Raw genomic sequence first — 65,556 nt, 5'->3', positions numbered from 1 at the left:
TACACTTCATTTGCCAGAGTTTATGCTCCTTTCTATTTTCCTCTTTAGGATATAACTTCCACCTTTTAAAGGATGCCTTTTTGCCTCTCACTGCTTTTTACTTTATTATTTAGCCACGGTGGCTCTTTTTTGGTTCTCTTATTAGTTTTTTAATTTGGGATATACATTTAAGTTGAGCCTCTATTATGTTGTCTCTTAAAAGTTTCCATACAGCTTGCAGAGATTTCACTTTTGGTGCTGTACCTTTTAATTTCTGTTTAACGAACCTCCTCATTTTTGTGTAGTTCCCCTTTCTGAAATTAAATGCTACAGTGATGGGTCACTGTGGTGTTTTCCCCACCACAGGGATGTTAAATTTAATTATATTATGGTCCCTATTACCAAGCGGTCCAGCTATATTCACCTGGTAACTGTTTCTTGATTTAAATGTTAATATTCTAAATTTCAATCTCGTATGTAGGGTGGGGGTAGGAATAATATCCGAACTTTAATAAGGCATGAAAAGTACTCCTGGCGTCCTGCAGGCAGGCAAACAGGCATTGACTATCTTCACCAACAATGGGCCTGTTATCTCAGCGCTGGCCTTTATCAGCCAACAGTAATATAGGGCTAGTGTGCAGGTCATGGTCCAAAGCACTCCTAACACTTCCACTTCAGCTTGTCATGAGCTGAAACTTGAGCAAAAAAAAGCCCACTGTATTTGTCCCTTTGAGACATTGTGGCTGTGGGACAGGACAGATGGTTGATTCCAAATCCATGCAGTGTTCACAAAGAAACTGTAAATTCCTTGCAGTGAGAGAAACTCAGCTCTGTATCCAGTAGAGGCAACTCAGATTAGCCAAGCTATCCGTCTGTTGGAACAGTTCCTCTGTATAATTTTGCCAGTGCTTTGGTGGAAGCTAAGCTTATCTGTATCTCCCACAGAGCTGCTTTAAAAAATGTCTAGATGTTGCAATCAGACGCTGATAAGAACTTTGTGCATCAATGTACTAGCTATTTCCTTGTTTCATTTATTGCAACACATTGTGATCATTTTTGGTGAAGCTAAGGGACAGCTCAGTTCAGAGCTATTGTATTAAGAGTCATGGACTAAAGATTTTTATATTATAGCAGACCATTGACTGTGGTATTTCCTCATAATCATCAGTAGCCTATACAGTATCACCGCTCTTCTTATACAGACTATTAAATTAAGTCTCATGCCCTGACTGGATTAGTACATCTTAACTTCAGACCACATGAGGTGATGATGTGATCTTCAGCAAGGGGAGGAACATCTCCATACATGAGATCCAGAGTGTGGCCAGCTATACACATACAGCCAGGAAGCACCGATGGTAGCCCCATGGGTGTCACAGTAACAAAGAACTCTGGAGTTAATCTAGGAGAATAGCTGTCTGACTCCCACTCCCCCCTTGCCATATCTCTGAGCATGATGTTGCAAAGTTGGCCGTTAAGAACAACTTCCTCAGCTAGGTTCCCAAATAGGAACCTGAGAAACTTTTGTTGTTCCTTCATGTGCCTGCCATTCTTTTTGATAATCCCCCACCCTGTGTAATTAACAAACCCTCCCCACAAGTATGAAAGTAGTCCCAAAAACATTTTCCTTTTTTAGTAGTCTTACATTCTATATATTCCTTTCCCCTACACAAAACTTCTCCTGTGTCTGCCACTTAGGCCTGAAAGACCCTACTGAAATATGAATCCTGAGGCAACTCCAAGATCTTCACTCCCAAAATAATACTTTCTCCCTACTTCTAGAAATTAATCCATAACTTATATAGTGCTTTTTGACTGTATGTAATACATCACTTTGCAAGGAGGTTAAGTATCACTATCACCAGTTTAGAAATGAGTAAACTATTGCACAGAGAGGTTTTTGAGATCACACAGCTGATCAGGGGCCAGATATAAATATCTGTCTGCAAAGGGGTGGGGAAACAAACTAATCATCCTTTAAAATATATAATACAGTGGCAGCCATATTAAAATGCATGCCTCAGGGCAGAGGTTCAGACTACTAACTACACAATTCTGTAAATTATATCTTAACAGAGAGAGGCTCTTGTATAGACATATTCTTATTCATACATCATCCCTGTTGCAATTACAGCAACTGCTTACTTTTTCAGTATCACTTTTCTGTGTGTTTGATTTTTATTTATTCTCCTAGTGGAGTTACTCCACACAACAACAGTTACAGTGGTTCCAGTCACTGATGGCAGCTCTTCTAAGTAGCAAGAGCTACTAGTGGAAGCAACTATATTGGCTCCTCTTCCTTGATTGCAGCAGCTTTCATAGGCTATTTGCAATGAAGAGAGTACCATAAAGCCGCTGAAAGTCAGCACCATCTGGCCTCCCAGTTCTGCAAACTACCAGCAAGTGTTCTGCGGATCTCTGTATGAGAATCACTGCCTTACTGAGAAGAGACCTTAGCATCTAAAAAGTCATTAAACATATCCTGACAATTAAAAATTAGTGTAAAATATACAAGAATGAAAGCATTACAGTATGCTAAAATGTGGCTGTTTTACATTAAAATGTGTGATGTATTTGAGATGCAATTCAAACTGTATTATGATGCATCTGATGGGCAGATTTAAGTGTCCATGTTCAATTTAACTTTTGACACTTCCTGTCTTTTGCATGCTTAACCATGCAATATTAATGTTGCATTAACTATTTATTTCATTGAATAGGAGAAGGGCTTGCTCAGTGTAGCCGTAACTCAGGAAGGTTCTTAAGAATGTGCCTAATTTTAAGAGGCTACACATGTGCTTAAATTTAGCCAAGTGGTTAAGTACCTTGCTGAACTGGAGCCTATCTCTGCAAATAAATATGCATTCTATTCAGTATTGTTAACTATTATATATGGAGCATTCTGATGCAAACTGAAAGTAAATTAGGATATCACGTTGTTTACAACTTTGTGGCATTTGTACAAATCTTATGCTGGTTACTACTTATTACAAATTTTTACATATATAAATCTAATCTCTCATAATGCATGGAAATTGCAGAAATATTCTGCAATCCTTTTTCTATAAAACCTAGGGAAGAAACAATGACTTATGGTCATGCAAAAGGCTCCCAAAGTACTTTACAAACTGAATATAGGGATTGTTAATGCTAAAATGCGTCTGCTTCTGTGGTTAAACATGACAACTGTTTAACAGTCCTCAGCAAAACTATAACCTAAGAAATCAGTAATAGTTTAGCCAATTGAAACTACAGTGGAATTTTAAAGGTAGGCAGAAGATGACATTACCAAGTACAATTGGGCCAAGATAGCAGAATGAATGTTCTATATCTGCAAAAAGAGATGAGATTTCTAACTCTCATTCAAAAGATGCCACCTTCTGCAATCTAGTTCCCCACACCCCGCCCTCAACCACCATGCTGGGGCACTGGGAGAAACTGACTTGTAGAGAAGAGTGTCACCTACTGGGTAACCTGCCTACTTCTGGTCAAGCCAGTTCTTTCTGAGGTGGAGAGATCACAGCATGAGATGGTATGGCGGCCATTTTTGTAAGAAAAGGGACAGGGACTAATTTCAGGGGGAATGTATATTCATACATCTGTGCTGCAAAATCCTGTAAAATAAAGTCTGTGCTATTTGGAACGTCCACTTTCTCAAGTAACACAACACCTACTTTCTGGCTGAGGACTACAGAGGCTAGACTATGAACACAAACAGAGCTTTAAGAAAGAAAGGCTGCATTCAGCCTGAAGAAAGGCATCCCAAAGGTGCAGATCTAGTTTTCTTAGAAGTATTTATCTGGGTTTAGGTTTAGGCTACCTTAAAACTTAATCCCACAAAAGTACAATGTTCTTTAAGGTACAATATTCTTTAAGGTACAATTCTTGCTGAGCCACCTTTTGGCAGCAAAAGGTGCATTTTGCTGTTGTCTAATCATATGGTCAGGATAAACTACGAGGAAAAAGTTGGATAAACTATTTCTGTATTATTACACTGAATCGAATGTTTATTCACATGGTAATGGGTGGCCAAGGAGAAAGCTCACAATGGCTATTTTTTTCCCCCGTTACTGATATTCCCTTTTCATCTTGCACACAAAAGAAGGCTTTTAATGCTGCTTTTGAGTGATTAAAATTAGGAGTTTTTCCCTTATTTTTTAAGTTTGTTTTTTTTCTATAAACAGACATCAGAATCTGGCTTACTAATGTATTTAGTAAAGAGCTCAGAGGATGAAAAGTCCTAGTTAATGGTTTTGGTGGTTAAAAAACAAAACAAAACAAAAAACCACAACTGTTTATCATTTGTGGGGATGTGGCTGACCATTTCATTCATTTAATGTATGTAGTTATAGTTATGCGTAACGTTGTAATGTAATAGCATATGAAGTCAGAGCATCTAAATGTAGCCCATCAGAGGAATCACCATAACTTGCCAGAAACCTAATTTAAAAAAAAAAATGAAACTTATTACCTGCGCGTTCATCTTTAATTCAAAAGTACAACGTGCAGAACCAGGATCTGTTGTTCCATTTTGATCTTAGAGATAGCTGGAGGAGGGACAGGGAGGGTACAATTATTGATGTCATCTTGTTCAAGGTAGGCATGGATGTCGATGTTTTAACTCCTTTGGAGAGCTTACCAATTTATCAGTAAAACCAGAACAAGCCTCAAAACTTAATTCTAAAAATATAAATAGGTTAGGGTTAGCTGGGCGGGGGGAGGGAGGGGAGAGAAAAAGATGAAATTTTTGTTGCATTATTTCAGCTGATTTAATCTCTCCTCCCTCCAAAATAGTACTTCTAGATATCTTTAACCTAATGTTAATCAGTTTTGTAGTATTTGTGCACACAGACTTATATACATAATCATAGGTCTTTACAGGCTTGTTAGAATTTAGGAAACTAGAATATAATAGTAATTAATATTCAGCTTTCACACTGACCTCTTCTGCTGTAATGACATAGGCACTTGGCATTGAACGCTCATCAGCTCATTAATTAAACTTTAGTCAGTCTATCTTATCACAAGTATACAAGTATAGTGAACAGAAACTTTACTTTAAGAACATGATTTTAATACAATAACACAAATTGAACCAATGTGTCTTTTTACACCTCTTTGTTCAAGAGAACAGGTCAAGTTACTTCTGACAGAAAGTAAAGAAATTGATGAACTCTGAAACATCAACCAGTTTAAAAGATGAACAGTCCAGGTTACTGGTGAAAATGCATATGCCTAAGTTCATTAAACTTCTTGTGTAAAGTAAGGTGGCAGCTTACTACCCTGCTGATCTAGTAACTTGGTTTGAAAAATACACTGGGCATTGAAGGGCCATTCTAATGAATAGAGCAGTGGCTTTAAACCTGCGGTCTGTGGACCCCTGGGGATCTGCAAACTACGTATAAGATTCCAAAGGGGTCTGCACCTCCATTTGAAATATTTTAGGGGTCCGCAAATAAAAAGAGGTTGAAAACCACAGGAATAGAGTATACAGTGCAGAACAGGAAGTGTTATTTATTATTTATAATTTATATCATGGAAGTTTCTAAAGGCCTACAATTTCAGAGCCCCATTGTGGTATATGCTATCCAAACATATAGTAACTGTCCCTTCCTCAAAGAGCTCACAGTCCAAAAGATCTGACATAAACAGTGTAGATGACATGGAGTAACACAAATAATCTTACCCAATCATGAGCAGTAATCACAATTTGCCACCTACCTAGCCATTATAAGATTGTATTTCTCAGCATTCATACAGAGCCTGAGAGTTTGAGGACAGACTTGAAGGAGGGGAAAGACTTGAAGGAGGCAGCCTGGGAGAAAGCACAAGGGTGCTTGTGAAAGAAGTGGGGAGAGAATTGAGGCTGGCCTCACTGACAGAGTGAAGCAGGGGGTAATAGCTTGGGGAGGGATAGGGAGGGGCTAAATTGTGAAAGGCTTTGCAGATTGTGATGCATGGCTAGAAAGGGTTAAATAAATAAATCCTGCAAAATAAATAACCCTCAGAAGACATGTGGGGAGATAATGTTTGTGTTTCTGTGAACTTACATATGTATGAGTAGTGTTGACAATATAATCAACAGTCCCTGTCTATGTTCTATTCTTATAATTCAGAGATCAAAAGAACATCCTAGCATTTAAATGAATTGTAAACATGGGATATCTCAGTTTTCATCTCTCTTTGAAATGTATAGCAAATAATCTGTGAATGGTGGAGGAACAAGCAAATTGCCTTATGTTAATTCTATAGCTAAGTACCAGTGATGGACCTCCCTTCAAGTCATCCTAATTACCTTTTGTTCCTGGAGGAACTCCCAACTTGTCAAAGAGGACATGAAATTGTATAAAAGATCCTTGGGTCCTGATTCGGTCATCTTAGGTCTGCTTAAGCTTCATTGGGGGAAGTTTGAATCGCAAGACTGAGGTCCCAGTTATGCTGGTACACCCTGAATATGAAATTTGGGCATTGGACTATAACCTGTATCTGAAAAAACTCTTTGCAACTACAAAGCTCACCATCTCTGCTATGAATCTGAACCTCAATTAATTGAACTCTATGTCTGTATGTATATTGATCTTTTAACCATACTCTCTCTCTCTCTCTTTTGTTTTTTAATAAATTTTAGTTTAGTTAATAAGAATTGGCTGTAGCATGCATTTGGGTAAGATCTGAAACATCATTAACCTGGAAGGCAATGTGTCCGATCCTTTGGGATTGGTAGAACCTTTTCTTTTATAAGATGAAATAAGATTTTCAGAAATCATCATATTTGACTTAGGTACCTAGATGGAGGCCTGAGGCTGGATCATTTTAAGGGAACTGTGTTGTTTGGACTTCTGAGTAACCAGTGAGGTAATAAAGAAGCTATTTTATGCTGGCTTGGTAAATCCACCAGCTTTTTGGGGATTGTCTGCCCCATTCTTTGGGGTTCACCCTAGTTTAGTGACGACAGCTGGCCCCCACTGGGACCCCGGTCACACAGATAAGGAAAAGAAATGTGTGTCTGAAGTGGTGCAAGAGGGCAGTGTTTCATGGAGAATGACAAATGTCTGGCTAAAATACCTCATGCTCATTTTGCCAGGGGAAAGGCAAAAGATCCAGTCTCTAGGATTTACTCTGAGAACAGAAGTAGAGGCCCTTTTAATGGAAACAGTAGCCCAGACACGATTAAGAGTTAAATGAGTGTTTTGCTATAGTGTCAAGAGACTCAGTCAATTATCTTGTGGAGGAGTAGGGACTTTGGGGTGTTTGACATTTGTAGGATATGGAGAGCTTTACCAAGTCGGAGGGCTATTGGCTTGGAAGGAGGTGAAAGACAGCGTTGCATCTAGGATAGGAAGGGGACCAGAGAGCATGGTGCTAGAAATGCCTAAAAGGGAATTGGCAATTGAGAATGCTGCAACAGGCAAAGGAAAATATAGGCTAAATATTAAAGTATATTTCCTAATAATAAGGCCTAACAGACTGTGGAAGTCCCATCACCAGAATAATTTTAAAACAAAGAACTGAAGGAATTACAGTAGCAACAATCCTGTCCTGGATGGTTAAATAGATAACTGTTTTCAAACTCTAATTTTCACTGTTTTAAACTTACAGCTGTTGTTCAGGATATTAATGATCTAACAGTAACTAGGTCTGATTCTCTATGACCTTGCACCTTTTCTTTCCATAAAGACTTAGGCAAAGTAAGTGTAAAATGCCGCTTTTCTGATATGGTTGCATTTTACATTTGCTTTACACATGTTCTATAAAGTAAGGCAGGGCAAAGAATACACACAGAGGAAGTGGAGAATCAAGCCCATTGTCTCTACAGAGAAGTTAGGAAAGGATTCTAGCAATAAATAAATTAGTCTGGATCAAATTATAAACAAAGGTATGCACAAATACCTCCGAGTTCAGTGGAAGTTGTGGGCAAGTACATGTGACTAGAATTTGGCCCTATATCTCTTTGGATCAGTGGATAGTAAAAAGAGAATCATAACAGGATGTTTAGTCGACAGTGTTCTCAAAAGCTGCTGAGACATCTGCCAAAAAGTAGTTCAAAATCTCCAAAGGGAAACCCCCAAGAAATAAACAGAGAGGTATTTCACTAAATACGGCTGCTGCCTCTTTCTCCACCAGCACGAGTGATGCAGGTTATTTAGCTCCTTATTACCTTTTCATATCTGCTATTACAAACTATCCTTTACAAGAGTATATTTTATGCACTGCCTGGACCCTGCCTCTCCTCTCCGCACTGGCTTATAGTGACCTCTCCTCTTTCTGCAGCGCCCAGCTGCCAGAAGAACAGTACAACAGCAAAGGAAGATGAAAGAAGAGCAAAGCACCACAGGGACAAACCAGGAACCTATATCCACTGCCACCCAAGCAGGTTGTTGACCCTCGTTATCCGAAGTGTAGTTCCTGCCACTGTACCCTTTGGTTTCATTGAAGTGCTGCTGACTGATGTTTAAGCGAGCAGGACTGGGCAAATGGGATATCATCTTAGTGGATACAGACATCATTTTGTCTGAATTAGATGTCAAACCTGTACTTCCTGAAGTCAAATCCGTCTCCTGAGCAAAATGGTCATCCAATGGTAGAGACCTTGCCCATGAACGTGTGGTTGGTTTGGTTTTTGGGACCAAGCCACTTGAATTGTGGCTGTGACTATCATTTGCTACAAAGCCCTGGCTAGTGGTAGAAGATGGAGACTGGAGTAGAAGAGACCTCAATGTGACATTATTGTGTTGGCATTTTTCTGAATCAGCAGTCCTGGAGTTGTTTTGCCTTTCCCTTTTGTTAAAAGAGGAACGGGTATTTGGATCCTTATAAGACAATTTTTCAAAAACAAGAAGATCCGGATCAATCCCTGTTAAAGAAGGAAAAAAACAACTCATTGAATACACATCTGAAAGTGTAAAGAATAGCATACTAGTGAATTTTCCGTTAATCTTTCAAATGTTGAATGAAAGAGAGGAAATAAAATATATACATACATGGAAGTAAATGAAATTTACAAGTTAGTTTATAACTGTTGTAGACAAAGAAAAAAGTCCCCAGGACACTTTTACCATGTGTACCTGTGCTTCAAATGAAGTAAGGTGCTGTTTACCCCTCATCTTAACATAATGACTGAACCGACATGATAGTCAATTACTCCATCACTGGCCTGCTTCAGCCTGTGTGTGCATAATACATTGTTACCTGTTGTGATGTTGTACAAAATGACATTGGTTCCAGCCCTCAATATGCAGCTTTCCAAGGCTGGACAATAAATGTGCAGGCAATTAATGTTCTCATGGATAGTTTCAAAGTAGAAAACTGCCAGGTTACAGGAAACTATAATGAGAAAAGAGTAAAACGGAGTTTGTGTGGGCATGATGACCCAGGCACATAGCCTTTCATATCTATTGCTTAACATTAAAAGAGTTATAATAATGGACAGTTACATAGCGCACGTAAATCATAACATTTTACCAACTTCCATTAAGACTCACAGCACCCTGTGTGGTAAGTACTGTAAGTATTTTTAATTCTCATTTTACAATTGGGCAAGCGGGCAGAGAAAAAGCTGAGTTATTTCCATTGCAGAATAGGTATGCCACAGTCCAGTGGTATTACAAGCTTCTCCACATAGCTCCTTTCATTGTGTCTCAACCTTGTTCTGGACTGTCCAACTCTACTGATGAGATGGTTCTGGACCTCTAAAGCTGCCAGCAAGGGTGACTTTGAGATGGTAGCTGTTGTGACATGGATGACTGTCCATTAGGAACTGGTCTGAAACCACCTACTCATTTCACACAGGTTATTAAAAAGCTGCCAGATAGCAAGTGCTTCTGGTAACTACTGAGGTGGACTGCATTCGAGCACAAGGCCTACCTCATTAACAATCCCCTAAACCAGCCATCATCTTCTGGTTTTTTGACAGTGCAATATTGTACCTTTTGGGGGTGGGGTGGGGGACACAATAAGTGGGTACCTGTTAAGTCTATACAACTCCAGGTTTGATATACTATCATTTGGGTTTCAGATCTATCAGCCAAAAAACAGAAGTCCGTGGATAAAAATAAAAAAAGTATCTAGATGTCTTAGCAGCACAAGTCCCATTGCCTTGAGACTTAGGCTTCTAAGTACCAAAAGTACCAAAGCCACTTGTGAAAATGAAACTTAGGCTTCTAAGTCATTTAGGCACGTCTGAAAATTTTGTCCCTTGTACTTTTCTAATACTAATCCTAAAATACTTTCCATTAAATTAAAGTCAGGTGCAGTTCAGAACACTGGCAGGATTTCCTGTGAGACTTATCTTGAGTTCAAAAGCAAAACATCTTGTCCAAAGCTAATTCTCCTTCACTGCATTGATTTACTCTTTTTTGGTACCATCAGTAAGATTACTGTTAGCTTTTGTTATCATCATAGTTTCTTTACCTCATCTCCTCTTCCCTTGCCACAAACTAAACTAAACTGAGATAAACAGGGCTACTTGCATACAGGGCTCAGGATTGGTGCCAGAGTCTATAGCAAAGAAGCTATGACTGAAATGAAAAATTAAAAGGGGTATCTTCTGGTACTAATTCTCACTGTTAGCAGAGCATATGGGAAAATGCTGACCATATTTTTGAATTTGAATTGGACCATTTGTTTTTGTAGTGTGCTTTCGAGATTAGATGCGCATGGTATGTGTCAGCATAGCTCTGCTTAGAACACATATGCATCAGCAGAGCTGAGCACTTGCTACAAAAACATTTCTGGAATGATTCTGTAGTTTTTGATGTAAACGAATCTGATTTTAATTGCAGTGTATGTATATCCTTTACAGCAATAACAAAAATCTTTAATGTTATACTGAATCCATACAGAATAATTCAGAAACAAACAGCATGTAATAAATGTATTACATTATTGTGATGTTTATTTCAACAATCAGCCCTATGCTTTGTCCAACAGGGAACTAGCTTTTGGAATAATTTTGTTAATACCATTTCCATGGATAATCATGGAAAAATCACAACTCTTCCCCCCGCTCCCCCAGTATTTACACTCTGACAAAGCATTTTCAGTTATCTACAGTGAAAAAAGAGGAAGATATTTGTTGTTGAAATATACCAAAACCAGCCTTTTAATCTTTTCTCTGCTTATTTTATAATTTTTTTTCATTTAGTAGCCTGCATACTACATCAGAGTAACACAATCAAAATACTACTTGGAAATAGGCTTGTCAATATAGACAAGCAAAATTAGTGCAGTAAAAGAGATGATTTTTTTTAAAAATAACTATTTGTGAGTTTCAGGATATGCACTTGATTTGTCTATGATGAATATGAAAACACCAGCTTTCTGAATGAAGTAATTACAATTCTATTACAAATAACATGTTACAGCGGAAATAGACCAGACTTTGGGTTTTAAACGAAAACTTTCTTTGCCCAGTTGGAACCAACACAGAAAAATCAATAAATAACAGAGGAGTATCTTAAAAATGCTAATGAAAATTCTGCCAAAGGGAGGTATGATCATGTTTCAAAAACAGAATATAATTAGTGAGTTTTCTTGTCTGAGGTCATTCTTCATATTCTATATCTAATTCTAGTCAACTGTCATCAGCCTCCAATGAGTTGTTAGACTGATAAAAGCTTGTGGTTAGCATACATGTGTTCTTTAATAAAAGACAGGTGCAAGGAAGTATAAACACTGTCATTATGAAAATAACAGAAAACATTCTGTGTGAAGGCTTCATAGAAAATTCAGACTCCATTTTGTCCTAGTCTTTAAATAAGACTCAAACATGTACCAGACTTGGTGCATAAATACTACAGTGTTACATAGCCATCTTCAGTCACTCTATAAATATTTTCATCGATTCCCTGAGTGCTCTACGCATCATTATGGGTCATGTACAGAAAACAGTTTTCTCCATGTGTAAAAGAACTTAAGATTCACTGACCCCTGGGTGGGAGGGATAGCTCAGTGGTTTGAGCCTTAGCTTGCTAAACCCATTGTTGTGAGTTCAATCCTTGAGAGGGCCATTTAGGGATCTGGGGCAAAAATTGGAGATTGGCCAGGGGGTTGGACTAGATGATCTCCCGAGGTCCCTTCCAACCCTGATAGTCTATGAGACCACTTCTAAGACTGGCTATACAGAAAAATGCTCTCAGCATCAATAAGCCTTTCCATTTGCTCTTTTGGTTTTAATAAATAATGGTAAGCAAACAGCATGAAAATGGCTTTTCAAATATTTGTTGTAGAATAATGACTAATACAATATTTGATCACTAGCGGACATTAGTAATCCACATCACAGGAGTTAATGTACAATATACAGTTTATGCTCAATAGAAGTTCAAGACTAAAAGATCAGGTGTATAGAGGTAAAGTGAATTGCCAGGGGTATTCTGGGAAGCTGGAACAATGCATGTTTGCAAAATATATTTGCAGTTGCATGGTCTCTTTCATCCAGGGATCCTAAACTGCTTTACAAATGCTAGTAATCTAGGAGTACAAACTTTGTACAGAGTCATTGTTTGAAAACTAGAAGCTTTATATTTTTGTTCTTGTTGATAATTTTACCTTAGATACAACTGTACTCCTCAGTTTTCACTAATTACAGTAGCAATCTGTATCCTTACCCTTAGAGGTAGGTGTACATTATTAATGTATAGAGCACTAATATGGCCTGTGATGATAGCATATCTTGTTTCTTTTAGCACTATTATGTATCAAATACTCTGCAGTTTTCCTGGTTAAAGTATGTCTTATTTAAGAACCCAAAATACCTGCAAACAGGAATGCTAAATTTTATTTCAAACCAAGGACCCAGTCCCAAAAATCTTACTTTCATACTTCTTTTGTATGGAAGATTTTCAGGAGCCAATGCAGACGTCTGTTTTTATCTCAAAATTTTCTTTTAAAAGTGCCATTGTTTTTACTGATTACTCAGCATGTGCAATTTTCACTAAATTCTTTCATTAAAGGTCACAAAAAGAAGTCTCAGTTCATTTGAAAAGGAATAAAATATTCAAGTCTAGATACCCTTTAAAATGTCTGTCTGTTTTATGCTTAAGGTAAGTGAAGCTGGTTTGAATGGGCTTGCTAATTAATTTTCCCCAATCATAATTCTTGGTAAGGATGGGGATTCTTTGGTAGGAAAAAAAATGAGTATTGCAAGAGCATGTTATAGTAATGTTTTGGTTAGAGAGTTAGTAGGCAACTTTAAGTTAGGTTGTTCTAATTATTTTAACTTTTCACCTTGTAATTTTAATAACTTGTTAAACCTACTGTTTTTGAGAGTCCTGGAAACAAAAGCAAGTACGTACAGCATGGGCAATGAGGGAGTACATTTCCCTGGCAAAAGCGGCACAGTGTCCATAAAACACTGTTTTGAATGGACCAACGGTGTTTTTGTATCTCTGTTTCCATTCAGTCCTTGCCTGTTTGACGAGACTGCCAATTGTAATGGTTGTTTGGAATGGTAGTTTTGGTGGTAGAGCTGTCTACTGGGAACTAGAGAGTGTTTTTAAATTTTATTTTAGTTAATTGAAATGCCATCAATAGATAACAAACTCTTATTTATAACAGAACCATATTTGAACCTCTGACTTTGTGTTGTAATGTTCCATATGCCATTACCAATCTTCCTCAGAAATCTAGTCCAAATTTTGTATCTTTTAGTGGAAATTTCTTAGGCAAGACATACAAAATGCAAGCAAAGCATATAGAATGTTTTTTTTTCCATCTGGGATAAATTTTTCCTACATTTATATCAAACTATTTAGTCATTGTATTGTAAGCAAATCAACTCCTCCCAAAATGCCCCTTGTTGATATCTAAACCCTCCCAATTCATGATGCAGGCACTTAATTTTCCTCACAGGTGCCTATCCCCAATAGGTCATCCAAAATATCCTCAAAACTTAAACAAGAAGGCTTTGCTTTTACTATTGCTATGCAAATTTTCCAGTATCTGATTTGATCCTGTTCAAGGCTAATATCGTAACAAAGCATCCTGCCCTATTAATACCAATGCAGAAACCTAACAGAATCTTTAGCTTTCTGCAATTGTACAGAGAAGCAGTACAGTCATCATGTGGTTTGAGGCTAAGAATCAGGAGCTCCTGAGTTCTAATTCCACCTCTAATATTGTATTTTTATATATCTTTGGCAAGTCAAATAACAGCTCTGAGTCTGTTTCATAATTTGTGAAATGTGAGCACCAGGAGCCCTAGTCACGGACCAGGTCCCCATTGTTCTAGGTGCTCTACAAACACAGAACAAAAAGATGGTCCCTACCCCAAGGAGTTTGTCAACTTACCACAGGTGAAGGCCTGATTCTGCCGTCCCTACTTAGGTTTAGTAGTAACTTACTTTGAGTGTAGTCCTATTGAAATCATTAGTACGACTTAGGGAGTAATGGTCTTGTCAGCCTGATTGCTGGTGACAATCACTCCCAGGGATGTTGTGAGTCTCCTTTACTTAAACCGTAGTGTTGTTGGCACGTTATTCCCAAGAAACCAGTGTTGTAGTGGAAATCTAGAGTTCCTCCATTTCATTAACCTTTAAATAAATACATATCATTCCTCCATTGTTCAGGAGAGACAGACCCTACTCTTAGTCCCACGTAAGAATGTCAGCATTCTAGTTTGCGCCTCCAAAGAGTTCAAGTAGCCAGGTTCACTTCTATAAGGATAAAGGGGGGAGATAGGAGTGGAATAGTTTAGATGTGTCCTTGCTTTCCAGCCCCGAAATATAGCCAAATTTTTGCATTCTTACTGTTTGGAATAATAAGTGATGTATAAACAGCCTAAAATTAACTTCCTTCATGTGTGGTAATACATATTTTTAATATAGACTGTATAGGATATACACAGAAGCAGATAATAAACACTTACCATTCTTCAGAAGGCAGCAAGTCCGGCTGCACTGCTGGGCTGTGACTTCTGCATAAATCTTCAGCACCTGGGCACCCCTCTTCTGAGATTCCTCCAGATCAATCAGAAGACCCGGGAAGCGTCGGATCCAGCAGTTTTTGTAAAAAGTAGTGGGTGAGCAAAGAGAATCTGACTTCCACACCAAACCCAGAACAAACAGCACTTCTGCTACTGCCACCAACAGAAACATCTCCTCAATGTGATCGGCTTAGTAAGCGCCTGTTCTCCAGCCCGAAGCACTGGGGACTAGCCAACATTTTGAGAGAGAATCTCTTGAGAAGTAGCAACACTGCCAGGAGTAAGGAACTAGTTTCTTTTAAGCTGTTCCCATGATCCTGCTTGACTGAGCCATTTTCTGACTTACATGTTGTAGGGTTGGGGTTTTTTTCTTCTTCTTCTTCTTTTCTCTCAAGATGAGTCCCTGGGAGACTGTTGAAATTCTTAATGTCTCTTTCATGAATTTCTATTCTTCTGCACCCCAGATACACACTGCCTTTAATCATTCAAAAAGCTGGACCACGTGATCCTGAGTCAGCCTTGCTTGTCCTGTTAAACCAAACTACTGCAGACAGTTTTAATGTGTGAGTAAATACAGAATAATGGTGATCCTAGCAGAATCACTCCAGTTCTTTCTCTGGAAAAAGCAAATATTTCAGTCATTTGAGAGCAGAGAGGTCTCCCATCTGGTTCAGGTTCATTATTACACGTAACACAGAAGAAAGGGATTGGTTTAGTCTCCTGATACTTTTTGAATGAATTGGTGGCCACACATATATTTCCTTTCCTTATTAGCTACAGTTTAAGTATTTAAATTATTTCTGCTGCATAGCAACCAAATATGGGAAGTTGATTCTACTTCCCACCCCCTTCACTTCTTCAAAAAGCATTTTATTTTATTTGTTTAGATCCAATAACAATTGGCAATGACTCAAGGAGGGTGCATCCTGCATGTATCATCAGATGGACTGAATAGTTAATTGGTCTTTTCCATCGCAAAGTTCCACAAGACTAAGAATTCAGTTTGTATGGATTTTTCTGCTTATGTTTGATCTTGTAGAAGGTCTGACATTATACGTGCTCACATTGTAACAGGGAGCAGCTGGAGTCAGTACAGTTCTTCACATACCTGCCCTGCAAACACTAACCCCTGCTTTTTGAACACCTGCTCTGCTCCATGATTTCCTCCTTTGTGTATGTGTGCGCGACAGCCCTGTTAAAAAGCTTAAAGATGTTACAGTACACCAGTTAGTTTATAATCAGTGGACTATATGTGCAGATTTGAAGGATGTCAGTAGAAAAGCAATCATTTGCTATTAATATGTATTTTATAAGAGGATGTGATTTTTCAGCAAAGATAGCATCAAGAAAATTTCTCTGGTTGCACCTAAAAACATCAAGGTTATATGCACATAATTGAATTTTTCTTGTGAACTACATATTGTTGTTGCCTTTAGGTATTCTTTGCAACATCAGGCCTTGATCCTGCAAGTAGGTCAGTGCAGGTGCAGCCTTATGTCTGTATAGAGCTCCTTTGAAGTTAATGGGGCTCAGCACAGGTCTGCTCACATGAATCCAATGGCGGGACAGGAGCCATAATTACTGAATACCTTTATTGGCTACAGTCACAAGGATTCCAAACAGATACCTGTGTGTGCTCAATTTTTTGTATATCCTAACCTAATCATTTACCTAACCCCATAACACTCAGTGTTGGGCGTATATACCCCTGAAATAACTCTTGCATTAATTTTCCACTTTTAGCCAGAGGTCTCGATTTTGGACAATCCCAGAAGTAGAGAATGTCACAGCATATTCTCCAGCATTTTATTTTGAATTTTGAGCCCGTTTTATTTTATAGGACTGGCATGTACAATTATTGAGGTCTTCTTTTTTCCCCACTGTTGTTTTCTCCATGAAGGGAAACTTACTATATTCTGAACCATTTGAGGAAGGATGCAGCAAGTGGGATGAACTGGGTTCAAAACAAATTATTCACATTCTTTCCTCATTACAATCAATAGTACCTTACTCTCAATTGAAATAATTCGGGTTATTTGTAGAATAAGGTACTTCTCCACATCAGGAAGGGAGTCAGAATTAGGCCCATCACATTTATAGGAATAGTAAACATACTTGCAGAAACCCTTGTTATACTACTTCAACTCTGCTGTACTTTCTTCTCTTATACATTTGCTGTGCTGCACAGCAGTTGATGTACAATCAACAATTTTTTACACTTTTCATAAAAGGAATTAGTAGCTCAGGCCCCAATCCTATAACTCCTTCCATGTGGTTGGAGCCCAGTAACCAATCAGAGCCTCTTTGACTTCACTGTGGCTCTGTACATTACAAGGTTCAGGGCTGGGACCTAAACATGTCTGGAGGTTGAAGTGTCACTTAGACCTGGTAACGACTAATTTTCATGCATCACATTTTCGATAAGGTGACAAATGCTAAAGTACTGTCACTTTTGTTAAGCTTGTAACTAAATGCTATACAGAGGACAGGTCCAAAGCAGACTACTTATGAGAATCGTAAGTGTTTGCCGGATCGGACCCCATGTGTGTAACAAGTAGCTTTTTGCATATAAATATTCAATTTCAATGTACACTTTCAATTCCTTTCCAGCCTGGTAAAGTATAGGTGTTGCCACAGGTTTTTTCCCATCTCATTACCTCTGTATAATTTTTCTGCTCTTCTGCAGTGTGCTCCATTCAGGCTACAGTAATAGCATCCATTTTCCTTTGCATTAATTTTAACTCCTCTCTCCTCCCCCACTCTAGATAAATATCTGTAGCAAGAATAACTGCAAGGAATCCTCACTTTTTTTTTCCTTTAAAGAAATGTAAATAGATTTTACCATCCAAGGTATCTGAAGCTACTCTGGACAATTCCCAACAAATCAAACACTTTACTTGCCTATTAAATAATTGCAGCTTTGTTGCCACTTTTTGCATCATTTAATGATGACTCTGCTATGGGGAGATGCATGAATAGATTTTTAAATGATAAATGAATATAGATATCCCCAAAATCTCACAAGAAGCAAACATCAGTTTCTTACCTGCAGAAAGTCTGGTTGTTCCATGTGCTCCAGGGGGAGGGATGTAGAGCTGTTTTCTGTGAGCAAAGAGAGCCTGGTCAGTGTCCAATCAGATCCTCCTTTTTTCAATAGTATTTCATAGATCTTTCTTCTAAGATTTACTCTTAGGAAACAAATTGGCAATTGTTTATTTTCTTTGAGATTACAGTCATCTATGATCCTGCTGTGCAGAGTGATTTGTAAACATAGCAACAACAAAGAGGGAGAATGTTCTTTGTAGCAATACCTGTTATAAATGGAAATCGTGACCTGAAGTTTTCTACCTGCATGCAGGGATAATGGCACAACCCAAGAGCTCCCTAGAGAAGATGGTGCTCATGCATTAACTCTTTTTATGCCAAACCCAAGCAAAAAAGGAAAATAAACTTCTTTGCTACTATTAGAGTTCCACATGCTGATGTAGCTGTTTGTTTGTTTGAATCTAAAGCGTGATGTTCTGGCATCAGTTATACATAAGTATTGGACAGGGGATTGAAATGTGTGAAATAAGAATGCATTTGCAAATGAGAATAAAAAAGTAAATGCCTCCATCCCACATTCAGGTCTGTGGGGATAGACCCCTATAGACATCTGGAGCCCTGGGGAAGACAATGGCCCAGCGGTCTGCTTGCAGAATCTGTGTTAAAAGTTTTTGCATATCTCATTGCTCTGGAATGTGTTTGTCTTTGCTTCTCCTTAGTGCAACAGTGACATTAATTTGTTGCCAGGTCTTCTGTAAGTTTATGGAACTGAAATATATACTATCATTGAAGTGAGTTAACTATGTCCTTAAGTTGTAAAGCTCAGAACTAAACTTCCTCAAAGTTTGGAGGGAGAGCTAGTCAAAAAACTGGCATTTCAATTTCACAGCAAAATCTACCTTTGCTGATTTTTTGGTGGGTTTGAGTTTTTTGTTTGTTTTGTTGTTGTTCTGAATTGCAATAAAAAGCTAACATTTCAAGCTAACTGTGAAACAAAAGTTCTGAAATAATTTAAATTCAGGACAGTTGAATCATTTTGTCTCAATAATTCTTAATTGTATCATTGACAGTGTTGAAATGTATTTTTTTAATAATGTTTAAATGCTTTGTTTTATATTTAATATATTATAAAAGTCAAAACAAAATTAATCAAAACCAGAAGGTCGAAACAAAACATTCTACCTTATATAAATGAACCATTTAGACTTTTTCCCTCATTAAAAATGTCACTGAAATCAACACATTCCTGTGAAACATTTTGATCTTGATGAAACTGCATCTATCGCTGGAAAACTGTTTAAAAATTTTTGACCTAGCTTTCTGTGAAGGTTTGGATTCGGCCCAGCATAGAGAGACTATTCAGTCACAAATCCAGGAACTGCATTCAAACTTCCTCAAGGTTTGGGGTGATCAGACTCCAGGGTTTCGGTTCAGACTCATCTCAGCTAAATAGTAGAGTTAGGTGAAATGCTGAAGTTTCTGTTTATGGAGTTTCCTGTGACCCTTTCCTTCAACACTGTTCCAAGGGTGAGAGGGAGAAGGGGAGGTTTGCACACCTGAGAGTCTCTCTGACTTTGAGATTCAAATGAACCCTGACAAACTTGAAGTCAAAGCCCATTGAGTCTTAATTGGTTTTGTGTTAAAATGATGCATAACCAGCTTCACATGTGAAACCATAAATCTGCCTAGATTCACTTTAAACTGGGCCTAAATTCATTGCAAAGGGGCACAAACTTTAGTGAATTTGCTAATTAATGCACTGGAGTTTGTATCAGAACCTAGAACTTTCATTACAAAACCTGCAACCACATTCCTCAGAAAGTTGCACACAGTTCAGATAGTTTATTGAATGTCCCCCTTCTCCAGGTATCATGTGTTGAAACACAACTTGCCCTGTCTGCACTAAGACTTTAAAATATGTTAACCATCCTGTTTTTAAACCACACCATTTATCCTAGTCTAGACAGACCTAGAGACCAAGCAAGGGAATTCCAGCCCAGCCTGGGATGTATCTGTTACTGCCACTAAACAAAAGTGCCTACTAACAGGTGATTCCCTCAGCAGGAGCAGCCAGAGACAGTGCTCTACCTGCCTGATCCCAATTCAGAATTTGTTAGGAAACACTTTTCACCTGAATCAGTTACAAACTGGAGTCTTTTGCCTAATATGCTCAACAGATTGAGAGTCAAGGCCGTGATTCAAGCACACATGCTTCCTTTCTACTCTCTAGTGACTGAACGTTCTCATGATCCATGGAGAATACCAACCAAGACAAGAACAGTTTGCATGTTTTTGCCTTCAGAAACAGCCACCTGAGAACAGTAATAAGTACAAATAAAGAATGAAGGAAAGACAGGTCAAGTGCTTGGTAACAAATAAGAAAGTCAATGTGTTTGTCTTCCCTGTCGCATTCTTTTCAAACGTGTGCTATAAAACAATTTTCATTGCAGGCCAAAGAACATATTAAATGGCCTATCAAAAGGCAGATAAAATAAGCTGAAAATAATGGGAATGAAATTTAACCAACTGCTTAAAAATGTGTTTTTTGAATAACAATGTTGAGAGAACTCTGTAAGAAGCGCTTTGTTTGGCTGGGAATTTGAGGAGGGGATTATCCTTGTTTAGCAGCCCATCCTTCAAGAACCATAAAGCCTGCAGTTGAAATAAAATCTACTCCAATTAGCTTCTCTCAGAAAAGACATGGCCTTTTGCAATTCTGATCTTCTTAAGGCTGAAATACTGAAGTGTGCATCCTATGTTCCAGATATGCCTGTTTTGTATCATATGACAAGCAAAATGCTAAGCAGGGGCAGCATTTGACTCACCATTTCCAATAGACCTTAAATCACTGGGTCTAATTCCTCCCTAGGAATTACTGGCAGTAGAATTATACTAGGGAAGAATGTAACTCTAACTTTTTATGTGAAAATCGTATGTATTTAACATTTTCTCTCACGTGGTAGTGCTCACATCTTAGATTATTAATATCAAAAGAACTTTTAAAATCTAATTTACTTTTCCCCATGTGTGTTGCTTGTTTATTTTTTACACTGCCTTTACCTTAGACAGTGATATTAGACTGGTGAGAGTTACGTTCTGTTTATAACAACTCACTTTCTGGTTCGCACGTACTAGCACAGTGCTGTTGTGTTCAGATTGCCAAAATCCAAGGTTTATTTAAATAAATAAAAAATATATCAATGTTCCCCTGTGGTTAGGGCACTGGATTGGTACCCAGGAGATCTGGGGTCATTTCCCTGCTCTGCCACAGATTCAATGCATGATCTTGGGCAAGTCGCTTGGTCTCTTTTATGCCTCAGCTCCTCATCTGCAAAATGTAAATAATTATACTTTTCCCTCACACCCTTTGTATGTCTTGTCTGTTTAGATTTTAAGCCCTCTAGATCATCTCTTACTATGTGCTTGTCCAGCATCTAGCACAGTAGAGCCTTGATCTCATGTGAGTCCTCAAGCTGCCACTTGTATTCCCCTTCGTCAGTGGGTGTGGTGCGTCCCCCTCTCTGCTCATTCCAAAGAGGATGTGTGAGTTTGTTACAGCCCCCAGCTACAGAGACCGACTCTTCAACTCATGCTGTAGAGGCTTGTGTTTTCAGCTCTGGAGAGCCCTGGTTCAGTGCCTGCTGTTAGCCAAGATGATAGCTGACCTGGCCCATGAGTGAGGACTTTTCTGGGATTCAAAGCAACATGGGCCTCAGAGGCTTGGGACAAACTTCCTCTGCCTTTGGGCTCTCAGATGAAGTATGTAACCCACTCATCACAGTATGTGTTACATGTCCCCCTCTGTACCCAGTCCACAGAGGACGTCAATATGTTACCGTTCTCAGCTATATAGTCTGCCTCTTTAGCTTAAGCTGTAGAGAGTAATGTTTTTAGCTCTGGAGGTCCCTGATTCAGTCCTTAGCATGTTGGCCAAGGCAGCAGCTGTCACATGGCTATATACTACTATTAAAATACAGTTGTGATGCAGATTTCCCTTGGGAAAGGGTCCCCTGTTCTTTGCAAACAATTCTTACCTCAGACCTGACAAACTCGCTACACCAAGCACGTGTCATACAGGATATTTAGCCATAAATAGTAACATGTAAGGTATCTACAGAAAGCTTGTAACTTGTCAAGATTCCTAATCATTGTAAGATGTATGTAATATTTAAGAAAACAATTATTTATATTGAAAGCATACTTTAAGGACATGGAGTAAAAATTAGTCACCAGAGGATCATGTCTCTCTGTGATGGCCCATTTGGGCAGGGGGGCGTTGTCACTCCACCCTTTTTAGCTGGTGATGCAGTGCAAGGCTTAATTGTTTAGCCTTGCACAGTACTAAACCAGGGAAGACTCCCTCATGCTGAGGCAGTCAGTAACAAGGTGACTCTCAGTACTGGGTACCCCAAGAGCTGTCACACCAATGAGCCCCCATTTCCTTGGGCATGATTTCTCTGACGTGCTAAGTACCTGCAGCTCCCATTGACTTCAAGAGGAGTTTGGGAGGGGTAGCAATTAGCTAGCACTGTTGCAAGGTCCTCCACATTGTAATTTGCCATGTTCTCAAATGGTTTAGGCTAATGTTTTGTTGCCATTGTGTATGGGGCATGACTACTGAATTACTCGAGAGAGCCTTGAAGAAATAGAAAAAAGGTTCCCCTCACCAGCAGAACTGACACAATTGGTTTACCCAATATGGCTTTGAAAACTTACTCTTGTAAACCTGTTAAGTACACAGAACATTTCCCTATGGAGACAGAGTTGGCATGGGAAAGGAAAGGAAAGGAAAGAAAAGGAGGTGGGAGAAACATTAGCAATTTTAGAACCCCATGTAAGCAAAATCAAAGTGAAAGCACATGTTGGAGATTCCCTCCCATTCCACCTGGTAAAGTGCATTCTGGTGCAACAGAACACAAAACAATCAAAATGCAAATGTTACTATGAATATTTTTGTTTAAACTTTATGTTCGGATCTTGAGCATTTGCTATAGGTGATTTAAATCTGTCAGTCTGTTGGAGTATTAGAAGAGGGAAAGAGGAGAGGATTTTGCTGAGCTCACAATGTATTTTCTATTCCAAGAAAAATCTTGTGACTTTTATTCTAAACGTGTGATTTTAGTCTGTCTATTCTTGCAGCTAGATCCTACTGACTTGTAGCATTGAGCAAGGACAATGGCTGATATTATAAGATGGAGACAAACAAGCACCTCTGCTACTATGTTCTATTGAAACCCTGGGGTAATTTACACCATTGGATTGTTTGTCAGTGGGTTTTTTTAAGGCAATAACAAACCAAACAAGAACCATCCTTCCTTAAGACGGGAACTGTGGGGCATTCAGTGCTCAAGAGATTTTAAATAGGCTTTGGGGTTGTTTTGCTTTGTCAGGTCCCCTGAAGTCACAGATCACCAGTTCCTGTTCTCTGGTAAGTCTCGCCCTGCACTTTGCTGGCGATATCACAGCCACCATGGTATATGGCTGGAGCAAAGACCCACTTTGCAGATAACCTGACAATAGGTAAATACTGCTAATGAGACATTCACACATACGTGGGCAGCACCAACAGCCAAGATGGTGGAACAAGTCAGGATATCCAGAACAGAATAAATAAAGCCAGGAACACCTGCAGGAGCTTAATTACAATCTGGAAATAATCAAAATGCAACAGCAAAACCAAACTCAGGATCTATCAGAGCTGCGCACTTCCAACACTACTTTATAGTGCAAAATGCTGGGGAATGACAAAGTATGACATGTCCAAACTGTCTTCATTCCATACAACCTGCCTCAGAAAAATTCTCCATATCTTTTGGCCCAGAACAATATCAAACCAAGACCTATTCACACAGTGCAGCCAAGAAGATATAAGCACCATCATTACCAGGAGGCACTGGAGATGGATTGGCCCTGTGCTTCAGATGGAAACTGATTCTATCACCACAATAGCAATAAGATGGACACCTGAAGGCAAGTGAAAACAAAGTCACCCGCAAACAACATGGTGCAGAACTATGGAGGCTGAGCTGAAAAACCTGGGGCACAGCTAGGGAACCATTGAAAGAAACAGACAGGTGTGGAGGAGCTTTGTCGCTGCCCTAAACACCAGATGTGTAATGGGTACTGACTGATTTACTAATGAGACGTGGGGAGAAAAAATAGGGGCATGCCTTTAATTCTATTGCAATACATTGGTCTAGGAAAGTTTTTGGAAGGGACAAAGTGGGAAAAGAGTAAATATGTAGCTAATAAATGGCTGTCCATTCTAAATACAGATATGCCTCCTGCACATCCAGCAGGGTTACTACCTCTAAATATTTCTGTGTTCATCCCAAATTTCATGGGGCAATCCAGCACCCTGCAATCCGGTCTTGGGAAATATCAACATGCCCCGAAGTATCTTTTGAAGCCTGTGAAATTGTGACATACAGGTTATAATTAGATTAATGAGTAGCTGTGTCACTCCTGCCCTCTAACTTGGGGTGCACTTTACACTGCTTTACTGCTGTAGCCTCCAGCCTTGGACTGCTCACAAACAGCCTCCAACATGTAAGTCATTCCCAGCTGTGTCTGTGTGTGTGCTGCAGCCAGCCACACATTGCCTCTTATCAGCCTTATTTATACAGCAGGGTGACCCCAACACACTCCCAGCCTTAGATTTCCCACCCAGAAATGTATGTACTGTACTGACCAGCCTGCTCCAGGACAATACATGCTTATACAGAGTCCATCATTAAATTAATATGATATGCACTTATCTTATTACCCCAAACAGAGTTTCCCAAACAAACACACTGGATTAGTTAAAACAATTAAAACTACAAAGAGATAGATTTTAAGTAAGTACAAGTAATGAGGCATGAAAGACAGAAATGGTTACAAGAAGAAGAAAGATAAAAGACAAGTAATGCCTAAGTTAACAAACTAGGTTAAATTCAAAGTAAAGTTTTTCTCACCACATGCTCTCAACAGTCTTACTGGCCAAGATTTTGAGGCCAAGACCCTTTCCCCCATTCAGTGGTTACTTCATTGTTCTTTCTGGTGCAGTGAATCAGTAGGCAGAGAGCAAGGAAAAGGGATATTATGGGGTGCCTCCCATTCCTTTTTACAGTCCTCTTCTCCCCTTTATGACGCACTTCCAGCAGAGAGCATGGCATTGTCTATGTGGTCAGGAACTCCATGCTGTTTCTTTGCTGAAATGTAGATTTCTCTCTCTCTCACACCCACCCACCCCTTAATAGCCCATTGGCCTTGTTTATATCTGGCTGAGATGTCAGCTTGCCCTTTGTCTCTGAAGAACTGGTTTGGCCACTCCCCAGACTTGGAACACGTGTTAGTAACACCATAGAGTGGAATCTTATAACTTTGCATACAGTGTTCCCACACGTATCTTACCAGGACAATAATGACCAGCAAATTATCAATTTTCAAATGATACCTCACAAGGCATACCTTGTACAAAGATTATTACCATAGTGAACAAGGGTACAGTCTGCCACAGAGATATTACATTTTGGTGTAACAGTATTGTATTACAATGCTATGATGTGCTGTGCTGATTCCCATTCCCCATCTTCAGAGTGCAGTGATGAGGACAGACTACATAAGCCGATGGGTCTTTTTCATCTTCAATTTATGTCACTCTGTACCCTTGACATGTGGTTGTACTTGAATTAAACTCACTTCATGTCTGTTGCTGCAAATATTCATGTGCTGCATGCTTGTGACTAATCACATTGAAATCAATGACATTACTCGCATGCATAAAATTAAGCATGTGCATAAGTATCTGTACGATCTACTTCTAAGTGGTAAACTCTTATTGCCACGTAGCATAGTTTTTCAATACTTTTTGTTATTTCTATCCCAAGGAGTACAACCACCAAGGAAACAAAACAAACTATCATCTGTAAGATGGTGATCTTCCAGAAAGTAAAGTTTCCTATTATTATTTACATTACAGTATTGCTAGGGCCCCACCAAATTCACGGCTATAAAAAACATGTCACGGACCATGAAATCTGGTCTTTTGTGTGCTTTTACCCTATACCATACAGATTTCACAGAGGAGACCAGCGTTTCTCAAACTGGGGGTCCTGACCGCAAAGGGAGTTGCAGAAGGGGGGTCCACAAGGTTATTTTAGGAAGGTCGTGGTATTGCCACCCTCACTTCTGTGCTGCCTTCAGAGCTGGGCGGCCAGAGAGCACGGGCTGTTGGCCAGGAGCCCAGCTCTGAAGGCAACGTCACTGCCAGCAGCTGAACACAAGTAACGGTAGCAGTACTGCGACTCCCCCCATCTCCTTTTTGGGTCAGGACCCTTACAATTACAACACCATGAAATTTCAGATTTAAATAGCTGAAATAAAGAAATTTACAATTTTTAAAATCCTATGACCGTGAAATTGACCAAAATGGACTACGAATTTGGTAGGGCCCTAAGCAGTGCCTGTGCATTCCTGTGACATACCAGGATATAATCGAAACCGAGGTGGGGGGGGGGAGGGAGGCGGTGTCACTCCTGCCCTGTAACCTGGGTTGCCTTGCTATTGTAACCTCCAACCTGGACTACTCACAACCAGCCACCAGCATGCTGGCCGCTCCCAGATGTGTTTGTGTAACTGCAGTCACACCCTGGCTTTCACCAGCCTTGGTTATACTGCACAGTAACCCCAACACACACTCAGTCCCAGACTATCCCCCAGAAATAGTATGTTCAGCCCTCTCCCAGACAGTCCAGACATATTAAGTTTGTTATTTCTTTAAGGGAATAATTTACACCAGTTTATTATGATAAATGAAATTACCCAGACATTTAAATTTAAACACACTGGATTAGATGAAAACAATAAACAATTTTATTAACTACAAAGAGCTTTTAAGTGAGTACAAGCAATTAGTTATAAAAGTCAGTAATAAACATGAAATGCTTTCTAGTGCCTAGCTTAACAAACTATATTAGATTCAAGCAAAAATTCTCACCACATGCTTCCAGCAAGATTGCTCACCAAACTTTTCAGGTCAGGACCCCTTTCACCCCAAATCCAATGACTGTTTTCCTTTGTATTCTTAAGTGTGATGCCAGACAGAGAGAGAGAGAGAGAGAGAGAGGGTGGGGTGTTTGCCCCGTCCTTCTATAATTTCAGTCCCCCTCTTGAAAAAACATTTCCAGCTAGGAACTACAAGAAAAAGAGTCTGTGTAGAAGGATGGTCCCTTTTACCTGTTCGAGCTTCTTTTGTTTTCTCTTTCTGCTTAATGACTCTGTTTCCCACTTGAATGCAAATTAAGGCAAGCACACATTCCTTTGTTTGGGACAGACTTTTGCCTGGGCAACGCTGTGTGGTTTGGAAACTGTGTTGTTAATATCATACATCAGCAAATTACGAGTGTTCAAATGATACCTTACAAGGCACACCTTGTACACAGATTATTATAATTGTGTATAAGGGTGGATGCTGTCACAGCCTCAACAAAGATCAGGGGCCCACTGTCCTAGGCCCCATACAAACAACACGGCTAAGAGACAGTCCCTGCTCCAAAGAGCTTACAATCAATATAGCCAAGACAGCCACAGTGTGGGGGAAATGGACTACTATCGCCAGGATGAAACAGGAAGGCTGGGGCACTGCTATGAATTACACCCAGCTGGCCCAAGTTGCAGTATGGTGCCTTAACTACAAGTCCACCCTTCCTCTTCCATCAGCTCAGTTAACCAGCGGCTTTGGATAGGCGCCATATCGCGTCAGAGCAGCCAGGTCCCCTTTCTACAGGGAGGAAGAGCAGAGGCTGTTGGACCAGAAACCCCCTCATTTTAAATGCCTCTTAAGGCGGGGTTAAAGCCTCTCAGACCCATTCTGTGCTGCGGAGCTCCTTACACCCGGGAGGGGCACTGCTCAGGGCTGACCTTGGCCCCCTGCTGCCCGGGCTGGAGAAGCCGGGGGGGGAGCTCAGCCAGGCGCACAAACCGGAGAGCGTTTTAAATCTCTGCCCCCCCCGGCCGGGAGGCGGCGGCCGCCGGTGCCTAGAGACGCGGGCTCCGGCCTGAGGCACAGCCCGGCCCGCGCGCTCCGATGTTGCCTTTTTAGGCCTGCGCGCTGCAGGCTGGGGCCGGGGCCGCCGCCAGAGGAACCAGCCCCGACGCTGGCTGCGTCCCCCGCCCCTGCCGCGGCTGCGTCTCCCGGCGTGCGCTCCCCTCCCAACCCGGCAGCGGGCGAGGAAGGAGCCGGAGCGGGGCCATGTCCCGCGCGGAGCCGGCTGGGGCTGGGGCTGGGGCTGGGGCTGGGGCTGGGGCGGACGGGGAGGGGGAGGTGGTGCGGATCCGGCTGGGGGACAGGTGCTACCCGGTCTGCAAGAGGAAGCTGATCGAGCAGAGCGACTATTTCCGCGCCCTGTTCCGCTCGGGCATGCGGGAGGCAGGGCAGGGGCAGGAGGAGCAGCAGCTGCGCGGGGGGCTCAGCGCCCTGGGGCTGGAGCTGGTGCTGGACTTCATCAACACCTCGTGCCTGGCCCGGCTGGAGCAGGACGAGGGCGGCGAGCAGGAGCCCCCTCTGCTGGAGGAGCTGATCGAGGCCGCCTCCTACCTGCAGGTCACCCCGCTGCTGCGCCTGCTCCTCTCCCAGGTGAGGCTGGGCAACTGCCTGGAGCTGCACCGCCTGGCCCAGGTCTATGGCCTCCAGGACCTGCAGGATGCCTGCCTGGACTTCATGGCTGCCCATTACCATCAGGTGCTGCGGAGACCTGAGGCCCGCCCCCACCTGCTCCTGCCCAGCGCCCTCCGGCAGCAGCTGATGGAGAGGCGGATGAAGGGCACCGCCGCCCTCCTGGCTATCGGAGACTTCGTGGGTGCCTCCTCTCTGGGCCTGGCCCCACGCCGCCACCTGCAAGAGCAAGCCCCTTGGTCCATGCTGAGGTACGATGAGGTGGCCCAGAGGTGGCTGCCCTTGGCCAACAACCTGCCCCTGGATCTCGTGAACGTCCGAGGCTACGGGTCGGCGATGCTGGACAACTACCTGTTTGTCATCGGGGGCTATAGGATCACCAGTCAAGAGATATCGGCTGCCCACTGTTATAACCCCTGCATAAATGAATGGAGTCAGATGGCTTCAATGAACCAAAAGAGGTAAACCCCCACATGGTGCATTACCAAGATATATCCTATTGAGTGTGGGTCTCATCAACACCTACACAAGGTGCAGGGCCTGATTCACCACTGCCCTGCTCCTTGTGGAGTCAACTCCATCAGTGTTAAGCAGTGCTTGACTCTTCCCTTCTCTTCCTTTTTACTGGTGTTAATGACGGTATCCAAGGAGCAGAGGGGTGATGAATCAGGCCTCCAGGGTCCAGTAGGCGTTGGAGTCTCCAAATATCTGTCTTTGTTTAAAACAGAAATTCTTGGTAAAATAATGAAGGTAAAGTCTTCTCCCAGTCTCTGCATGGCGCCTTTTGGCTCAGTAATCTGGACTTCTTACACGCATAGAAATCCCATTGGCATCAATGGCATGCATGTATGGAGTTCAGAACGTCAGAGTCCAGATCCACCAAACAGAGTATTATTTGTATCGCGGCCGTTAGACGTTGTGCTAGGCACTGTATACGCATGCTGTAAAACCAGTCCCTGCCCCAGAGAGCTTATCATTTAGTATACCTGAGGAAAATTTGTTTTCCCTGAAATTGATTCCTTCCATCATCAACCCCCTCTTCCTGCTTCTTATATTGTTTTTAAAAGCTGATAAAGTAGCTTTTGTAGTATAATTGTATTATAATTGTCAGTGGAAGTGGCCCATGTAACTCAAAAAGAACAGGAGTACTTGTGGCACCTTAGAGACTAACAAAATTATTTATTTGAGCATAAGCTTTCGTGGGCTACAGCCCACTTCATTGGATGCACAGAATGGAACATTTAGCAAGAAGATACAGATATAGATACATATGCATACAGAGAACATGAAAAGGTGGAGTAAGCGGCTAATTAATTAAGATGAGCTATTATCAGCAGGAGAAAAAAACTTCTGTAGTGATGATCAAGGTGGCCCATTTAGACAGTTGACAAGAAGGTGTGAGGATACTTAACTTTAGGGAAATAGATTCAATATGTGTAATGACCCAGCCACTCCCAGTCTCTGTTCAAACCCAAGTTAATGGTATCTAGTTTGCATATTAATTCAAGCTCAGCAGTTTCTCATTGGAGTCCGTTTTTGAAGCTTTTCTATTGCAAAATTGCCGCCTTTAAATCTGTTACTAAGTGGCCAGAGAGGTTGAAGAGTTCTCCTACCTGTTTTTTAAATGTTATGATTCCTGATGTCAGATTTGTGTCCATTTATTCTTTTGCATAGAGACTGTCCGGTTTGGCCAATGTACATGGCAGAGGGGCATTGCTGGCACATGATGGCATATATCACATTGGTAGATGTGCAGGTGAACGAGCCCCTGATGGCGTGGCTAATGTGATTAGGTCCTATGATGGTGTCACTTGAATAAATATGTGGACAGAGTTGGCATCTGGCTTTGTTGCAAGGATAGGTTCCTGGGTTAGAGTTTTTGGTGTGTGGTTGCTGGAGAGTATTTGCTTCAGGTTGGGGGGCTGTCGGTAAGTGAGGACTGGTCTGTCTCCCAAGATTTGAGAGAGTGAGGGATCATTTTTCAGTATAGGTTGTAGATCTCTGATGATGCGCTGGAGAGGTTTTAGTTGGGGGCTGAAGGTGACAGCTAGTGGCGTTCTGTTATTTTCTTTGTTGGGCCTGTCCTGTAGTAGGTGACTTCAGGGTACTCTTCTAGCTCTGTCAATCTGTTTTTTCACTTCAGCAGGTGGGTATTGTAGTTTTAAGAATTTAGCCTCTTACTCCACCTTTTCATATTCTCTGTATGTATATATATGTGTGTGTGCATATATACGCACACACATACATACAATCTTACTATATGTTCCATTCTATGCATCTGATGAAGTGGGCTGTAGCCCACGAAAGCTTATGCTCAAATAAATTTGTTAGTCTCTAAGGTGCCACAAGTATTCCTGTTCTTTTTGCAGATATAGACTAACACGCTTCTACTCTGAAACCACGTAACTCAATACTTTTTGGTATTAGTTTTTTATTGATTTTTTTCATAAAGTAATTGATAATGACAATTAGAAAAAAGGTAAACGTTTTACAGCTTGTATATGTTTCCAGCTGGTGCATGCTTCAAAGCATTATCAATAGAATTATGCAATTACACTATTTTACAAGTTGTTAAAGCTGCAAGACTAGACAAAACTAAGGGAAAGTTTGGATTTTCTTTCTTAAATTCTTATTATAAAACTGAATATATTTATTGAATACATACATTCTCAACATTCGTCTTTTTAAAAAACAAAACAGTTACAGCAAAAACAGCTGAACTCTTAAAATTTGGCATGTAAATAGTCCTCATTGAGTTTTTGAAAACTAGAAGATTTTAATAGGCCCTGATTCTGCATTCTCATCTTTGCAGGTAGACTTCTGTGAATGTGCAGAACACTTGACTTCAGTGGAATTCTGCATAGGCATAAGGGTCAACCCATGCAGTGTCTCATTGAAGTCAATACCTGAGCATGGATCCTACATTGATCAAATTGCAGGACTGGAGCCTTTAGTTGTAAGATGAGCGTGACAGGAGTGATTTACTACATCCTATGCTTCTGCTGCACAACAAGTGTGTGCTTTTCAAAACAAGATCTTTTAGTGTTTTTTCACCTGCACCTTTCCACTCCTGACCAGCTCTCCTCCCCTGCCACCCTTTTTTAATTCATTGTATCTGAAATGATTTAATGTATTTATTATCCTTAAATTGCTATATACATCTACGGTGCTGTAGAAATAATGCATGGTAACTTGAACACAGATTTTTTTGAGCTATGTGCCCCTGACTGAAAAGGGTCATCTTAGAAGTTTGAAATCATCCACAAGTGCTGATACCTCTCCCCTGACTAGAGAGAGTCTGTGGGAGTTGAAGGCATTTAGTATCTTGCTGGATATAACATTCATGCTTATGTGGATCCAGGGGTGCGGGGACAATTTTTATAGTGGGGGTGCTGATCATGGAAACCATGTATATGTTTGTTATTACTACATCAGGCCATGGGGGGCGGTAGCACCCCTAATTCCAGCATCACTGCATGGATCAGGCCCTGCAGGCATCCCTTTTTCTCTTTCCTCTGCCTCTTTGAGTGGGGAACTAATCCCAAGACTAACCCCTTATCCTCGTGACCTAGAGAGAAGTTGATCCCTAGTCTTCTAAGTATTTACAAGAAGGAAATTTGCTTCTGAGAAACATGCATTGGTGCTGTATGTTCTTTCTTTTTTCTTTTTCTTTTCTTTTTCGTCTTTAAAATGTCTAAGTGCAGAAATATTAAGCCTGTGCAAATTAAAATGTTTAAAAAGTCAGGAAATGCAAAACTAAAGGTTCGTGCAGCAGCAGCAAGTTGGACATGTTGCATATATGTAGTGTATTTTTCTCTTCCCATTTTCCTTGTTTGTTGTATAAGATAATCAGATTGTCAGGTTTACCTGTATTATCTAAATTTTGGGTTATCCCAAATTAGTTTGTGAAATTGATATTATGATAAAGTTTCAGATGTCCCTGAGTCATGTGCATAGTCAGAGTTTACTTGTAATTTACTCTTGTTTAATGTATATCACAAACTATAAAGGGTGTGCAACATGCCTAAGTCAATATTGCTATAGGGACTCTAAAGCATGCATTTCTTGAGACTTTAAAAGAAATGGTGATATCTTAATATTGTGTTAACATCATTTTTCTTTTTTTCACTCCGTGAGAGAAATGACACTGGATAAAAATGTAGATTTTTTTTTTTTAAAAAGGGTGCTTAAAGTTAGGGTCCTAAACCCATCTTTAGGCTCCTAAATAAGTGGCCTTGCTTTCAAAAGTGCCCAGCACTCTGTGCCCTGATTTACACGGAGGGGGGATCGATCTAAGTTATGCAACTTCTTCAGCTACGTGAATAACGTAGCTGAAGTCGACATACTTAGACCTACTCACTGCAGTGTCTTCACTACGGTAAGTCAACTGCTGCCGCTCCCCCATCGACTCTGCCTGCGCCTCTCGTGGCAGTGGAGTACAGGAGTCGACGGGAGAGTGCTCGGGGGGCGCTTTATCGTGTCTAGACTAGACGCAATAAATCAACCCCCACTGGATTGATTGCCGCCTGCCGATCCGGCGGGTAGTGTAGACATGCCCTGTGACTTCAGGCCACTTATTTAGGTGCCTAAGAATGGATTTAGGCACCTAACTTTAGGCACATTTAAAAACAAAAGAAAATCTTAGCTCTATTCTCTTATCAGATTCTGCAGAAGCAATCCTACTCTAATCTGAATGCATTGATTGATTGGCCTTTGGCACCATAAAATATAAGCAAACACATGGACATCTTATGTCAATGAAACAAACAGGAAAGTACAAGTATTACAACATAAAAGGACCAACAATGAATCCACTCTCCCGCCTCAAAAACTCCCATCCTAGTTATGAATCAAGCAGGCAAGCTTTTGAAAGCCTGACTCTTCTCTCTTTGTAGCTTGCTTGCTTGACTTTTTTATGGGATTTATTGCCAGAGAATTTTAGCATTTTATAAGCATTAATGAATGAAGCATCAGAGACATTATCCTTACAATAACCCTGTGAGGAGTAATGGGGAGTATTATTATCCTTATTTTACAAATGTGGAACTGGAGTACGTAGATTTAAGTGACTTGATCAAAATCACAAAAGAAATCTGTGGCAGAAGCAGGAATAAATCCCAGCTCTCCAAGGTCTCATCAAGTTCTTAAACAAAAGACCATTCTTCCTATTCCAGAGGGCCCTGTCTCATTCGCTATGCATCATCCAACTTCTGCATTGAAATCTGGCAGGGGCACTGCTGAAAATAGTGTGTTTGCCATGCAAACTAAGACCACATCATAGGACTCTCAACATGTGGGCCCTTCCCTGACGATGTCTTGCTGCTAGCTGTGGAGGGTTTCACCCCAGGAACTGACGACAACAGTAATCCTGCAGATCATAATCCCTGCAGTCGTCTCTATTCTCTTGATATCCTGGAGTCTCATCAACCTGAGACAATTCTACAGAAGTGCTTCTGCCTCTTGGGTATATAGTGGCAGCCAGTGAACATGCAACATTCTGACCAAACAGTCATGGAGAGCGGGGAATTGTTGCCAAAGGGACTCTTTCAAACGTCTGTTTTTACAAAACATGCCCTGTGGTCTTTAGTGCCTGCATAGAGTAGAGCGGGCTTGTGGTATTAAAGTCTCATGTACTTTACAACATCCCCTATACACTTGTCTTTTTAATCACGTCTGAAGATGTGTGCCATGCGTCAGAATGGAATAGCAGTTGAACGGTCCCACCTCTAAATGGAGGACTGTATAACAAAGGTGCAGACACTGCCTCAGCCAAATCAGTCCTAGAACTTCATGACATTTATGCTACACAGAGAGATGCTGCAATAAGAGTGTGGTTCATTTGTACATTATATTTTAGTGTGTTACTCCTGGGGGAATTCTGTGCAAAAAAATTAAATTGAGCACCAAAAAGTTAAATTCTGTGCACAATATTTTAAAATTCTGCATATTTTATTTGTCACAATATAATCACTCTGGTTTCAGTTTTTTCAGTAATTTATTTAAACTACACTACAATAGGTGGAGAATGGGAGTGGGGAGCATTGGAGGAAATCCCCAAACCCCCTTGCTTAATAGTAATGTAGGTAGGGATGACCCTTTATTTCTAGTTATTAGTCAACAAATATATGCAGCCATATGCTCAGTGTTACATCATAGGCAAGAGAAAGTGAGGGCTGGGGAATCAAACTCACAATTTATAATGGCTGCTGACCATCTCCAGAAATGTCAGTAGCAAACAGTTCATGGATATATTTTGATACGAAATTTTTTCAGTCCAAAAATTTAGACCAGTTCTAATCACAAAAGCACCATAAACATTTATAAGGCCAAACTGTCCCTTATACCCCTCTGGCAATGTGAAGGAGCCTTAAAACTTTTACACCTGTTTTATACTCCTGAGGAATTCACAAAGACAATGGGAAAAATTCACTAAGCAGGCAGGCTGCTACATTCTGCTGTGCCTGAGGGGACAGAGCCTGCTCCACGCCTATCTCCTCAGAAACACCCTGAAGCCCTGCCCCATCACGCCAAGCGTGCTGCAGTAGCGAGCAAAAGGGATAGAATGTCTCTCTTTCTCTTTCTTTCGCATGACTGCCCAGCCCGCCCTCCCGGTGGTGATTTATGTCTCTACGGGCTGCTCCGAGCCAACCTGCCTGTGCTGCTGGGGAGGGGCTCATGACCACTCTTACAGCTTCCCTGAGCTTTCCTGTCAGAAGTCATTTTTCTGCAGGGAAGCAAAGAAATCTGCAGGGGACATGAATTCTGTATATGTGCAGTGATGCAGAATCCCCCCAGGGGTAGTGTGTGGAGTCTTAGTCAAATAAACAGGCCATTTGCTCAGCATGCTTCCAAGGAAGGGCAGTCACATGTTCCTCTGTTGACGGGAGCTTGGATCAATTGGTACTATAATACTTCATGGATCAATGTTGCATACGCTGAGGCAGGGTTCCTGAACCCATTGAAGTTGGTGGTTTGACTCTGATTGACTTTTTGATGTGCCCTGCATTTGGTCCCAAGTGAACTGAAATACTTCATGGCCAAAAGAAGTGAGTTGAGGAGTAAGTTAATTCATTGTGCTGAGTGGCTACTAATAAAAGGATTGCCCTGCCCTTAAAAATGTCCTGGATTTTATAATGAGGTCCTAAAGATTATTGTAATTCCAGTCCAGTTTATAGCTGCGATCTAGCCAGCTACTTAAGTGTCTCATCACCATAGTATCAAAGTGCCTCACAATCAGTAATAGATGTTGAGAAGATAAAAATCCGTGTGTGGTAGAGCAGTGTTATCCCCATTTTACAGATGAGAACTGATGCACAGGGCAGAATAAGTGGCTTGCTAAGTGTCATGCAGGAAGTTTGTGGCTGAGTTTAACCCAGTCTCTTGAATGCCAGTCTAGTGCGGGGCCCTGTCCACTGGATCATACTTACTACCTCTGTAGTTACATTGTTCAACAAGCACTGTTGTACTGAAACATCATCTCTATAGAACTGGCTTGAGTGTTATGAGCGAGGATCCTAGAAATCCATTTGCCACAGAAAAACACGGAATTTGCATTTTTTCAGACAATTTTTAGTTTTTACATTTTGTGAAACAATAAAAACATACATGAATTAAATTTTACTGAAAGTATCAGTGTCACTTATTCAGTGTGAACAACCTCCTCCTCTTGTGGTTGGTTTTTGAATGTGTTTTAAATTTCCAGTGGAACCCCGTTTATCCAATCTAATTGGTACCGGGGCCGGATTGGATAATCAAAAGATCAGATTATCAGGAGAACTGGCAAAGAGCTTTCTATCCCTTATTTTAAGATGGGGGAGGAGCTGACTGCCCAAGCTCTGTTCCTGTCAGCCCCAGGCAGCTAGTGGCTTGGTTAATACTGAGAGCCAGACACCGGAGGCTCGGATAACTGAGGTTCTACTGTGTATCAATAAAACATTGTGTTCAACTGATAACTATATATATGGTGGCTAGGGAAACTAAAATTCATTGTTTCTTTCTAATCACATAAAAAAGTGGATGGGGGGGGGTATCGGAGAATTTTGGCTTTTTTATGACAGAAAACTAGGATCCCTGGTTCTGAGGAAGTAACTTCTCACAGTAAGTCATGCTCTTGGGGCCCAGTGGATTTAGAGAGAAAAAGCACTACCTCTGAGAGAGAGAGGGAGATAACAAGAAACTTTAGGCATTATGTAGTGATAAACAGAGTCCTTGTCCCTTTTGTTTTACTTAGTGACACTGCCAAATGAAATTTACTAAATATTATGCCCTTAGAATCCCTGCCTTCTGAGCCATCCTGAACTGTATTTGTAATTGTTATTTTGCTCCAAAATGAGTGATGTGTTCTGTTTTTTTCCTGGTAGATAATATCCCAGGGTTGGAAGGCCCTTGTAAACAACAGCCTGGGAGCATGCAGATGCTGTACCTGAGCTGCTGCCACCTGCAGGGCTTCCACAGGGAGACAAGAGCTGCTCCTGGTGAAATCATAGAGGATTAGGAGATGTTCAGGCTGCCTCCTGAAGAGATCTCCTCTTCCCCTCTTCCATCCCCTCACTCCCAGTTCCTGTGTGTCGGGAATTACTGCAAACACTTCCACTTTAAAAGCCTTTAGGCCAGATTCATCCCAGGCATATCTCTTGCTGTGCCAAGGCTCCAATGGAGGATGCAATACATGAGAGAGATCCAAAATGAAAGGTAGAAACAAACTACAGTGTACTTTCAGTCATCCGAATGTCATGGGGGACGTGGATTTTGTTTGGATAATCAAGAGGGTAGGAGCTATTCAGTAACAGGGTTGCCTCCCCTTCAGCTGCGTGCTTGTCCTACTCTTCCTCACAGTCCTGGCTGGGGGTTTCCTGTGCTGCGGGAGGGCTGGTGACACCTGATTCCTGCAGGCGCAAGGTGCAGGGTAGAGCAGAGACCTTCACCAGGATTCTGCTCTGTCCCACTTGGACCACAACCTTTCTTGTTCCTGCAGAGATTGGGTGTCACTGGCAGGGCAGGAAGCCCTCTGCAGCTCCACTATCATGGACCTGCTCAATCGCTCCCATCACAGCAGACCACAGAGGGCCATTCAGCATCAGGGTGGCCTTCCACACAGCTGAGGGCTCGTCCTCCTCACAGTCCTGTCTGGGGGGGGTCTCTGCTCTATTACCCAAACCTCTGTATTAGCCAGATCCTTTCCTTGTCCCCCAGCATGAGAGACATGGGGGGGCAAGGAAGGGATTGGACAAGAGGATTTGGGGCATAAATGGAGATATACTGTACTCATGCAGGAAACCTAAAATGCGGTGGGATTTATTCCTGTAGCGTAAATGCCTCTTCCTGTAATCACACTTTCATGAGTCTCTATTGCTGATGTAAATAGTTTTCAGCTATAAAAATAAGGAGGCAACAAATTTGTGTGGAACCTTGGGATTAAAATGAGTGACATCCAAATGAGGGGCATTTGAAAGGTATGATTCCTGGTGTAACTCCTTTGAAGTCAGTGGAGTTACATCAGGAATGGATTTGACCCAATAGTGAACTCAGTGGTTCCCAAACTGTGGTCCATGGAACACTGGCTAGTGGTTATGGGAAGGTGGTTTGTTGTATGGTGCTTGCTTTCCTTGTTTCTAGCTGCTGAAGCACATTAAAAAAAGATTTAAAAGGCATTAAATACTTTCCTAACGTTAGTTTTCCATAAAAGCAATTGCTGTAATTGGCGCACAAAGGCAAGTGGTTGTTCAAGGCAATCTCTCTATTAAGTTAGGGTCCAAGCGTTGACAAAGTATGGTCAGTGCCTGTGAGTAAAATAAATATTTTAGTTAGTGCTGTAGGTAGATTTCCCGTATTTGAGGGATATGCTCTGAACACCATGTTAACCAATGCTGAAATCAGATATGTAATCTGAACACTTTAACATGAATATATGACGGGAACCCCTTCTAGGCTAATAGGAGTTGAAGGTTGTGCCATATGTCATTCACAAAGTAACCTTCCCTAGATTTGCAACAAGGCCTCCAGTTATACAGATGCCATCAGACAAATGTGATATTAATGATCTCCCTACAACTAAAGCAGCAAGGGGCCACATTTTCTTGTGATTAGGGCAGCTAAGTCTGACTAAGAAGACATGAGTTCTATTCCATTATGACCCCGTGACCTTGGATTATTCATTTGTCTTCTCTATATCTTAGCTTTCTTCATCTGAAAAATGGTGTTAATGCCCAACTTTGCAAAGTGCCTTGTGGCCGTCAGGTGAAAGACATTGTATATGCCTAAGTTAATTAATTTTATAAGACCAGAGCTCTGCTCCTGCCCCTCTATAACACACAGACAAACACACTGTAGACTTGCTAACATTTTAGTAATTTTAAAGGATATGCTTAATTTCTAAAATGTACTTATAGTCAACCTACAGTTCCTCAGATATGGAACTCCAGTAGTGCATATGTGTGTCTATTCCTTTTGTTCCTACTATAGCTTTTAAAATAGGTACTCCTCTTTGAAACTCAAATGTTTTTGCAAGTAATTGCTCTCATTTCATACCCATTATTGCCACTTAAGTCCAGATTCTTTAAGCTGGAAAACATAATGACTGTAGACTCGAGACGTGCAGAGTGACTTAATAGTAAACGACAGCACAAACAGAATCAAAAGCAAATAATTCTTTCAGAGAAGCATTTTAGTTTCCAGAGTCGTCTCAGGATTACAAGAACAAAATGATCCTACCTAGAAGGAGACTTCCCTCCTCCCCCCTTTCACTTCCCCAAATATATTTAATACAAAAAATTGCAGGGCAGTCTGCTGCCAGACAGCATTCATTTTGTTCAGACAAAACCATGCATATCTACTTAGGCAATATTCTTACAGACTTGTATTAACCTCATGCTCGCACTGAGTGGAACTCGCCTTTTGGTGTACAGGACAGCACATAGCTAATGCACCACTAAAGCCTTTACGGGCTTGAATGGGATTTTGCATTGGCCTTATGCTGGTCCAGTGCACAGAGATAAATTTCACCCATTGAATTTATTAGGAGAATTGCCTGAGTAAAATTTGCTGGATCTGGCTCAGAACAAGTTGTGCTGAAGGAGCAATTTTATTATCCATTGATCCCATTCTGGATCTCTTTCCCATCTTGCTCCTTTGCTTCAGTTTTTATGTGTCTTCCTATCTCCCCTTTTTTCCGGTCTTTGGAATGTTTCTCCATGCTTTTTTTTTAGAGGCACAAGTTGCAAAGTGATACCGCAATCACTGGAAAGTTTCCCTTTGCAGCCTGTGAAATATACAGGACACAGTGGATTAAATTGGGAGGGGAAAACATAGAACTTTGAAACTGTTACCCCAAAAACAGATTATTGGTATATTGAGCTCAGCATCCTGTGTTAATGTGTGGTTTCAGAAGAAGGTGTGAAAATATCTAGCCCTTGACTGATGGGAAGAATACCAAAATGTGTTACTTTCAGGGTGATTGTGGTGGTGAAAGTAAAGAGAGAAATATAGAGAGGAGATATTCATCTTCGTCTTCTGCAGGGTGTCATTCACCCTGTAGTAAAATAAATACCTATTGAGACACTATCACAGACCAGGGACGGTGCTCAATTTCAGGTATTAATCTGCTTTTGCATGAAACTCCAGGAACTCTGACTGGAATAAGGGGTGTGTGTGTGTGCTTCATAACAGACTACGCACACATAAAACACAACACAGCTAGAACAGATTACTCTGCTGAATAGCTACATTTAAACTGTATTGATTTGAAATCTAAGTATAAAATGTTAAAAAAGCTCATCATTATTTTTTCTTATGTGTCCTCAGTGTGCTCAACCGTCTACAAACATAAAGGACACAGTTCCTCTCCCAATGAGCTTACAATCTATTTTGGACGCAGACAAAACAGTTTACACTATAATATACTGGCTAATGGTATAAGTGATGATGATATCTTGGAACCTTCATAAAAATAATGTCCTTTCCTTTCTTTGTTTTTTCTTTCTCATGCTAGCTATTTCATTACTCCAATCTGTGTCTTCTAGGTCCAATTTTAAGCTTTTGGCTGTAAATGGGAAGCTCTATGCCATTGGTGGTCAGTCCCTTTCCAATGTGGAGTGTTACAGCCCAGAGCACGACTGGTGGAATTTTGTGGCATCTATGCCAAACCCTCTTGCAGAATTCTCAGCTTGTGAATGCAAGGGCAAAATTTATGTTGTTGGGGGATATACTACAAGAGGTAAGACACATTTCTTTTAAACCCTATTGTTTTTAAAGACCACAACCAATTTGTTCAAGACCAAAATTTAATCTGCCTTTAAAGATGAAGTGGAAAGCTCTAAAAATAAATACTGAAAATAACCTAAGAGTAAACACTTGGATAGAAAATAATTGACAGCCAAAAATTACAAACCAGGGTGCCTGTAGTTAAAGTGGCCTGACTTCTAAAGGAATTACATATGCTCGGCACCTCTGCAAATCCTAAAACACTTCGAGACATGCAAATCAGTCTTCTCCTTTTTAGGGGTTTAGTGGTTGCAGATGAAACAAAGGTCTCAGCAGCTAAAACCTTTTGTTTTCTTTTAAAATGGCTTCCTTATTGTAATGTATTCTCTTAGCGATCTAAGATCGCAAACAAGCTTTTTCATTTAAAAAATAAAATAAAAGCACTTCAGTTCGCCTTTTAACTGTTACAAGCTGGTGTTTCTATTGCTCTGACAAGAAAATAAACAGAAATAGCCATCATTTTTATGTGATACAGTTAAATAGAAACCTGCTTTCTTCCATCACTGCTCTAGCCTCCCACTGCGGTGCAGTGTTCCTGTACCTTGTAATGACAAAAGCAGAGCTGTGTGCATTCCTGCTGACGTGATCAGTGACTGTGGTGCATGGATGGGGAAGAAATAAAAAGGAAACACTGGTTGCATCTACTCTATTAGAACTGTTAGTCTGTATCAGGAAAAACAGAGAGTCAAGTCAACAGTTGACAAGAAGGGAGGAAAAATCACTTTTGTAGTGCTAATGAGTTCAGTGTAATCAAGGTGGCCCATTTCAAACGGTTGACAAGAAGGTGTGAGTATCAGCAGGGGGAAAGTTATTTTTTGTAGTGACCCATCCACTCCCGATCTTTATGCAGGCCTAATTAGACGGTGTCCAGTTTGCAAATTAATTCCAGTTCTGCAGTTTCTCGTTGGAGTCTGGTTTTGATAGCCGCTTCCACCTTAATTCAATTGGCTCATTAGCACTGACCCCCCACTTGGTAAGGCAACTCCCATCTTTTCATATGCTGTGTATTTATACCTCTCTACTGTATTTTCCACTCCATGCATCTGATGAAGTGGGTTTTAGCCCACAAAAGCTTATGCCCAAATAAATTTGTTAGTCTCTAAGGTGCCACAAGGACTCCCTTGTTGTCGTTTCTATTAGAACTGTGGAGGAAAACAAATATACTTAGCTCTTCTCTATTTGTCCACATTATAGTTTTCCACAGCACCATTCACTGTAATGTCTCGGTGCTTTACAAGTAAATTAAACTGCATGGTAAGGTCTAGGGGACTTCATGGAGTTTTCTGCTTTCCCTCCCTTCCCCCCAGTTACAGGCTGCATTGGCTGAGATCTGAGAATATCTTCTGCAGGGGGAAGTGGAGCAATTTTCAAGTATCAGTCAGTGATCAAAGATTAAAAAGAAACACACAAGCTAACACGTAGGAATTATTCAACTAAGCCCCCAGCTCCCTTCATACCACTTGGATCATGTAATCAGTGTGCCAAAGTGTTTTAAATCTTACCCTCTGCAAAAGAAAAAAGTGATCAGAGACTCCAGTCTGAAAAAGGAAAAGATTGTCAATCTAACACTTCCTTGTAAATAAGAGAACACATGACAAGCAGGGTTGGAAGACACATTGATTATTTAGAACCAGTGTGAACAACAGATAATATTACAGATTGTCTGATTGACATATGATAGTCCTCTACTGATGTGTTTGGGTTTTTGCATAAACATCTCTCCTTTTTTTCAGACAGGAATATGAACATTTTGCAGTACTGTCCCATCTCTGACTGCTGGACCAACTTTGAGCTGTGTGATGTCCACATTCGCAAACAGCAGATGCTCTCTGTCGAGGAAACCATCTACCTGGTAGGGGGTTGTATTCATGAACTGGGACCTAACCAAAAATCCAGCCAAAGTGAGGACATGTTAACAGTGCAGTCTTACAACACTGCTACCAGAGAATGGCTCTACCTCAAGGAGAACACATCCAAATCAGGTCTCAACTTGACTTGTACTCTCCATAATGATGGGATCTATATAATGAGCAGAGATATTACGCCATCTACAAGCTTGGAACACCGAATTTTTCTTAAGTATAATATTTTTTCAGACAGTTGGGAGTCACTTAGACGCTTTCCGGCCTTTGGACAAAACATGTTGGTCTGCTCTGTATATTTGCCCAATATGATAGAAGTGTAATTGCACCATTTTCCCCCCTTTCACTTCATGAGTCCTTTTTGGAAGAAATAAATTATTTTCATTTCTGAATGGGACATGGTCACATAGCCGATGCATAAAATATTGGTTCTGTTTTAAAAAAAAGAAAAAAGGTTACAAAACTCAATATTAATAGAGAGATTTTCAGGATTTTTGAAAATTTCAACTACTTTTTGTTGTTGTCTTCAGTTTAAATGATGCCAAGCAGTGTGTGCAATCCAGATACAACAGCACTGTGTTGGTACCTGCTATAGGTATCATAAAGTGAAACTGATCAGTCTGGTTTTACAGCTCCATTTTAATGAAATTCAAAAGATAAAAAAAGCAGGATACATGGTAAAAAGGAAAATAGCCTTTCAAAATTATTTCTGTTTTAATAAACTAAGAGAAGTATCAAAGATAAGGAATTATTTTTAAATATGGGTTTTGGTCTGGCAATATCCTGCTAGATACACAAAGTATGAGATGATTTGTACCTTAATATTTTTATCTTTTCTGCAGTATTGGTGTGTGGGAGATTTTCAAAAGGCATAAATGGCCTTTGGGGATTTGAAATCTCCCTATGGTTTCTTATGAAACACCCACGTAGTCACTGGGCACATTTGCACAAAGATTTAAAAGAGCTCTTCTGGGTATTGGATGTTCTTTTAATGTAAGTTGGTGACAGGCATTGAACTACTCCCTACATTTAAAAAAAAAAAACACAGATCAGGGGGCACTAAATTCAAAATGGGGAACATCTGCTTAGCTGGAGAAGTGATTTTGAAATTTATTTTTGATTTGTTCAGTTAGCTTCTCCAAATACTCAGCCATTAAGATTAAATTGTAGAAACAAGGGAACGAACTGGGGGTCAGGTTACGTGGCAGTAGAATGCAAATGAGCCCCAGAAGGCTAAGCAGGTTGGCTCCATCCTGGGGTTTGTCAGCCCCATGTACAAAAGGAGTGCAGGGCAGCTCAGAGGTGTGGTGAGGAGAGGTGAACTCATGTAAATGAACTGTCACCTGAGCAGCTCTGTGTGAATCCTGGTCCTTTACCTTCCCACCAGATGGTGTTATATGGGTTACTCTAGCCTGTGGTCTGTGGTAATCCCTTTTCTGCCCCATAAAGAAGGGGCAAGCAGACATGAGACCTGGACCTCTGACTTTTCATAGGTGTTAATTTGGGGGATTTGGGAAGAGTCACTTTTGGGGAAGAGGGTTCCCTTTCTCTCCTCACAGCCCCTCTCAAATTGCGTGGGAGGATTTTTAGTCCAATTGGATCCTCTTCTCTCACTAGTTGACAAGTTCTGAGGGCCTGTTCAGTCTGTCTGCTTGGGTGGTGTTCACAACTCCTCCCCAGGCAAAGGGGAGAGATTGGACAATCATGAATGTCTTACACATGACAGGCTCTTGCCTTAGGGGAGACCTAGCTTCCATTAGGGATCCTACTAGGCATATGCAGAGCCCAGGCCAGAGCTTTCTCACACACCACAGATGCTGCTAGTTCCAGAACTGGGCCACTTATCCTTGTGTGTTCAATGACAGGGGAAGATGGAGCATTCAAGCTTATCCCTTGCAGTGGTTCAGTCAACAGAGAAGCCTCTTTTTTGGGTGGAGAGAATATGTGCCTGCAGGTTTTATGCCCACAAAAGATGAACTGCCGGCACAAGTTTGACTACAGCAATCGGGAGGTGTACGCAATCAGGGTAGTGCCCGCACTCCAACTGGATGCACAAACACATGAGTGGCCATGGTTTTGAAAATGTGACACACAAAGAGCAGCTGCCTCTGTTATACCAGCACAAGCAGGCTAAGCAATCCCATCTACTCCAGGGTAGAAATAAGGTGACTGGAATGGAATCGTTGAATAAAATCCCGGTTTTATATTTTCAAACCACGTAGTTTGTGTCTGAGGGTAGACATGAGCAGGAGGCCGTTACTCCACAACAGCTTGCCTTTACACACATTATTTGATGATTTGTTTGCCTTCAGTTCTCTGCAGTACTAGATTTTTTCCCCCCCTAGCATCTCCCAAAGGCACCCCGATCACCATCAGAACAATACGTTGGAGATCTCTTCACAGCGGAGTCAGTCAGTCTGCATTCTGTGGCTCAGTGACTTATGTGCTAAATTGTTTGTGAAGAGCTATCGCTTCCAGATTCACCCCCTGCCCAGAGTAATATCTCTGAATGACAACTTTCAAATCTGGTGTCCATTAATCCAATGATTTCCAACCCAAGCTAGGGTTTTAAGAGCTTTGTTTTGTTTCTTGGGAGTGACTGTTCCTTTCACGGTGGCCTCCTACTATATTGGGTTAATATACAGTCAACTTTATTATTCTTTTATACCAAATGAAGAAAATCTCTCTCTGCGGGGCCTACTTTCAGTGCTCTGTGATCAGATGACTATTTTCAAGGTCTGGTGAGCCAACAGCGGTGAGTTAGATGGGAATGGTAGCTGAGACAGCAGATGACTGATGGATTTTGGGGAGTATTCGGACATTGGCATCTCTATTACAAATACATCTGAATTGGCACAGGCTTTAACGCAGTGGTGGGCAACCTGGGATCCGCGGACCGCATGCGGTAATCTGATTGCGGGCCGCGAGGCATTTTGCTGACGTTGACCGTCCGCAGGCACCGCCCCCGCAACTCCCAGTTCTCGTCAGATCAAATGGCTGGGCAGTGCTGTGATAATGCCATGTGGGACCATATTGAATGGGGCTGAAATAACCATTGCACAAACCATTTTTTCTTTCAGGGAGGAACTCGTGGTGTGTGGCCCTCCACACCTCAGAGAAGAAATCCTAATGACTGTCCCATTCCAGTCTCCTTTTCTTTCCATTGCTTTAATTTTCCACATACGGTATCATTTAGCAGCTACTGCCCTTCTAGGCAAGGCACACTGGCAGAGGGGCTCTTTTCATAGCTCATCAACAAACTGCTTCTTAGTCAGTCAATGGAAATGTTGTTGAGGGATGCAAGACGTTCTGTTACCTCCCTTGGTGGGTAAAACAGTCTTAAATTAAGGGACAATTAAACTTCCATTGAATGGCAGCTATATAAATATACTAAAATGAGAGGCCGTGTGGTCTACTTAATTGAGCACAGGACTGGGAATTCATGAGTCTTAATCCCAGCTCTGCCCCTCACTTACTGTGTGGCCTTGGACAGGTTACTTAGCTCCTTTGTGTCTGTTTTCCCCAATTGCAGACTATGGATAGTAATATCTAACCCACCGGGGTGTTGAAGTTTAATTGATTAAACACTTTGAACATATAAAGAACTACATACGTGCTTTTATTATTTATTTCATTATTGAAACTGTCTTGTGGGAGGTGTTAGGACAGAAGGCAGCTAGGAATCCCACCTTGCTCTAGATTAGTTATCTTCAGAAGTGTTTACAGTCTCTGTATCTCTTAACAGAATTGTCTTTCCATTTGTCAACTTTTCTTTTATTTACAGAGTGGTTCTTTTTCTTTTCTTCACATAATCAGCTCTAGCTTATCTCAGTTCCCCTGCCCCACCTGCCTTTCATGCTTTAGCCATCTATCCTCAGTATCTCTTCTTGCCCTTCATGTCTAGGTTATTCAGGGTTGTGTACCCAGGCATCAAGCTTTCCTATTCCCTCATGGGCACTGTCCTTGCTTCGTGGGCCAGTTCTACTAGATAGTAAAAACTGGAAAGAGTAAAAACTGATGATACAACAGAAGACAGTGTAAAGATCACTGAGACGAAGGCGAAGAAAGATAATTACACCTATAGTTTCTGCCTTTCAAGGTATGGTCTGTGGTTTCAATGTGAAATAAGATTTGGATGATATTTAAGCTTGTGTTCCACATAATCTCCCTGGCCAATTTCCATAGCTTTCCCTCCCTGCCTTGCCAGTTGACCTTCCATGTCTGTATTTTCCCTTCTTTGAAGTTTTTGCCTTGCTACATCCATTGTCCCACCTGTTTTGCTAAAATTACATTATACCAATTTATCAGCCTTTACAACTTGACCATCTGCCGTTCACACTGTGCTGTTCTTACCAATAACCAGGATGAAACAGTGGAGCAATATGTAGCCCCGGTAGAGCATTTTTATTTCTCTAACTTTGGACTCTTAGCAGAGGAGAGGGCTGCATAGCAGCAAATGTTGCTTTTATCAAATCCTCATTTTAGTGAGAAATGACACAACAGTTATTCAGATGCTGTGAGAAAATTGGTCCTTGTCAGGGGCACAAAAGAGAACGGAAGACATAGCATGTAATAACACTCAGCACTCTACATGTTCAGATGCTTCACAAACAGAGATGAATCCTCCCTACCTTCCCTGGTAGGCAGATACATGAAGTAGGTGGTGGTATGATCTGGGGCAGCTCTTTAAGGGTAAAGATTGGTGTGGTGAATTCATAAGGTTACTGCCTTCAGAAAGGAATTCTTGATAGCTGCTTGAGTGTCTGTCCTAGATTTTATTGATTTTGCACTTACAAGGATGACCAAAGGGTGGCTCCCAACACCCACAGTAAGTTTTAGAAACAAAACACAAACCTTAAGGTAGGGAGAGTTTAAACATTTCCCCCTGATATTCTAATTAATGTTGACATTCTGTACATATTGTATGTTTTCTCTCTGATACGCTCGGTGCCTGTTTCAGTGCAAATTATGTCTCTTATCCAAAAGGGGGAGAAGATATTGGAAAAGGAGTCTGGCCTTTGTGAGACTGTTCTTTCACCACCTTTAAAATTGGTACCTTAATGCATCATGGTGCGTGTGTTTTGTTTTTTTCCTGATGGTGTTGACATTACCAATAAACAAGTACTGTATTAAGGATGCCATAAGAATTTCAGCATTTTTTAATATGCTTTGTTTTTTTACTGTAGCTAGAACTGTTACACACACACAGAATTTCTTAAATGTGAACTCTGCCTATCAAAAAAGCTCAACTCAACTGAAACTATTCCGTTGTTTGCAGAATAGGCCCTGTGGCCTTTTGGAAGGTCCAGTTCTGCAGGATGCTGAGTGCCCTCAAGTCCCATGCTCTCCAGTGGCAGATGAAGGCACTCAGCTCCTTGTAGTTTGTCAGAGCTCACAGACTTCGCCAAGGTTCACTAGTGTAAAGACATGTGAGCTCTTCTAACGCTGCACTCCCTTTTTTTAGTTGCAACTTGTGACTGTTTCAATGTGTGTGAAAAATTTGTCACTGTGCCTAGAGATGACAGATGCACTGTAATAAAGTAATATTTTTCAATTAATAAAATGGACCCTTCACTTCCAACTGTGCTAGAATGTGAATAGAGCCTAACCAGTCATTCTGGGTCCAGTGATCCTATATTGTTCATACACACACACAAACCCATCTCTCTCTTTCTCCTCTGGATCTCCCACCCTCCTCAGTTACGCTTACTATTCTGGTGTTCTCATTTAGAACAACAGACCATGTACCATCTTAACTGACACAAAACTGGAGGGGAAGGTGTTTCTATTGTAGTGCAGTTGCTCCCTTCCTTCCCCCCTCTGAGGCCCAAATGCCTCACTTCCACTGCATGCCCGTGCTCAGAGCTGAGCTCTTTCCTGTCCTCAGCCTCCAAATCATTGCCAAGGTCCGATTTCTGATGCAGGACTCATCCTTCTGTGGACTCAGAACTGCCTGCCCCCTTCTGTGCAGTATGTATTTGATGCTTATCAACTCTTCCTGCCGAAGCTGATCTGTGCACTCTCTCTCTCTTGTTCAAGCTCTTTGTAAAGAAGACCTAGACATATTAGGGAGTGTTGATAGATGCTCCATGGTTAAAGTTGAAATTAACTTTCCATTATAAAACTGATCTTTATATTTCCTCTTCCTTTCCCTTTTCCTCCTCCACTTGCTACACCCTAATAACTCTACATGTCATATCTGATCCCCAGATAGGGATTTATGGATTTGGGGAATTGGATAAAATTAAGAAAAAATGGGTTTTATTTTTTTTCCCTGTTCACTCTATACAAACTTTCCTAACTTTTTTGACAAGTCACATCTTTAAAATGTCCTAGTCTACCAATTCCACATTGCTTTTGTTGGCCTTGTCATGGAAAACTGTCTTTTAGAGCCAGATTTTGCCACCTTGACCCATGTTGAGTAGGACCTCAGTCCACAAATAGCCCTGTTGAACTCAGCTGGGCTATTTACAGATTGCGGTATTACTCAATGTAAAGGTAGTAGAATCCTTAGTGTTTTGAAGGGGTGGAGAGTTTAGTGAGGAGACTACTGAGATATAGAGTGGCAACACTTATATGCCTGGGGATTATTGTCATTTCAAAATGTTCACATTTTAAATTGTAGAATTTTTATAATTTAACTAATTTGGGGGGTTGTTTAAATGTACCTTACTTTCAGTGCTGGCTGTTCTTTAAAGAAGTCCCCAGTTTAGGAATGTTAGATACATGTGATACAGTATGTTACTGTATTGCAGTTCCCCTGGAGCTTCAGGGGTAAGGAAAGTGCTGCCATCTACAGGCAAGGCTTTGAGCTACTGTATTCAAGTGCAGACCAGAGCCACATGGTGGATAAGAACCTGTATTTGTGGTTTTCTAAATTTCAGTGGATGATCGCCCCAGCAAAGTCCACAGAAACTATGTTTTAGGAGGGGAGGCAAGGAGGTAGTTGGAAAACAGATGCTTAGCAACAGCAGCTGTCCATCCTCCAGGCATAAACTGTTCTCAAATGTAGCAACAGAGCTTCCCATACATGTCTCAGTCAGTTTAAAACGAACAAACAACACACATTTGTGGGAAGGAATCTGTACATTTGGACGAAACTGTCAGAGGTGTGACAGGAACATGATGTTCTCAAGCAGGGGGTTCCCTCTCAGAGCTAATCTCTGGCAATCCAAGGAACCTGCTTTCAACTTTTCCCAGCAGTTCAATGACTCACATGGATGTCTCTGTAATGAGATATGTGTTGGCTTCTAATGGTGCATGTATAGGTGATAGGTGAGGTGAAGAGTCACAAACTTCCACTTGTATAAATAACAAGAAAGACATGGCAAATGTACAGTAAGGCATGTGGAGAGACTTTTTTTTTTAAGCAGATTCATAATCTAAGAGTTCTGGTATTTATAGGGCTTGATCCAAGGCCCTTTAAAGTTAATGTAAAGATTCCCATTGTCTTCAGGGTGTTTTGGATGAGGTCCATCGTGCAGTGAATTTACCCAGGTAAACTCCCATTGAATCTAAAGAGATGCTTATGTTGGCACTCTAACCTTACATTGATTATGTTGGGACAGGGGAAGTATACACCCTTAAATCTTCAGGAGAACTTCGTTGCCACATGACACTTCTAGTTTTCCTGTGTGTGTTGTGTGTGTTGATACTTGAAGTAAAGCTGATAAGCCCTCATAATGCAGATTTCTGAATGTAAATGAACAATGGCTCTCAGGATCAGGACAATGTTTTTTGCGTAAGAGTATCCCGTGAAAAGGTGAAGACTGCTCACACATTTTACTGGAACAACTTTTGAGAGAGCGCTGCTGATCCATGACTCTGAAAAAGCAAAGCACTGACCTGTGTGCTCTGTGTAGCTTCTCATTCCAGCTGCCAGGGAAGATAATGAGAGTTGCAGGTGTGTTGCATCTCTCGGGATTAGACCCATAACCTGCTCTCAGAAGAAAGAGCACTCCTGTTGAATTGGAAAAATGGACAAGAAACAACTTGGCAGGAAGGCGGTACCGTGACTCTAAACAATGGATATAGGGAATACTAAAAAAAAAATCCACACCCCTGAGCGGTGTAGTTAAGCCAAACTAAGTCCCCATATGGACAGCACTAGAATTCTTCCGTTGACTTAGCTACCACTTCTCTGGGAGGTGGATTACCTATGCTGACAGGAGAACCCCTCCTGTCGGTGAGGTAGTGTCTACACTGAAGTGCTGCTGCAGCTGCACTGCTGTAGTGTTTTAAGTGTAGACAAGCCTAAATCTTGCTTGTGTCCTAACAGCTGAGAATTACGGTCTTCTAGTTTATGTTTCCTGTGCCTTATTTCCTTCAGGTTCTTCCCTGAATCTGTTGTGGTCTTTGAAACCATGCAAATATAACCACTGTGAATGCTTTGTTCTCTTTGCCTGTTGTTAAAGAAGTTCATGAAACAAAAATGAATCTCAGCGCAGTGTATTCCTTGAACGTGTGAGAATTAGGACAATGGCTTCATTGGCATCATGATTTTATTAAGCCAACTGACCAGTTTTTGTTGAGCAGAATATTCAGAGCTTGTTGTAAAAGTATGGTTGGGATTTTCAAAAGTACTCAGTGTTGATCTAATTTTGCTCCTATTGAAGACAATAGCAGTTTTAACATTGACTTCATTGGAAGCAAAATAAGTAGCTGGGGCACAGACCCTCAAAGATATGTAGTCACCTAACTCCCTTGGATTTCACCAAAGTATCTGTGAGGATCTAGGCCTGAGTGCTTTTGAAAATTCTACCCTATATATTCTCAATTAACAAGTGGCAATAGCATTAGAGTTTAGCTAGCTTTGTTTATAGGAGAATAAATTGTACAGGTCTAGCTTAAAAAAATAGGAGAAAAATAAAAAAAAATAATGTTCAGGTGGAAAAGAAATATGAACAGGGATAAAGGGTTTAATGTGAAGCACACTGTATATAGATTTATGCATGGAAGAATGTGCAATGAAATAAACATACACAGACATATAAATAAAGGCCAAGATTTCCAAAAGTGACTACTGAGTTGGAATGCCCCAGTTTTTTGGTGCCCAATCTGAGACACTTGAAAGGGACCGGAGTTTTCAGAGGGGACAGTGCTCAACACTTTCTGAAATTAGGCCCTTTGAAGGCGTTTTGAATTGGGCACCTGGATTGAAGCTCCAGAATGAGTTACTTTTGTAAACAGGCATAACTAAATATTAAGTGCTGAAAGAAATATATATATTCACTGTCACAGGCTCACTGGCCCTTTAAGGGGAGCAGGGCTCAGTCTTGCCTATGACCTAGCAGTTACCCCTCAGCTGATGTGATCTGGTGGCTTAATTACTATAAGTGACCCAAGCTGTGTAAGGGTCAAGGCAGGCTACACAAAGGAGAACTCAGTCAGAAAGAAGGAGATTCCAGAGAGAGGAGGTAAGAAGTTCTACTCTTTGGGAAAGGTCTGGTGAGGGGAGGCAGAAGAGGGTCTGTGGGGTTGGAGTTAGCACTTGTGGTGAGCCCCTAGAACAGGTACAAGACAGGCAGCTGTGTAGGTTGGTGTACCGGGGAGGAGCTGGGAGGACCTAGGGAGAAGCCCGGGAACCAGAGGAGAGGCTGTATTAACCTCAGGCTTCTGGGAAACAGCTTGAGGGGCTTGGAGGTAGGAAGGGACCTATGTAGGAGCAGCACATCTAAAGGACCAGAACTGCTTGCTCACCATGATGTCCCTGGGCTGGAACCCAGAACAGAGGATGGATCTGAGTTCCTGTAAAAAACCACAGTGACCCCATTGACTATTGAGCCCAGGGTGGGGCTGAGGACAGGGCCCAGAGGAAAGGTGAAGGCTTAGCTAGAGAGGAGTGAAAGGATATCCTGTTGGGAAATTTAGATTTTTGTTACCCTGAGGGGGAGTTGGACAAGACATGACTTAATGTCTTAGACATGTCACAGGGCCAAAGAGGTGATCAGCAGGGGCACAAAAGGCAAAGACCCCCTGCAACACCTTGACCTGATGTCACAGGGTGAGATGATGGTGAGTAGAACCACTTACATTTACCGGTGGGGGGAGCTATGGGGCTATTTTCAAAGATATTTAAATGCCTAGAGATGCAGATAGGTGCCTGGTAGGTTTGGGTTTTTTTTTTTTTTTTTTTTTTTTTTTTTTTTTAAAGAAGGGGGAGGGGGCTAGGTGCTTCTGAAAATCCCACTAGGTGCCTATCTGCATCCTTAGGTGCTTAAATACCTTTGAAAAACTAGCCCTAAGTCACTTAAGCATGCTTGAAAATTTTACCCTGGTCTTAGCAAAAGTTCATTGCAAAGTGATGTTCTCTTGTTCAAAGGAGCATATAAAATTTGGGCAAGTTAGGTAGGCCATCCCAAAAACTTACTTGAAGGAACATTGAGGCAGAAAACTACTAGTCTGTGAAGGTGCAGTGCCATCTCCTGTGGTTCCACAGTTAGTATATTATAGACTCTAGATAAGGGTTTTAAAAATACCTTGTGTAATGCTCATTAGGTGCTATTGACTGGTTAACCGTAAATGTACATAATCTGGCTGGAAAAGCTCCCCCAAATCTATTTGGTTAAGTATAAGGCTGAGCAATAAACAGGGACAGTGGCTGTGCAACTGGCAGAGGTGAACAGAGAAATAGAAATAGCTGGAAATGGAGAGGCCTTGCCTGCAAAAATCTCTTGTTTTCTGATACTGGCTATTTTTATCCATGTGTCTGTCCATCCTGCTACTGCCCTCTGTAAGGAGGGTTTACAAACCCCAGACTGAACATAGAGCAGGTAGGATAGTTCCTCCTGTTTACAAGAAAGTAACTTGATCACAACCCCACACAGCTGCCAGAGCTGAAAGTCATGGAGGCAGGCACTCACAGGTGCAACCAACAAAGAAATAAAGACCTGCTATAAAGGTGAGAGTGCAGTGAAGGAAAGGGAGGCAGAAAGATCTGGGATTGCAAAGTGGTGGCAGCCCTGCACCAGACTGCCTCCAAGAAAACAGCTGGGAGAGTGGAGGAGATGACCGGCTTAAATGGATATGAGGGTCCTAGCACTGACTTCACTGAGAGCAAACTAAGGAGGGTCAGTCAGGTGAAGCTGAGGCCCCTCAAGAGCCCACCCCACAAGGCAGTGACACCCTCTGTGAGAGTCAGTATTTGTTTTAAGAAACATTGGGGCTTTTTCCTTTGCCATCCTGAACACTGGGAGCTTACTGAGGCAGGGGAGACCCTAGCATCCTTCCTTTGGTTAGTGGTAGTTTTTGGAATGAAGGAGGCAGGCTCAGAGCCCCTTGTGCTTTCCTTCCACACCTCTCCCTCTAGCAGGAGGACTGTATGGACTCCAAGGCTCTTTATCTCACTTCCAGGCACCACCACCTTAAATTGCCAAAAAAAGGGTGAAAGCTATGCCCCCCTTTGGAGGGAGTGACTCTTCCACATGTGACTCAGGCTTGCAATCTTTATTGACCATTCACACGTTTCTGATAGTCTGTCCAGAGTCCTCCTGTATCCACACTTGCATGTTTAGAAGGGCAATGGGAAATATTAAATCGTTATGTGACCCAGTATTTAGCCACTGAGTTTTCAAGAAAAAAAACTTTAAAGGTGGATGCATTTTGTTTTGCTTTCTATAACAAAAACTAACATGAAGGCAGCATTAAGACTAGCACTCCAAACACCTGCTTGGTGACTTAAGGCACATTTTCTGTGAAGGCAGTGGAGTGGGGCTGGGGCTGGGGCTGCGGAGAGAAGAGAGGACACCCCCCAGCCCTCTGTCGCCATAGCAGCCAGGGGAGAGGTGTCTCTCCCTGTCTGGGGCAGGTCTGTTTTGGGGCTGAGGGAGGGGCTCCTCTCCCCCAGCTGTGGCAAGTCCGGCGCAGGTCTGTGTTGGGGCTGGGGGAGGGGCGCCTCTCCTCTGGCCACTGGAAATCTGGCACAGGTCCAAGTTGGGGCTGGCGGGGAGGGGCGCCAAAGGTTACAGTGGATTCTCATCAATGGCAATTTTAAAATCAAGATTAGATTTCATCCCTCCCCCTTCCCTAATATGCTCTGATTCAAACAGGAATCATTCTGTGGCAGTTCTATGGTCTGTGTTACACAGGAGGTCAGACTAGATGATCACAGTGGTCCCTTCTGGCCTTAGAGTCTCTGCAGGGTGATTCTTCTGGATCAGCTCATAGTTGCCATGACAATGGGACGGTTCCTGGTGGATTTTGTCTCAGCCACACTCTGGATCTAGTATTCAGGATAGGATTTGGGGTAGGGGAATATAAATTAGTCCCTGTCACAGACCAATCAGCGCCTCCTGTGATTTGAGGCCAGATTACCCCTCTCTCCCTCTCCAGGATGAAGTACCTGTTTTGGTGATCCCTCCTTGGAGGAAGATGAGTTCCCAGACAACTCTGCAGAAGACTGTTCAGATGACAGATTGCTGTCCAGAGTCTGATAGGACTGTACAAAACTGTGTCCTTCACAATCTCTACAGAGACTTCGAGCCCTTTAGCTTTGGGTGGGCTTAGGCCTGCTGTCTCCCAGCAACCACAGTAGGCACAGAGACTTCTAAATACCCTCTCCACTGGCTTTGCCTCCACAGGTTACCATGGATTAAGATTCGGTGCAATAAATGAAGTGATCAAGATGGTGTCTGGGAGTGCCAGTGGCAGAAATCTCATGCTGAATCTGAATGTTTTGCGGCATATTGTATTTTTAAAGCTAATTGTATGTTACGTGAAGAAACATTTCCTGTTCTCCAACCTGTTTGAATGTAACATGTGGCTGACAGCTTAATGAAGCCTTACTGTCTCTAGTGGATTACATAAAGTTGTGTTTCTGGGTGAAGAATTTTCTGTTACTCTGTAGGCTCAGATTAGGATTTACCTTTCTGCTTTAATGGAAGCAGAACAATGACATGAGGAATGTTAGTTTGCTTTCTGCTTGAATGTCAGGGCATCCCCACTGCCCCGCAGTTTGAACTAGGGGTGTCTGAATAACAGTGTGGACCACCGTGCTGTGCTGTAACTCCCCCCTGGGGACTGTCTAGGTGTAAACTTAAAGGCCCTGAGTTCACACTAATGTAGTCCCCTTCAAAGCCCTCAGTCAGCTTTGCCTGCTGCGGTGATAAGGGTATTTTGTGCCATAATCTGAACTGGATCCTTGTCACCTCTTAATGGTGAAGTGCAGCAGGGGAAGTACTGGTTCTCTGGCTGAAATAGTCAATGCCCGTGTGTGCACGAGAGGTTCTTCACAGATATTTCCCCTTTGCAAACCTTCACCTTTAAAGAGCCATAGTGTTATATTTTAACAGTTCACTTTTAGACCAACAGCTAGTTCCCATTGCCACATAATCACTGTTCATGCACTGTCGCCCTGGCTGACACAGAGTGCCTGCTGGCTAATTCAACCTTTGCCCCTTCCAATACAGAAAACTGTACACCAGCCATATAAACCACCAGTTCAAATATAGAAAGACATCTTATCTCAAATTTCTAACAGAATAAAACACTACATTGGACAGAATTTGATGTTACCTAACAATACATACATTTTTAGACATCCTACACCAAAATACTTACAATTCCAAACTTAAACTTTTGACACGTCTCATACATAGTGAATACTATAGAAACGCCATATTTCATGTTGTCTAGCAAGACATCAATAAGTCTGATTCTATTCACTATAATAGTAGCATTACATTCCAGTAATGCATCCATAATAAAACTCACACAAATATTCCATAGGTTCAGTATAGTGCTTTTGAAATGCATAATATGCATTTTAGAAACTCCCAATATAGAATACATTTCCCCTAGTAAATACTTAAATATTTATCTAAGGTGTCCCAGCACAGCTGCGGTCTTCCTCTTAAAAGTCCAGATGTTGCTACAGTGACTGCCCAGCCTGCTTTCACAATAGTGGTGGCTCAAAGTGGAAAGAATTATTATCTAAGATAAATGTGTAGATATTTTATGCCTCTGTTGTACAGAATATAAGGCGTGAATGAATAGAAACAGAAGCAAAATTGTTTTGTTTTGTTACTCTGTGTACATGCAGCCCCTTAGCATGACTGAGGCATCTAGGTACTTCAGTAATACACCATAGTAACTATCCCTTCCCAGCTAGAGAGCACTGGTTAAATTTTGTATTGGCATGCACCTCTGCCTTTTCATTTGCATCAGCAGAATTGCACATGAGCTAGGGCGACCAGACAGCAAATGTGAAAATCGGGACGGGGGTGGGGAGTAATAAGAACCTTTCTAAGAAAAAGACCCAAAAATCGGGACTATCCCTATAAAATTGGGACATCTGGTCACCCTAACATGAGCAGAATTAGGCCTGTTTTCTGGTTCTTGATTGAAATACATTGCCAACACAGTGTCTATGAAGATCTACTTCTGCTACCCATGTTGTGACTGTATCTGGGATAAACTGAGGAACCTCCCTCCCCCTTTTTTTAAAGTGAATTCTGACTTGCTTTATGTAAGTTTTCATACTGCTGCCTATCTTAAGGAAGGATTTGAACACTTCTGTCTTTACGGTTTTTGTCTCTATGCTGGATTGTACAATCTTATGGGGGAGAGTTTAACTTCAAAAAAGGTCATCCTCATCAACAAGCACTGATGGGCACTGCACTCTCCTCCAGTCAAAATATTCCACCGAGACTAGAGTGCTGATAAGAATACGCTGTATTTCCCCACGGCTTTATTGTGGAGCCATTATATTCTTGTGATTAAAAGCAATCTAGTAAGACACAATAATAACACAGTCATACAACTGTTATGCATGGTTACCATAGCTTAATTTTAAAGTTTATTCCCACTCCTGTCTTTGCCCACCACAACTCTCCCCTCTCATACCACATGATTTAAAAGCGACCCCAGAGCAGAGCACTGGCCTCTGAGATGCTTGGCTCCCCGCATTCATTCACTTGCATGTTGGTGGAGTCTCTTAAAGTCAAGGTAATCAAACTCACAGAGGATGTTTATGCCAAAAAGCAAATGTGAAGTAATAAACATTATCAGTTCTTTTTCAGTAATAAAGCTATCCCAGAACTGAGACTCTGTTGCAAGAGTTTCTTTAAGAAAAGTTTAATATATACAATCTTAAAGCAGTTTTTTCCTACCTGTGTACGTAAACATGCAGAAACTTCCCTTATCTCTTCAGGTGTTGTGTGAGTCTTTGGTTTGGGGCAGGAGGATGAGAAGAAGGGGTTTGTGACTTTTAATTCTGTTTTTAAAGTATCTCAGGATAATTAAAGTTTCTCACAGATTTGGTCAAGCATGTATTAGAAGATGAGCAAGATGGAAATACCATAGCTTAGACCAGAGTGGATCACAATTATTTGGTGCCACAAACATGGGAGGATGGGGGTTCGGTATTTCTGTTGACTTTAAGCTGTAAGAAAAAATATTCCTCCTCCCCCACAAATGTTTAATGGAATCTGTACTCCTGCAGTAACACAAACAGACCTAACAGCTGTTCAGATACCACAGGGTGGGGTGCCATCTAAGATCCTTAATAGATGGAAAACAAGAATACTTATTTTGATTTCTGCTGTACAGTTTAAACATTTCTAAGGGCTTGTTCTCATTAAAAACCATGTCAAACGTGAATGGAAGGGCTGAGTTAGCTGACGCAATGCAGAACTGACTGACTGGTCAGTGTAGACCAGGGCAAGTCCTGTTCTTCACGGCATCTGATTGTGAAGAACTGAATCACGTTCAAAAAAGATACAATTTTCTAGTGGAAACAGTCTCTAAAATTAATCATTTTGGGCCAGTTCTGCCCAGAGTCCAACCCTATTGACACCATTCCTTCTCAGTGAAGTTGCAGGGATATTGGGCAAAATTTGGTTTTCAGTACAGAAGCAAAGCTCCAATAGCACATTCAACAAAATAAGAATTAAGAAAAGGGAAATAATATCTTGCTGAGGAATTGTTAATTTTTCTAAAGATTGGATTAAATAATAGTTCAACTCACCCAGCATACTGATGTTCTCCCCTACTGCTTGGGGGAGGGGGAATTGTAGATTAGGTTTTTTGTATTCTTACTCACTAAAGTCTTTAATGTCTTTGAAGTTATTTCAGAATCCATGATGTGTTATAAATAATGATAAACATACACACATTACACACCCTGCTGTCGTGTTTGGAACTCCACTCCCGAGGCATGCAAGTGTTTTAGGAGGGTTCTGTTAAGCTGTGGACCTGAGGCTTCACTTTAACTTTTTGGCGACACAAGATCCTTTTGGTTTTGCTATTCCTATATCGTTTGGACAGTAACACATACAGCACTGGGTTGATGCATGGGTGAAGATACTGAAGAATATTACAGATGAAATAGAAAGTGTCCCAGGCGTAGCCATGGTGGTAGACTCTCAAGTAGATGCATAACTCCAAAATATACACTGGAAGCCAACATGCGGAGAAGGCAGCAGTTGTACAAAAAATCATTACTGAGGCTCTTCGGGTATTTCTAGAACTCACCAAAGACATCATGGGACTCTTGTGCAGGAAAAGAGCAAGTCGGATGTAGTTGAATGCAATCACTGAGACTGGGATCAAATAATATAGAATAAACTGGCTAAGGACAATCTTATAGTGCTCTGAGTAGAGCGCTGGTAGGCAAAACGTCATGTTTGTCGCAAGCCTTGTTTCCATTGTGGCATGGTTGCGCAGTGATAAGCTGATGATAAAACTCAATGCCCAAACCACAATCAGCATCACGATCATGGTAGTCTTCTCTGGAGCTCTGTAAGGTCTCATGATGATTCGAGCCCTAGTGATGGAGACAGCACACAAGGAATAGATGCTAGCAGCCCAGGAGAAAGCCAGGCCAAACTGGAAAACCTTGCAGAATATATCTCCCAAAAACCAGGTGTTCTGGACAGCAGAAGCAAGAATGAAGGGCATCAGGGTAAGAGTAAGCAGGTCTGCCACAGCCATGCTTAGGAGAAGAATGTCTAGTTGACTTTTCTGTGCGGAACTGTATGTAGCAAAGAGTGTGAAAACCAAAGCATTGGTGCAAAATCCAATGACCAAGATCAGCCCTAATGAACTGGAAAATATTCTAACATAATCTATGTACATTTTATAATGGCAGTTGGCTCTTTGTCTTTTAAGAAAGCAGTGTTCAAAGTCTAGAATGTCTCCTGCTCCTATTTCTTTCTCAAGTCTTTGCTCTTGACAACTTCGGTCTTCTCTCGGTGTCTCCAATAAGCCTCTGCAAACAGTTTGTTCTTAGAAATCCAGTCACACTGACTTCAGCTGCTGATCAAAGCCAAGTTGCCTGCGTTAGGTTTTAAATCTTCTTTTAGTGCAATTTCCCTTCTTCAGAAACCGGATATCAATATTGCTAGTTGCTTCTGCCCATTCTGTTCAATATTTTTATACAGTATTCAGTCTTATTTAACAAAGGGAGAAAATAAACCTTTCTCCCAGAAAATCCCCCCCCCATCCCCCCCCAAATAAACAGGAAAAGAAAGGACCAAAGTCTAGTCTCTGGTAACGGGAGGACTATATGACCCATGAGCTATATGCAATCGTTATGCATTCTATGCTTGAATGCTTCCTTCAACTCAACAGGCCATAATGGGCTTTTAAGCAGATCCTTTCCAGTAGGGTGCCTTTGGTCCAGATTCCTTCTGCCAATATTTAAGACCAAATGTACACACTACACATTATCAACTCAAAGGTTAGGTCTGGAGGAAGAAAGGTGGGTGTAGTCCACCAAAGTCAAGTTAGCCAGGAATGGGCAAGGCAGGTGTACATGAGTGAACCCTCAGACACCTCTAGAAATTACTTATAGATGCACAATGATGGAGAAGAGGGGATCTATTTTGCATCTCTGGTCGAGAAGCACTGCTTAATAAAGTGTATTACTTATTGGTGGTATCACAACAGTGCCTAGAGGCCCCATTCAGATTACAGGCTTTAGCTAGGTACTGTACAGGCAGTTAAATAGCCTGAAAAGTTGATAATGTTGATTAAAGCAAAATGTGAGAGAGGGCAGGCTAACAGTAGTAAGAGCTTGTTTGTCTTATCTGCATATTTCCAGCCTTGGTAGGTTGTGAGACCAGATAAAAAACATATTCTAATCTTCCTTTCCCCACCCTCCATTCAGTTCAGATATGATTTTTAGCTGCTGTCTCCAGAGTTAGAAATTAATGCTTCGTTATATTTGAAAGCTACAGGGTAGACTTTCGTAACACTGCTGTCTAGCTGTAACAAGACAGTGTATGTGAAAATCAAGTGTAGTATTGAAATGCAAATGAGAGAGGAAATGATAGTAATCAGAGAGTGATGACATAAAAGTCAAATAGCAGGTGATCTGTAATGTCACAAATGCTCTTCCCTCTGAAGCACCTGGCACGGGCCACTGTCAGAAGACAGGATACTGGGCTAGATGGACCTTTGGCCTGACCCAGTATGGCCATTCTTACATTCTCTTATTGCAGGGAACTTGAGATCCTCGATTTTTTTTTCTAGTGACATATGGCATTTGTTTCTCGTGCTGGTGGTTTGTGAGATGCTGTAGAGCAGTTAATAATGTCCATGGTCCTTCAGGCTAGCCATGCTTTTTAGGCATTGTTCCAGGACTGAAGCAAATCCCCAGATGTTGGACCAGACTAACTTTCATTCCCTGATGCCAAGGGGCATAGAACCTTACTGAAAAGGAGCAATTCCTGGAGGAAGAAAGAAAGAGTTGACTAGAGAGTTCTCCTTCCATTCTGTATCTTGCTGCTTCTATTGAAAAGGATCCTCCATTGCCCCCTGAAGAGTTTCAGGATGGTGGGAATGGCTTCATCTTGATGCTTGAATTGTACAGAAATCAATAATAAAACTAGAGTTGTCATCTTTCACTGAGCACAGTTCAAAGCAAGGCCGCCACTTAGTCCCTCTCACCAAGCCACACAACTGTTGGAAATCACATCCATTTGCTCCAGGCTGCTGGGAGGGTTGTGCATTGTTCCCTCCTCCTGACTGAATGGGAGCCATTAGCTTCCCCCTATTTGGTAGTGGATGTAGGAATCACAGCAAGTCCTTCCCTTTTCCCACCCCATTATGGGCAAGGAGAGAGCATATAGGCCTCTCAGGATGGACTGCTCAGATCCCTGCTCCGTTTGTGATACGCGTGGGAGAGGCCAGCATTCAGCATGGAGACCCTCGTGCTAGGATTCCTGCCTGCAGAACCAGAATGGAGAGGGGGGTCAGTGTGCTTCATTCAGTAGACCCTTGTTTTTGAATCAGGAACTGAACTCGTCACTGGTCTCCATAGATACAACTGGGATATTGAGCAAGGGTCTATTCTTGCTCCCATTGATTGAAATGGCACAGGTGAGAGGCCTAACTTCCTGCGCCACCCACCATTTGGTTTACTTTAAATGAGAGTATCCAAATTATCCAGCTAAATGTTTTTTTTTCCCCTCTTCTTCTGATTTTTCTGCCTCCAATTTGATGCTTTCTCTTAAGGCAATACTGCAGTCCACCCCACGCATTTCCTGGTTGCAGTTGGTCTCACCAAGTAGGAAAGTATGAATTTGCAACCTTGTGGTTATTTTTATACAGGTATGTCACTTGGTGGATGTTTGAGTCTAGCTTTCTATGTTTTTGAAATGTTGTCTGTATTTTGATTTTTAATTTGCTTCTGAGGAAGGCTGGCTACAAAGACTGGCCAAATCTGGCTATAAAGCCTTCTAAATCCTGGAAGGGGTCCCTTGAGAAAGCCGTTCAAGTCATTTATTCAGCATTGGCTGGTTTCACATTTGGCTTGAAGTCTGACAACTTTCCACCAGACCTGCAGCATAGAAAAGCACATCCTCTCTGTGACAGCCGCAGAGCCAAGGAAATAGCAGGTTGTAGGAGTGGCTGCTATAAAGCAGATGTTATTAGTGGGCTTCACCAAGGGTGGGAGGCAAAGTGCAGCAGCTTTATTACAGCTTCAGAGGTGGGCCACGAGATTGCAGTCGTCTGACCAGGCTGCGCTTACGGTATTTGGCTCAGGACCGCATCCTGAAAATGTCCATGCCGAGAAGCACTTTTGTGCTATGTATAAAGTCGAAGCTAGATTTAAAGGAAAGATTTTGATTAAAATCAGCTTTTTTTTTTTTAAGAGCCTTTTGCTGGCAGCCATCGTGGTTTTAAAGTGGACATTGCTGGAGACTCCTGTGGTAGAGAGGCCCAATGTCCAAGTATTTCAACCAGCTTCCATCCTGTTGTGGTGGTGGTGTTTAAGCATCAGGAAAAAATATACTACTGCCCAGGGTTAGATTCTGCTCCCATTAAAGTCAATGGCAAAGCTCCCATTGATGTCCATGGGTACAGGAACTGGCTGCACAATCTTTGAACAGGAAAGATCTTCTGAGTGGGAAATTAGGTTAGAAATCTTTCTGACAATCTAGGCGGCGCTCACAGTCTCTGACAGCCTGCTCCTGGTGTTGCAAATGTCAAGACTTTATAGCAGCTAGGCCCAGAAATGCTAAATATAGTATAGTTTTTCAACCCCTTTTTAATGTCCAACACCATAAATGGCCACACTTCCCAACTGTCACTCGGTAAAAGTGGACAACATTCTCCTAATTCTCAACTTATTGAAGGCCCAATTTTACTTCTATGGAGCTGTCTCATTTTTAATGTTAATTATATCAGAGATGTTGAGAACTGTGATTGTATTTTTTAGTACTTGCTCCAAATGGAGCATTTAACAAAGCATCCAAGACTTGTGTGCTTTAGCTTAAGGCACACTAGATGAGTTGCTGTTTGAGGGCTAAGTTGAATGTCATAGGTGCAGATCAGTGGCTAAACTTTCAAAGCCGAATAAAAAGATAATACTTTCAAGGAGGATCTTGTCCTGAGGTGGGATGATATTTGACCCAGGATATTTGAACACCATTAGTAACTGTATTTACTGTCAGTAAAAATAGTAAGATAATTAATCCAAGAGGAAGAAATCCATAATTTCCTTTCTCTAGTGCAAATTACTGGGTAGTTAGAAAATTGAGTTTGCTCATCTTTCCGAGGTAAATAAATCAAGTTTCATGCATCTTCATGTATATGAGTCTTTCATTTAAGACCTTAAAAACGGATATCTTCTCTGCACTGTGCGGACAGCAGGTCCCTCGGACTGGGAATCAGTAGACTTGTGTTCTGCTCTGGGCTCTGTCACTCATTTGCTGTGTCGCTTTGGGAAAGTCACTGCACCTCAGTTTCTTTATCTAGGACAGGGAAAATGAGTCGTTCTCCTGCAAAGTGCTTTGGGATTGACAGATGAAAAGCACCACCTATAGTAAGTGCTATACATTGGTGTTATCCCACATCAAGATATGTAAAGCCAGGGGTTGGCACCAGTACTTCTTAGTCAAAATCTCCTCGGTCTTAGACTGGTTTGCAATGTTTGCTGCTATCAACTGCAGAGTATTTAAAAATGGCGTCTAGTCTGTAAAGTGCTTTGGGATCCTTTGGAATGAAGGACACTATATCCATGTGACATAGTATGTTGCTGTTGCTTTCTTAAGCTTTTAATGCATTTGGTAGTTTTATATGCTTTTTCATTTTGGTGGTTGAAAAGGTAGATATTGTAACAAGACCTATTTAGAGTTTTATAAACAGGAGCTGTATGAATTTACCATTCTTTTGCAATGGTGACTTTGATGGCCTTTTATTGTGTAAACAAGAGTCATCGTCTGTTTTGGGCTTGCAAATTTGTCAGTAAAAATACCGGTGAATGTTGCTAATTTTTTAATTGTGGTGGTGGCGGCAGGTTATGGTATTTGGTAGTTGTGTTGACATCCTGATGTACAGTCTATTCTTCTGCATGACAACTGTGTATGTGTGTTAGGGTTTGGGATTTACATCACACAGACTTTGATTGCTGCTTCCCTGTACTCTCTCAAATGTGTATCTTTCTTGACGGTTTCCACAAAATGGTAACTATGCTCTGAGGTCACCAGGGAACAGTAAAGAACATTCTGGGTAAATGCAATTGGATTAATGCTTTGGCTTATAATATATTTGTGCTCGACTGACTTTCCAATATCTTTATTAACACTGGTGTTGATAACATGGCTTTTAGTGGCTTTTATAACCACTAATGCAGCATGGAACACGGCAAATAGGTCATTAATCCCTTAAAAGGAGAATTTAATGCAATGCTTTGTGACAGGAAGTGAGCAGGATAATAAAACCTTTACTGTTTGAAACCGCGCATAATATTTTTATGGCACAGTTGGCTTGACAAAATATTCTTTGTGAGTCATCACTTCAAAGCAGGGTCCTGGGGACCCATTAAAATTGTAGCTGCAACCCTTGTGCTTAACTGCACATAGGCTTGAGGTATTTTTAAATATCTCTTTCAACTAAGAAGAGTTGCATCAAGACTAATTAGAAAGGGCCATTCACTCCAAGATTTTCTCTCTAACATGCCCATATGCAGAGATACCCTGGGGAAGTCTAGATGTTACAGAAATTTGTGCTATATAAACAGTTCATGCATTTCTCTATATATTCTCCATCTTCCAGAAATAATATTCTAGGCACACAACTGTAGGAGAGGGTCTTTTCTGTACCTTGACAATTCTGAGTTTAACCCTGCATTTTAAAAATAAAGTCCCGCTGGCAGTTTAGAAATTTTCTTTTTCTTAATGCTATTGAAATATCTTCTGTGCACCCCAGCTTCCTACTAATAGGGCAGCATAGTTTAGTAGACTGGGAATCAGGAACACCTGAGTTTAAATTTCATCTCTACCGCTGGCTTATTTTGGGTGAGGCATTTAACTTTTCTTTGTGGCTGTTTTCCATTTTGCAAATGGGAATAATATGACCTATCTCACTGACATGTTCTGATTAGTTAG

At 41.3% G+C, this 65,556-nt stretch overlaps 2 protein-coding genes across 3 annotated transcripts; one reads left to right on the top strand and one right to left on the bottom strand.

The window, feature by feature from the left end:
* Positions 1 to 8,039: 8,039 nt before the first annotated feature.
* Positions 8,040 to 27,455, bottom strand: MANSC4 (MANSC domain containing 4). 2 transcript variants are annotated; one of them, XM_074948895.1, is made up of 5 exons: positions 27,167 to 27,455; positions 17,949 to 18,004; positions 14,846 to 15,518; positions 9,169 to 9,303; positions 8,040 to 8,833 (listed from the first exon to the last, which is right to left on the bottom strand). In XM_074948895.1, the coding sequence occupies exons 3-5, from the start codon at positions 15,072 to 15,074 to the stop codon at positions 8,154 to 8,156; spliced, it is 1,044 nt and encodes a 347-aa protein (XP_074804996.1). In that variant the 5' UTR covers positions 15,075 to 15,518; positions 17,949 to 18,004; positions 27,167 to 27,455; the 3' UTR covers positions 8,040 to 8,153. The 2 variants fall into 2 exon arrangements, with proteins under 2 accessions (XP_074804996.1, XP_074805005.1); XM_074948904.1 differs by lacking the exon at positions 27,167 to 27,455 and having other exon boundaries at positions 17,949 to 18,031.
* An 855-nt stretch (positions 27,456 to 28,310) lies between these two features.
* Positions 28,311 to 48,234, top strand: KLHL42 (kelch like family member 42). The gene is made up of 4 exons (XM_074936148.1): positions 28,311 to 29,065; positions 40,622 to 40,815; positions 42,596 to 42,714; positions 46,629 to 48,234. Exons 1-4 carry the CDS (start codon positions 28,350 to 28,352, stop codon positions 46,710 to 46,712), a joined length of 1,113 nt encoding a protein of 370 aa, XP_074792249.1. The 5' UTR covers positions 28,311 to 28,349; the 3' UTR covers positions 46,713 to 48,234.
* The last annotated feature ends 17,322 nt before the right edge of the window (positions 48,235 to 65,556 follow it).

This window comes from Natator depressus, chromosome 1 (assembly GCF_965152275.1).
Source record: "Natator depressus isolate rNatDep1 chromosome 1, rNatDep2.hap1, whole genome shotgun sequence".
NCBI classification, from domain to species: Eukaryota; Metazoa; Chordata; order Testudines; family Cheloniidae; genus Natator; species Natator depressus.
The sequence above is the reverse complement of the archived record's forward strand: the minus strand, read 5'-3'. Positions and strand labels throughout refer to the sequence as shown.

What these genes read in the sequence shown, in the direction of transcription:
- MANSC4 (XM_074948895.1), bottom strand. Translation starts at nt 15,074, where the DNA reads ATGTTTCTGTTGGTGGCAGTAGCAGAAGTGCTGTTTGTTCTGGGTTTG. An exon ending in TTGCTGCCTTCTGAAGAATG is followed by an intron (nt 9,304 to 14,845) that starts GTAAGTGTTTAT and finishes TTCTCATTATAG; the next exon opens with TTTCCTGTAACCTGGCAGTT. An exon ending in TTTGTACAACATCACAACAG is followed by an intron (nt 8,834 to 9,168) that starts GTAACAATGTAT and finishes CTTCTTTAACAG; the next exon opens with GGATTGATCCGGATCTTCTT.
- KLHL42 (XM_074936148.1), top strand. Translation starts at nt 28,350, where the DNA reads ATGCGGGAGGCAGGGCAGGGGCAGGAGGAGCAGCAGCTGCGCGGGGGG. An exon ending in TGGGGGATATACTACAAGAG is followed by an intron (nt 40,816 to 42,595) that starts GTAAGACACATT and finishes CCTTTTTTTCAG; the next exon opens with ACAGGAATATGAACATTTTG. An exon ending in TCGAGGAAACCATCTACCTG is followed by an intron (nt 42,715 to 46,628) that starts GTAGGGGGTTGT and finishes CTTCATGTCTAG; the next exon opens with GTTATTCAGGGTTGTGTACC.